The sequence below is a fragment of the Ochotona princeps genome, chromosome 13 (assembly GCF_030435755.1).
Source record: "Ochotona princeps isolate mOchPri1 chromosome 13, mOchPri1.hap1, whole genome shotgun sequence".
Taxonomy (NCBI): Eukaryota; Metazoa; Chordata; class Mammalia; order Lagomorpha; family Ochotonidae; genus Ochotona; species Ochotona princeps.
In genome coordinates, this window is record NC_080844.1 from 58,627,900 (window position 1) to 58,699,037 (window position 71,138).

The 71,138-nt window shown below is 52.0% G+C and overlaps 1 protein-coding gene across 2 annotated transcripts; it reads right to left on the reverse strand.

The window, feature by feature from the left end:
• Positions 1–2,706: 2,706 nt before the first annotated feature.
• Positions 2,707–50,208, reverse strand: HSPA12A (heat shock protein family A (Hsp70) member 12A). 2 transcript variants are annotated; one of them, XM_058671416.1, is made up of 12 exons: positions 50,055–50,208; positions 23,489–23,574; positions 22,299–22,426; positions 18,721–18,907; positions 16,743–16,847; positions 15,728–15,844; positions 11,334–11,505; positions 8,002–8,088; positions 7,349–7,453; positions 6,634–6,892; positions 4,415–4,518; positions 2,707–3,743 (listed from the first exon to the last, which is right to left on the reverse strand). In XM_058671416.1, the coding sequence occupies exons 1-12, from the start codon at positions 50,095–50,097 to the stop codon at positions 3,106–3,108; spliced, it is 2,031 nt and encodes a 676-aa protein (XP_058527399.1). In that variant the 5' UTR covers positions 50,098–50,208; the 3' UTR covers positions 2,707–3,105. The 2 variants fall into 2 exon arrangements, with proteins under 2 accessions (XP_058527399.1, XP_058527400.1); XM_058671417.1 differs by lacking the exon at positions 8,002–8,088.
• Between the last annotated feature and the right edge of the window lie 20,930 nt (positions 50,209–71,138).

Consider the following 71,138-nt stretch of genomic DNA (forward strand, 5'->3'; position numbering starts at 1 on the left):
TTCTGCAGGTGGGGATGGGTTTGAAGGTCTCATTTAAAGAGTTTAACTACTCAGGCTGCATCTCTGGGGCCAGAAGAAAGTCCAACAAAATTATCACACCCTGTCCATCATCTATTTGCCAAGATTGCAGATTTCCATCAGTTCATAAAAGAGAAATAGTAGCCAAGGAGATATCATCAATGCAAGGAGGGAAAGGCTTAACATTAGCGAAAGAAAAAAGAAGAGGAACTTGACTATATTATTCACGATTACACTGAGCCCAAGTAGACAAGCTGAGTTTAACACTTGATGTCTTCCCTTGGCCCTGGAATATTAAAAACATCACACCCAAGAAACCACATGGTACCCTTGGAGTGACTGCTTTGCCTCACAGGGAGAGCTGGATGGCCCTGCAGGAGGTAAAGAATTTCACGGGCTTTTCTGCATAGGACCAGAATGTTCCGCTTTCTAACTCTGGACAGGAGAATGGACTCATAATGTTTGAAAGTTGACCTATGGGTCTCTGTGAAGGAGTGTGTGTGTGTGTGTGTGTGTGTGTAAGGGTTGCCGCACATACTCAGAGGGGCCTGACTTAGGCACCTCCATCTTTCTACACACACACAGTCTCTAGCTAGACATCAGCAAAAATGGATGATGCGTGAGTGCAATTAAGAAAATAAACTATGCAAAATTTAGGACAGCAAGGTCAACAACAAAAGCCATAGAGTATTATTTCAAACAAGAAAAGCGCGTGGTAGCTAGAAATAAACATCCTGTACAAGATTCTAATATTGTATGTACATAAAAGCAGATTACTCAGAATAAGCTCAAAAGTCTTCTTTGTAGAAGAATATGGCTGGCAACACCAAAGAGAGACCCTTGACAGAGCTTTGGCGGCAGAGCAGGCAACAAGGGAACACTAACAAACGCTTTGCACCTGGATGTAACACCTGCCGTGACAGGGTGGGGCTCACGTTCCCCAGGTCTGTGGCTTGTTGGTGCTTCACATTCTAGCAGGAGTTCTGCAGCAGGCGAGGTGAAGAAGGCGAGGTGATAAAATGAAATTTGAAAAAGCGATTTAAAATCTGCATATCAGCTATGCTAATGGGTCTATTCCAAGTCTGTTCGCTCATTCTCTATCAATCATGATGCATGCCTCCAGTTATTTGAAATTGGAATGAATTCCAGCAGGTGGAAAAGACAGTTTGGAAAAGATCAGATAGGCTGAGTCAGATTCTTGAATTTTTCTTCCTTAGTTGATTCCCGATGCTGAAGGTATCAGGAGGCCCAGTGTGGGAGGTCAGGTCTGTTCTCAGTCCTTCTCTCCTGAGTTCTTTTTCCTCTTAGATTCATCCTATACAAGTACCATCCCCAAGCCAGGTGCAGGCCAGCCCACTCACACAAAGCATGAACTAATGCGCCACTCACCACAAGTCAGCTCTCTTCCAAAGGGAGCCCTCCATGAGGCCAGAGGGTGCAGGTTGTGGTCCCTGTTTCAGCTTCAACGAAACTGAAAAGTTAGGAAATTGCATTTTCAGTGTAACTTTAAGCACTTGTGGTATAGCCTAAAGATGCCCCTGTTCAAGGGTCAGGACCCAGGCTCTCATTTTTAACAAGCACTCACATGATGCTGATGTAGTGAGCCAAAGATCTGCCTTGAGAAAAAGTAGCATAATTCATCCAATTAGTTCTAGACAGAGTTTTAAAATGGGAGGGTTCTAACAAAATATTTCATGGACGAGATTCTCATCCCAGAGTCTACTACTGAATTCCTCTTGAAGAGTGGAAACCAATGGTCAGAACCCCAAGAACCTAGAAATGAGGAGCGAGGTGTGGGAAGCATGTGGGGGCCAGGAACTACTCCAGACTTTGGGCTTGGTGGTGGAGACAGGCACAGGATTCCTGCTGGGATTAGCTAGAAGTTACTTCTGAACTGGAAAGTTGGGACCCTGGCATTCTGGGAATTACATCACAGGCCCTGCAGCTGTAGCCCTCACCTCACCTAGGGGTTGGCTTTTTGCAATTTCAGTTACCGTTGGTCGACTGTGGTCCCAAAATACAGCCTGGTATGGTAAGGTATTTGGAGAAGAGGTGAAAACATTCATGTCAACTTTATGACAGTTCATTGCTCTAATTAGTCCACTCCATTAACCATCATGGTTGATAATTCTCACTGTGCCTAACTTATAAACTTTTATCATGTGTAAGAATAGATAGGAAAAAAAATGGAGAAAACTTTCAAAAGTTCATGGGAAAAAAATCCGCATTGTCATTTAATTATATTTTCCCACCAACTTTTGGAAGCTCTTTGTAGCAAGAGTTCAGGACTAGCCACGGTTGTAGGCATCCTCTGGGGGTCTGGCTCCCCCATCGAGGCGCAGGACTGATACAGCTTGGGCTAGGTCAGTAATTCCTGAACAGCCACTTCCATCACAGCACAGTTCCACCTGCTGAAGAGCTGAAGTGTCAGTACTTCTACTTCTGACAACCCCAGCAGGGGAGCTTAGAGTTTCCCTTCACTGAGCCTGTTGGAATTTCAATTCTACAAGAACCTAAAATAGTGCCCAGTGTGGGCTGTTTTCTCCCACCAGCAATCATCGCGCCAAGTCCCTACTGAATCACCACTTGTTATCCCAGGATGATGGAAAGAAATGAGCTGCAGATGGGTGACATTTTGTAACTGACTGCCATCCAAAACAACACTAAGGAAAAAAATCTCTGATAAAAGATCTCCCTTGAAATCTGGGAAGACAGCAACGGGGCTTCCAAGCAAGTTCTAAGCAGAGAGCTGTGCAGAACCAGCTCGCCCACAGCTGTACAAGGTGCCGGCTCCCTTGTCAGACAGCGGGTCCTCCATCTGTCCCTGTGGGAATGAGCTACTCTTCCGGGGTCCTGGAATTTCCTGGTCCCAAACCTCAACTCTCATTTTTGGCAGTTGTTCTGACTCCAGCGTACCCTCAACAATTCTGATCTATTTCTAACCCTGGTAAGTTCTCATCTTCCCTGCTGAAATTCAGGTGGACAATGGCAAGGGGTCAAGGTCAGGGACAGGACAGTCAAGACTGAGGTCAGCAGATGCAGACGAGGTGAGTCCAAGGGGACAGGCAGCACGGGAGGGGGGTGCGGTTAGTAATTTAAGAAGTCAATCCCTACTTTGACACTCTTTGAGGTGGCTATATCAATGGCCGTGGCCTTGATCTCGGTGTCCCCAAACTGCATAAGGGTCTGGATTTCCCTCCGGGTGGGCACCGCTGTGCCACTGGTGCCCGTGAGATCCAGGCGGAGCGTGCCGCACTTCTTGACCCCAGGGTCGGTGATGAAGCTGACACTGTCGTGCTCAGCACTGTAGATGTTGATGACAATGACCAGCTGGGAGGGCTTGGCAGGCGTGTAGCTTCGCTTGACCAGCTCACCCAGGGCCACGGACTGGTCGGCCGAGATGAACTTGTCAAAGACATCGGTGCACCAGCGCGTGCCATCCTTTACCAGCAGCTTCTCGGGTGGGTGCTTGCCCTCCACGTAGCGGTTCAGCACACCCACCCCGTAGGTGAGCGGGGACCGGCGCACCTTGATGACGGCTGGGTCCAGGCCGAAGAGCACAGCGCCCTTGAGGATGGTGAGGCCCACATCTTGGGGGATGATGATCCTGCACTTGTCGCCGAATGCAGCCTGCACTGCCTGCTGCAGGAGTGGCGCCTCGGCAAAGCCACCTACCAGGAAGAGGAACTTGACCGTGGACACCTCGGGCTTCTGAAACAGGTCCCCTGGAGAGGGAGAGGAAGGAAGAAGGTCCTGACTCCATAACCAGCAGGCCAGGGGGCACTGGGAATTACATGACAGTGTGGAGTGGACAAAACCCACACTGACCAATCTTACATGGCAGCTCACTGAAGAAAATTCTCCTGGAGTTCAACGTTTTTATTATTATCCAATTGAGAGACAGAAATAGCACCCATGCACTGGTTCACTCCCCAAATGCCTAACACAGGACCCTGCTGCAACTCAGCCAGGCTCTCCTATATGGCAGCAGGAAGCTAACTGCTTAAGCCATCACCTCCTGCCTCCCGGGGTGTGCACTAGCAACAAGTGGAACTGGGTGGGGCTGCACATTGACCTCAGGCACTCCGATAGAGAGCACAGGTGTCTTAGCCAGGGCAGCCAGTCTAGTCAAGAACAGCAGGCTGCATACAAACGTGCTCTGGAACCAAGGCTGGCTGGGTATAAACCACATTTTGTAGCGCTTGAGGGGAGTAAAGGAGTCTGTGTCCAGCATCCCCCAACACCCAACATGTCCCAGCCTGGCTCACTCCCTTAGCTTCTGGCCCTGGGTCCCCTGCCAGTCTGACTCTGCTCACACTGCTGGATGATTCAAGAGAAGTTAGTCCCCGCTCTCAGTTCCACCCTACTGTGTGGCCAAAGCCCAGCTGGCACTTACGCAGGTGCTCGATGATGCTGTCAATGGTCGGCTTGAAAAGGGCGTTCATGGCATCTGGGCTCATACGCAGCATCCCCTGTGAGGACCACTTCACAAAATCCACACTGTGGAGGGGGGTGGGCAGAGAGAGGAACATGTGGTGAGTGTGTCCATCCCCCCAGGAATACCTGGGCTCATCTGAAAACACCTGTGCCCTGGCAAAGCCCCTGCCACATCCCAGGAGCAGAAAGAGCTCAGGGGTGATGACACCCTCAGAAATCCTCCAGCCTGCTGGGATGCTCAGAGGCAAGGACCTCATCTCTCTCGTTTCTCTGCTTGTGCTGCAGCTGAACTTCCTTCTGGACAGTGGCAGCCAAATGCAGTAGATACTAAAGGGATGTCTCTGTCTTTTGCAGGACCACATCTAGATTTGAACAGAGGTCAGAGTCCATCACACTGAAGTTTCATCTGATGTGTTTACTCTACTGCCACATGAGGATGTCAACGTGAGCTCCCTGGCTGTGTCTCTCAACTCCCAGGCACCTGCCATGGGTCAGCCTCCTCCTGTTGGATGGTCATCACCATTGCTCTGTGAAACTACAGCATGTCCAGACGCAGCAGGAACAACAAGAGCTTGGGCAGGAAGTCTGGAGGGGGCTGGGCTCCGGGGCGACCCCAGCACATGGCAGCTGGGGACGGATCTGAAAAGATGGGAGCTCTCATGTCTCATCTATGCAGAGCACAGTCCTCGCCCGGAAGTGCAGGATCATGGTACTCCTGGGGAGGAACTTTCTGGCACTAATGCTTCAGACCCTCTCTTCCCCACCCCCACAGCATGGACACTGCCTGTGCTGAAACTTCAAGGTCAAGCACACAAGAGACTTCATCCTTGAGTCCAGCACGCCCACGTCAGCTGCTTTCCCTCGACACTCTCCAGAAGCTACCAGAAATTCTTTCCGTGGCTTGGGCCAAAGGACAATGTGGCATGGTGTGGGGTCATGGCACTGCTGGCTATGGCCAGTGTCCTCTGTGAGAGGGTTGGCGGGCCCCTCCACTGTGCAGGAGGACACAGAGCGGAGATTCCTCTGGAGGGAACCCAGTGGGACAGGGGTCATCAGTGCAGCCAGTCTGGCTTGTTCCTGCTCCAAGGACAAGAAGACCTGGAATCAAACCTGCTTTGTTTTCTACTTTAAAAGGCATAGAGAAGCGGGATTCTTAGAGAAGTGGCAGAGATGACCCATGAGGCCCTTCTTCCCATCTCAGAGGCTGTGAGAGACCACAGACCCCGTCCCAGGCTCTCGGAACCACCTGAAGATTCAGGCACCAATGGGCCAGACTACGGCGAGTTGAGCCTCAGGAAGGGTATAACTGCCTTGGTTAGAAACTCACCGGACAAGCCTTTGTGCAAAAGCTCACACCCATACCCTGACTGTGTGCGGCCCTTTTATGCACCGTGACACAAACAGAAAAACACTTTATGAGATAATTGCAAAAAACGTTAATGTAACTAGATGTTTTATGATATTGAAGAATTATTGAAGTGAAATCAAGATGTTATGGTTATGATTTAAAATGTATCTTCTCTGGACCCCCATACTGAACTAGGAGGGTTCTTCCAAAGGCTCATGGCAAGTGCAAGGAAAACAGAATATCATTCCAGTGCAAAAGTTCAGGGATTCATGCAAAGAGGCCTTCGAAAAGTTCGACAACAACAACAAAACACACCTATTTGTAAAACCAATGCAAAAATTTTAGAAATAAATCTCTAATTCCAGTTTTCCATGAATGTTTAAAAGTATTCTCATATTTGTGGATCAGGTGCTAAACAACCTGACAGTCTTGTGGGGGGTGTGGATCAGGATTTAGTCTCGCAGGGAACTGACAGGTGTGGGAGCCAGATGAAAAGTTTGTATTTTACATGGCAAATGACTGGGAGTTTTTTCCTCTCAGAAAAAGATAACATGGAAAGGTGTTAGTTATGGTGATGCCGAACTATAATAGTCACTTCACTGTGGATATGTAGATCAAAATGTATACATATATATAAATGTACAGGCTATAAGAAACCCACAATGCTTATCTATTATTTTTAAGATATTCAGCCTTTAACTGTCTTCCACACAGGTTCACTGTGCCATGCGATTTACAGTGGTTGAACACCATCCCCGGCCAGAACATCCCAAGCCACGGGCCACGCGTTAATGGCCACGGGTTAATGGCCACGGGCGAGCCCTGCTCACTTGCTCTTCCTCAAGGCGTGCTCCACACTGTGGCCACGGAACTTCTTGTAGTAGTCGATGAAGGAGAAAGGCAGGGTGATGTTCAGCGGGTTGGTCCGGTCTGGGGCAGCCGCTCTCTTGCGAGACTCGAACGCGATCATGAGGTCAACCCAGGCCGCGGGACGCTTGATTTTGAACTGTTCAATGAAATCCTCTCCAAATATCTTACACAGAAGTTTTTCAAATTCATAATCCACTCCCAAGGATCCATAGGGGCCACCTGAGCAGAGAACATAATGAGACCTCGCAACGTTTAAAAACTGTGATTTCTTATCAAACATCTTTAAAACCACATGCATTTTAAAAAGAATAATGTGTTGGACGAACGAGGAGCAGATTCGTACGCCCACCCAGCAAGTCCCAGCACTTGGCCCTCCCCTTCCTCCTAAGGAAGTGAGCTCCACCCAAGACCAGGTGTCCTGGGCCTCCTTAGGGAGCTGGCCTGGATCAGGTGTCATCAGGCACCGTCACCTCCGCAGACTCACTCCACACCAAGCCCCACACGCTGGTGCTTTGCATCCCAAAGAAAAAGCTGCAGTGTTTCTGTCTTTCAACTCCAAGCAGGCACTGTGTCCTCTCCCGCCTACGATCAGCCACGCTGGGGTCACCGAGAGCAAGGCACCAGCGAGACTGAAAGCAGCTCGGGGTTGAGAAAACAAACCCGGCAGCGGCTCACCTGTGGCTTTATACAGCTCCTTCAGGTGTCCCTCCGGCAGCCGGATCTGATGAACAGTGAGGTCCACGGTGCCCCCGCCGCTGTCCACAACCACATACTTGTCACCTGGTACAGAAACAGTCACTGCTGACACAGGACGTGTGGTGTCAGTCCCATGGGAAACCAGCTTGGGGACATGGGAGTGATTTGGAAGCCCCCAGCTCAACACCAACATGTCTCATGGCATGGTGGCTTCACTCAGCAGCACGGGCGGTGGCCCTGGAGGGCAGGGTAGGCATAGATGATAAAAAAACCCAGAGAAGTGACCAACGCACTCGGGTCCCAGGGTGCTGCGTACCTGGCACCCATACATCCCCCTGCTGGGTGAAGAGCGCCATCAAGTGACCTGCTGTTTAACCTGTGACTTACTCAGGAACTGGTGCATTCCCACGGGTGCCTGGCTTGCTTTGGCAGAGTCCACGGGGTCTCACACATGCAGCACAGCTCCCAAAGGCCTCTCCCTGGGAGAGGGGTCCTTAAACCCACTGGTAGGGAGCATCTTCCAAAAGTACAAACGTGGACCAATAGCAATGCAGGTTTTTTTTCTTTCTTAGATAGCAGCATATTAAAAAATAAAAAATCCAGCAAGAGCATAGTACATTCAAGGACGCTACCTTCCTCCAGCTCGGACCAGATCTCTCCTATGACATTCTCCACCAAAAAGGTCCGGCTCTGCCGATTACGCCGTATGTGTTCCTTAGCTAGTGGCCGACAGAAAGAAAATGACGAGGGTTAAGAAAGCATGAAAAGCAAAGTCATCGGTGTGATGCAGGCAACAGCAGGAGCGAAGGTTTGAGGGATGGAGCAGCCAATGACACTTGCTCAAAAATGGTTCTGGAAATGACACAGCCAGCAGCTCTTCCCAGACAAAGGAGCCCTGTCCCACCAGCCCCCAGAGTTCCTCTGCATGGCCCCAACCCACTCTGCAAACTCCTGTAGAGACATTTTTTGGTCTAGTGTCTTGCTTTGCTGCCCCAGAGAGGGAGCTGCCCGCCACGCAGCCTGCAGTGGCCTCAGGGAACCGGTGTCACACCACAGAGCCTTGGCTGATTTTAGGAATGTCTGGTATGTTTTCTTAATGGGATTTTACCGGCATGCCTGGGGAGCCGTTTCCCGACCCAATATGCACTTTGACCACAGGGTGGCGCATTTGAGTCCCACAATGGGCCCAGGCTCATTAACCCTTCTGTGTCTGGGGGCATTTGGCGACTGGGAGCCTGTGGGGCAGACAGGGCACAAATCACTGTCCTTCCGTTCAGATGAGGAAAGCAGGTCAACGGAGGTGAAGGGACACGCAGTTCCCAAGACCAACTCTTGTCTGCTGGCCCCAAATTACCCCGCACAGATCCAATGTGGCTTTGAGATGCACTGACTTCAAGAACTTGTTTTCTGCCAAAGGTCACGTCAATATAAAATGAGCAAGTTCAACAGCAATCTACTGTAGACTGAATTTCGAGTCCCACCTGCAGTTGCCTTAGCGGGGCCAGAGCCGGTGACCACATGGGCTTAATACAGCCCAAGGTTGGACATTCCTCACCCTCAGGAAGATTCAAGAAAGTGAAATGATGGGATGTTTAGAGGGGCAACAGCTATACAGGGGACAGCCAAGCCCAGAGATCACTTAACTCTGGACCTTGATTTCCTCATCTAAACAACGGAGATAGTAGCGGTTGTCCTAAGTTCCTTCTGGATAAAGCAGGGACTGCATCACTAGGGCAGCCTCAGCACCCAGTGTGACAGCTGGCACGTGACAGGTGGTCAGGAAGGCAGGTGCCCAGCACACATTCTGGTGGTCAACCAATGAGGACCACCATGACCAGCAAGGCACAGATGTCAGCTCTGCTATCCTCTGTGCTACCGCCCCTGTCCCCAGCCTCCTCCGTCCACCACCTCCCATGTTTGGTCCCTGAGCTGGTGTTGTGGACTGCCCTTCATGCTGTGCTGTGAGAGGACCCTCAGTGCTCCGGCCTCCCTTGGCAATGCAGCTTCTCTAGAGTGGGAGGGCAAGCAGCAGACTGCTCCTGCCCGTTCCGCAGGGCTGAGTCCCGGAGCCCCAGGGGCTTCTGCTACTGCCACAGCCAGCTCCAGATGAACCACGGGCTGGACCTCACAGTGGCCATTGGTTCTTTAAAGCAACCTGATGGCCAGGAGAGTGGCCTTGGAAGAAGCAGCCAAGCATGACTTGAAAAAAAAAGAAAGAAAAGAGAAATGGATTCTGAGAATTTTTTTTTCAGGCAAATTAAGCCCGAGATTGTGAATAAAGGATTGTGAATAAAGCTATCCTGTTTTGCTTTCATTAAATCCGTGAGGAGTAAGATAACCCAGATGGAGGAGCCCTAGGGGTGTGGGGTGGGTAGGGGTGTCGGAGAGCTGGGCTTGGGTGGCAAAGGAGCATCTGGAATCCCAGGTGCCTGTGGTTCAGTGCCCCTCCAGGCATCCCACCCCTCCGGGGCACACCTGCCAGTTCTAAAGCATGGCTGATATCATGTGCCTCCGGGAGGCGATTCCCAAAGCCGGAGGAGTGCATGAGGATGGCAGCAAATTCCAGAAACCACCAGATGGGGGCTGGTGGAACATGGGGTAAGTTGGTTGGGTGCCTCTAAAATGAGGACAACCACCCAGAAGGCAACTATCCCCAGCAGGGGAACCCTCACCCTGCCTGCCACATGTGCACAATGCTTGTCAAGTGCTAGGAGGCCTAGGCTGCCAGTAGCTCCCTGTGCGAAAAGCTCCCCTTGTGGTGTGAACACAGACTCGGCCTGTCACCTGATGGTGCTGCACGCATAACCACTAAGGCATCAGAGGCTGGTCAGACGAGCCTCCCATAGCTACAGAAACTGGGTGTGGTCAGGAAGGGGTTAAGCAAGCCCCAGGCTTAAAGGGAAGCCTCTTTCATTCATTTCGGGAATATCCAACTGTAACAGGCCAGCTAACCAGTGGTTCCTGGCAGGCTGAGGCTGCAGCCTGGTGACAAATGGGACTTCTGCCATTATCTCATACAGAGGTGGCCGCTGGCATGATGGACTCTGGGAAGAGGAAGTAGGGGAAGCCTATGGGAGACCCCAGCCTTGTGCACACCTGCTCAGGTGAGCCAAATATGTCGAGACGCAGACATGACCCTGGGCGTGGGGACCCAGGAAAACCTGCAAGCATGGTTGAGAGGGGCAGCGTTGTCACTGATGTCTTTGGCTCGTCCTCCTGGCCTGAGCCTTCCAGCGCAGCCTGGAGGCCAGCATGGGTGACAGTGGGTTTCTGAGAAGGAATGGAGCTCAGAGCTGTGATGCCCAGTCAGTCCTCATGCTGCTCCCCAACAGTGCTCAAGTTCATGGTGGTTTCCTGATCCTGACCTAGCCTGGCTGCAAACTCTGGGATCCTGGACAACCCTGCAGACCCTGAGAAGCTCCTGCTGAGCATCAGAAAAGCAGCTCTGGGGGGCCAAGACTGTAAACCCCAACCTTGCGAATAGGGAACTACTTAAGGGAAAGCCCCTTGGGTCGCCCCTACCCCCAACCCCACTCCAGAGTCTGGTTCTTCCAGACTGTAAGCTCTTGGCTAAGACACACAGTGATGCAGCCCCAGCCAGTGAGTCAGCAAAATCCAACAGTGCTAATGCAGGAATTAAGAACAAGCAATGGGATCAGACGGAGTCGGTTAGTAGATGAGGAAGATCAGGAGTTGGAGGAAATGCAACGCTCAGGATTGTTCTCATGTTGCCCTCAGGTGCTTGGAGGGAAGCCCCCTACTTGGTGGGTGATGAACTAGGGTGACTGCGACTTAGCTTGTGATGGCCTTTGAAGAGCAGCAAGGGGCCTGATGCCAGGCTCCTCCCGGGGTGCCCTCACCCCACGCACAGCAGCAAGTGTCTTTGAAGTCATTGGAGGCAGAGACACTGCCAGGGGTCAGGAGGGGTGGGGAGAGGAGGGAGGGAGAGAGAGAGCAGAGGTACCCTGTGCAAACCCCGCTCCTACTGTGTCACTGGCGCTGTACCCATTCACGGCCGCCTTGCCACTCAGCTCGATCATCTGGTGCAGCCGCAGCTTCCGGCAGTAGATGGAGGCTGCCTCGGGCTCCAGGGCGATGATGAGCTGCTCTGAGTTCTCGGGGGAGGCCAGGCCCGCCTGGAAGACAGAAGCAGGGGCTGAGACCTGGGCCAGGCCATGGAGGCCACAAGCTGAGAGGCATGGAAGGGGGCACCGGCCTCTGGGGTGCAGGTAAGATGCAATGCACCAGCGGTGGGGGTAGAGCTGGGAAGACAAGGGTCCCTGGCTCCTTGCCTAGTCCCCTCGGCTGTGGCTGACCGTGGGAGCAGCATCAATGTCACGGGCTGACCCATGGGGCTGAGAGGCTGGGGCTGTCCTTGGTAACATCGATCAACAGGCAGCTGACTCAGACCTGTGCAGAGCTGTCCCACTCCCAGCTTCCCTCTGCAGATGTGTTGCAAGAGGACCCAGTGCCCTCAGATGTATGAGCTTTGTGCCTGCCTAAAGACTTGCAGTCATTCTGAACAGAAGCCCACAGGCTGGGGCTACAGTTAACCTGCCAGAACACTCCCTGTGCCCTTGCTGACTGGGCCTCTGGAGGTGGCCGTCGCCATCTGATGTGACCTCCCTCTGCACAGGGGGCCTGTTAGGAGTGAAACATAATCCACGTCTCACTATGTTTAGCGTCTCCTGACAGACGATGCGTTTTCTGAGCAGGAGAGCAAGTCTTCTTGAGCAAGCCTTCACGGCAGAACTCGGAGCTGAGCAAGCGCCACCCCTGCACTCTCCCGGCCTTTGTCTTTTGCTGCGTGGAACGTCAGTACGCCATGGAGGTGATGGGAGAATTCTACAAGCAGCAAGCGTCCAGATCCATAGCACTCTCTCTGGCCTGACACCTCCAGGAATCTGGGTGGGGCAGGCAGGAGCACCCTCCTGGCGTGCCTCTAGGATCACAGGTTCCACTTAGGAGTAATAGGTGAGAAAGCCGCACTCTAGGGAGATGGAGGAAATGGGTGTTGACACCAGCCACCCTCACTCCCCAGTCCTTGCAATCTGCCAGGGGACTCTCCACAGCAGAGAAAAGTGGCCAGGCCAGTGAGTGCTCTGCTGGCCTGTGGTCAGGCCACAGTGGCACCAGATCTGCCTATGAGGCAATCCTGTTCCACGCCCCACCCCCAGGCTTCTCTGCAGCTTGTTCAGAGAGGGGGCGAATGCAAGTTGCATCTCCCTGTGAGCCAAGACTGGATCCCATGTGGGAGCATTACTTATTGAACAGGTTTCTGGAACCTACTAGCATTCCATATTGCAGGCAAGATGCCTTTAAAAAAACTGGATTCTTTCCTATGCACAATCTCCCCAGATTCAGCGGGACTCTGTGCTGGCTCCAGGCCTTTCCGAGAGGCCTTAAAGGGGATCCGCGGTCCTTTCTGCTCTCAGCTGGTCACAGTATGCTCTGGACAGGTCTGTGTTCTGAGTCTGGGAAGAATGAAAGGCAGAGAGTGAGCCCACTTCTTCAACACCTGACACCTGGACTTCCACCAGCAACACAAGGCTCTGTGCGTGGCAGTGAGCCTTCGACCCCCTGGAAGACCCTGCCCTCAAACATCATCAACGCCGAGCCCCTCTCTCCTCCACCTGCCAGGAGGGAGGTTGGCACTAGGCTGCCACGTGATTGTGCCACAAACTTGTGGCACATTTCCCCCAGGCAAGCAGAGCCAGTATGACAGAGCCTTGGGGCCTGCTGAGACAGCCACGCTAGCTCATTCCTGCAGCTCTTCCACACGCGTTGGGTGAGACCACTGGTTCGCATGCAGTCGCCACCTTACTAAGGAAAGGCTGTCCGCCTGGTGGGCACTCCCAGGAGCTGCCCGGCTGAGAATGACTTTTGTGGTTCAAGACCTGCATCAGCCTCTGGGGAAACAGAACCACCAACCATGCTGGCCCATGTGTCTCCGCCAGCAGCTGCTGATCCCTCCCTGCACCCACAACTCTCCTCACCCCCCTGGACACTGCTCCTCTGCTGACTCCCCAGTGTAGGACCCACACCTGGCCACTTGCTCAAAGATGCATGCCTGGGCAGAGCCAGCCAGGATGCCAACAGGCCCAATAAACCAGCCAGTCACTGCCCTGCTTTCTTTCTCAGGCTAAAAATAATGGACCATTCCCAGGTCACATGACATTTGCTGGGAGTTGGAAACTGAGACCCCAAACAATGCATCTTCGACATCTTTCCTTGGAAAAGCTCAGCATACCGGCTGGGGACCTCTCTCCCGAGGTGCTGTCCTTGGACACAGTCTGAGGACACACTCTCCCGGAAAGCTCCATGACACCCAACTAAGCTGCATATTCCTTCCTCTATTTCAAAGAACTTGCCTTTCTCTGCAACTCCCACCCGCTTCCTTCATCCCTGCAAAAACAAATCTATTTTTGGCAGATACGTACACCAAGCCAGATTCTCACGCTGTGCAGAGGAAGGGAAAAGCAGAGGAAACAGCCTGGGGAAGAGAAGAGAGCTGGGGGTGGGGCAGCCCCCCCATCCTTGGTCGTGCTCAAGTGGAACTCTGCTCAGAGCAGAGCCCCAGCAGGCACAATGCCAAGTCCACTGTGGCTGCCTGACCACCAACCGGGGCTCAGGGTCTATTCTGCAGGGGTTATAGTATGAGAAAAGCTGATACGTGGGAACACAACCCACATCCAAGGCTGCACCCCAGAGGAAGTGGGCAGGACGACCCCAAGAGGTATGACTGGCCAAAGAGACATCTGTTACCCTGTGACCTGCCCCAGGCCAGCTGCAGGTTGAAGACAGGAACGACTCTCAACCCACAGGCAGGGGTGGGGGTGCCCTGCATGGAGATCAAGTCACACATCATACCCTCCCACGCAGTCTGCCAACCAGGGGTGACTGTCTGAGGTCCTGAGGGTATGTGGCACTGGTCCCCAGAGGTGAGTTGTGCATACCACTGGCATGTTCTGCCTCCATGGCAATAGGCACCCTGCAGACTGGTGAGGCATATGGCCTTGCGGCTGCTGTCACACAGGGCTCTCCTACCAGGTGGCAGTCAGCCTTCACCCTCAAGAGGGTGCCCTACGTGACCACCATGAGGCTCACAGGCCAACACGCGGAGGACAATCACATCACCTTTATTCATGAGCTGTGTACAGGCAGCCCTCAGCCTCCGAGCAGCGGGAATGCTGCTTTGGGACCAGGAGTGTGGTAAAACGGTAAAGCTGCCTCCTGCAAAGCCAGCATCCAAAATGAGTGCTCGTTCAAATCCCAGCCACACTGTTTCAGATCCTGCTCCCTGCTAACGCACCTGGGACAGGAGAAGATGGCCCAAGTGTTTGGACCCAGAGGAAGTCTCAGGTCCCTGGATTTGGCCTGTCCCAGCCCTAGCCATTGCAGCTATTTGGAGAGTGAACTAGCAGATGGAAGATTCTCTCTCTCTCTCTCTCTTTCTGTTTTGCAAATGATTTTTAAAATGGAAAGAATGAAGGGAGGGAGGCCAGCATTGTGGTACAGCAGCTGCAGCCAAGGAGACAAAGGCAGCAAGTGAGGTGGCTTAGCTGACTCCCGAGGGAACACCTCCTGGCTGTCCCCACAAACTCTGGAGGTATCTGCAAACCTTCAGGATGAGTCGTCTGCCTCCACATTGCAGCCTGAGATGCTGACATCCCATGTAAGCACCTGTTCGAATCCTAGCTGCTCTAGTGATGCAGCTGCCTGCTAATGTGCCTGGTAAGGCATTGAAGGATGGTCCAAGCAGTTGGGCTCCTGTTGCCCATGTGAGAGACCTGGAAGAAATTCAAGGGTGCCTAGCTTTGGCCAACCCAGCCCTGAGCACTGCAACACTTTGAGGAGTAAACTAGCAGATGGCAAGTCTAGCTTTCTCTCTCTGTCTGTGTGTGTGCGTGTGTCTTCCTTTCCTTCTCTCTCTCTCTGTAACTCTGCTTTTCAAATAAATAAATATTAAAAAAATACTGCCTCATGACCAATGACCTTGTCTTTATTCCCTTCTTGTACATCCTTATGGACAAGAAGGTTTGCCTTGAGGTTCTCAATTCCACTCACCCACAGAGAAAGTCTCTGAACTCATCCCTGAAATGCTGGCCTCTGAGGATCCACAGAGGAAACAGCCTGCACTTATATGGAGCCAGAAAGGAGAAGGAGCCTAGCTCCCGTGTGGTGTGGGGGAGCCCCTGTCTCTAGGAATGGGAAGGGGGCGTCCACCTACTGGAACCTCCTTGCTGTCACCTGGGAGCTGCAGTGGCTGTGAGGCCTGGAGACCCCTCAATGGCGCTGCAGCTGCCACCATGGACTGCTGGGCACTTCGGTCCCCCACCCACCCAGCCCCGCCCTCACCTGGTAGGCAGCTTGTCTCATGAACTGCTTGGCCGGCTGTTTCCAAATGGCAGGTACCGTGATGACCCATCTGACATCAGAGTTCTCAAACTCAGAACCTGCCTGGTCACTCAGCTCCTGCAACCCAAGGAGAGAAGGGCTGAGGCGGCTCAGCTGGACCCCATGGCCACACCTCCAGGGCTGCCCCTCACAAACCCTGCAGGCACCTGCAAACCTTCAAGATGGGAGTCAGGTGCCTCCATGTCATATCCCTCTGCCTTGCAGCCATCTGGGACTGCTGGTACCCCTGCTCTGTGCCAGGGTCTGAATGTGTCTCCAGAACTCCTGTGCTGGAAACTAACGCCCACTCTCACCTAATACTCCAGACATGGGAGGTGGAGCCAAGAGCTCCATCCTTCTGTGGGAATTAAGGCCTTGGTCTAAAGGGATATAAGAGTGGGACCCTCTCTCCCCCACGTCTCTCTTTTGGAGGATTTAGCATTTATAGCTCCATCTTGGAAGTAGAAATGGGACCCTCACCAGACATCAAACCTGCTGGGGCCTGGACCTTGAATTTGCCCAAAGTTCAGAACCATGAGGCATGAATTTCTGTCCTGTACAAATGAGCCCCTCTGTGTCCTGGGTCACACCAGCACAGATGCCCTAAGGTATCCTGCTGGTAACCATTTGATGGCTCGGCAATGCCCAAGAAGAAGGTCCTGGCTTGATGCCTGTGCCATGAGCCCAGCATTCTGGCTTCATGCCTCAGCTTTGCTCTGCTCCCACTCCCACCTGCCTGCTTCCCACAGCTGCAGGTGGGCCTTTATCACCCCTGAGCTGTTTATGCAGTTCCGATCAGCTCGAAATGCTCCCCAGTTCCCCTCCTGCAGGCGGCCTTCCCTGATGCTCTCCACTGGACAGACTCTGCCCCATTTCCCATTCTCCCCAGCACTGTCTGAGCCATCCTGATTCCCAAAGATACACTGCCTTCAGGCTGCCTGGCTCCCCTGTAACTGACATAAGCCCCTGTCCTTACCTTCAGAGCCTGTTCCTTAAAGTACTGCAGAGCATAGGCAAAGATCTCAAGGGCTTTGACCTTCTTGCCATTGGCCGCTGTCAGGTCCGTATCCATGGTGAGGTCCTGGTTGTAGGGGAGACGAGGAGAATGAGAGAGTGATAAAGGAGAGATGCCTTTTGGTGCTGGGATCTGCTGCTAGGCATTTTGGGGGTCCTGGGACATATCTTTCCCCATGTCTGACAAGCACACTAGCATGTCTTGGTCCCTGATACGGTGTCTCCACCTTCACTGCTCCTCCCTCACCTCCCTCTCTTCCACGATCTCTCTTGGATCCCCTGAGAACAGAGGTCTGAAAGCTACAGGAAAGCCCAGTGAAAGAAACAGGGCAACAAGGTACCCCCGACTCTTTGTGCAGACACCCATGGTCACCCTCGTGAGCCCTCCAGCAGAGGCCTAAGTCATGCCAGCTCACTACCATAAGTGGTGCTAAACAGACATGAAGCTTTCACTCCCCAGTGCGCTGCCAACCGAGTCACCAAAATAGAAGTGCTCCTATTTCAAGGCTTGCCCCAGCTCCCTCCACCCCAGGAGCCCAGCATTGCTGCCTCCTGGTCTCTGCTATAAGCTAAGCAGCTGCTGACTGCAGGCCTTGGACTGAGGATGCTCTGGGTGGACAGAGGCCATTAAAACATGAAGAGAAGTTTCCAGGGGCTGAAAATTGACAGAGTGGTGGCAACAGTTGGCTCATAGCTGCCAGGAAAAACACCACACATCAGCGGACACATCCAGTGGTCTCCAGATTGGCACAGGCTCGGGCATTATGCTTGCCTCTGGAGCAGGAGAGGGCATCAAGTTACTAAACCTGCCTGTGAGTCATGTCCTGACCCTGACCCAGCTGCCTGTGCATCTGCCCACCCCCCCAGCAGCAGCCCCCAGCTGCTAGGCTGTAGCTCCCACGCAGAGCACCAGGAACCTGGGCTTTGACCTGGAAGAATTAAACTGCAAAACTCCTGTGTATCCACCCAACTGATCGGGACTCTCAGCATCAAGTCCCACTGGGAATAAGAAGGATGAGTCTGTCCTAGAGACTGGGTGGTGTGGCACCAAGAGACAAGCACTGAGCCTTGGCAGGCGGGGCTTGGCTGCCCAGCCTCCCCTTGGCATCTGTTTTGTCAACTGCACACACTGAACAGCAAACAAATGAAAGCAATAATAATAGGATCTGGCACTTGACAACGTCCTGTGTTTTGATTCCTTTAATCCTCATTAATAGCCCCCTGAGCAACACACTGTCATTGTCTTAATTTTAAAGATACTCCACTATTATTCTTACATAGCATTAGCTTAAAGACACAGCAAAACAAGTTATGAAAAAGTCAAGCAACTTGAATCAAATCTCTTGATGGCGCCAGGGGCAGTTAGTACCCAGGTTGCCTGGTCTCACATGTTGTGTGTTAAATATGACCACCACCCTCCCATCTAGGTAACAGCAGCTAACGATAATTGATTACCCTGAACAAAGTCTCCACTTGTCTAGGATGCTTTAGGGCAGGGCAGCCATGCGACTTGGACATGCTACTGAGCACAACTTGCCGGGAACAGAACTAAGACAGTGCTGGTCTCCAGCTGCTGTGTTAAGCTGCCCTCACCACACAGGAGATGCATGTGACTTGTCACTGGCTGTTATCTCCAAAGTAGTCACTGAGCAGCCGCTGCCCTGAGTCCCTCAAACACTCCCTGGCTCCAGTTCACTTACTCCTTCAGGATCCCTTCATCTCCCAACAATCCAGCAACTGCACAGGATCCCTAGCACCTGATGCCAGGTCCACACTGATTGGTCAGTTTCCATGGTGAATGAATATCTTTTGAACATCTCCATGGGAAAGCACTGTGTGGTCCAGGGTGTTTCCAAACTCAATATCAATGAATGCTCAGTATCAATGAATGAGTAATCAGGAGGCCCCCTGTGATGCCAAGCTGGAATCCCCCAACTCACCCCAGTGGTGTGCAGCTTCATCTTGAACTTCTCCAGGTACAGCCACTGCTTGGCTTCATTGGGATCCAGGTCATGGTAGAAGTCTCTGGCGGCGTACCCAAAGCTGTGGAACTTTCTCTCAGGGGTCAGCAAGATGGTGGTGGGAGTCTTCTGGTTGGATACCCCTGGGTCGCCTCCTTCCCATCGCCTGCCACCAAGGGAAATGCCAGTTAGAGTGGTGCAGGTTTGAGAACTTCCTGTATGTACAGTTGCTACACATGTGCATGCTCAGAGGATTGAGTACAGACCCAGAGGCAACTTCATTAAAAAGAGAAACAAGGCCAGCATTGTGGTATAATAAGTTGAGTCCAGCTGCAACGCCAGCCTCCCATATGGGCACCAATTCACACCCTGGCTATTCCACTTCCAATCCAGTCCCTGACTAATGTGCCTGGAAACACAGAGGAAGACCAATTGGCCCAAGTCCTTGAGCCCCTCCACTCATGTGGAGGACCCAGAAGAAGCTCCTGACTTTGGACTGGTCCAGCTCTGGCTGGTGTGGCTATTTGGAGAGTGAACCATCAGATGGACAATTTCTCTCTCTCTCTTTCTCTCTCTGTAAACACTTCTTTTTAAAAATAAATAAATCATGTAAATAAAAACAATGAGAAACACAGGTTCTTGATCAGTACAAAGTCTGCCTTTATCTTTCCTCCTCGGAGTTCACTAAGCACCTACTGAGAGCAGATGACACTGAGATGAAGCCCTGATGCTCCTACCCCAAAAATAACTCATCTCCCAGAAGGCAAACATGAGTATGCTTTTGTTTTTAATGTCCACATACCCAATAGCAGGCACAGAGCTGGCTTTGCAAACACGCACAAAGACCACACTGTCCATTGGAAATGGGGCCCTAGGGAAATGCTCCGAGTGGGGGAAGCTGAAGATGCCAGCCAGCAGTGGGTGGGTGGGGGCAGTGGTGTGGAGGATGCAGGCTCAGGAGACTTGAAGAAGTACAGACCAGCTGGACCTTGAAGAAGGGAAGGACGCTCCCGGTTGCTCAGAGGTGGGCAAGCACAAGGCATGCATGAGGGATGCTAAAGGGGCTGTGCTGGAGAGGTCCGTGTAAGTGAAAGGCAATTGGGTGATTAGGAAGAACAGGACATGAGATTGGAAATGGGGCTGGAACCTGGCCAAGGAGACTCCTGGGAATTTAGAGAGATTTAATCCATGAGGAATGGGAAGTCACTGGCAGTTTTAAAGCAGGAATATGACAGAATTGGGTTTACTGTTCATGAGCACAAGTGAGACTAGATGTGGGGAGCTGGAGTGGGAAGTCAGGCTCCTGAGGAGGTCAGGTCTGGCTTGGGAGTGGAGGTGACAGGGCCACAGGAAGACAGGGACAGAGGGCTGCAGAGGCAGCACTAAGCCAACTGGCCTGGCTGCAGCAGAGAACAGGCGCCCAGGGACCTCGGGACCCGGTTAACCTAGAGGAGACAGCACCCGTCCCAGAACACAGAGCTTGTGCAGCATTGACTTCTGGGGTGGGGTGGGGAGAAATCCCTCCTTAGAGCAGTGACAGCCACAGCCACAAAACAGGCTGGACACGGAGGGATGAAGTGAGGAGGGCCAAGCTGGAGAGGGGCCAGAAGAAGGAGAAAGACAAGCAGAGGTGACGAAGCAGGTGCAGGGGGAAAGTCGGCCACAGAGAAGCTGCTCTCCTCTTTGAGGGGAGGGGAGGAGAGCAGAAAGAAAGGCAGGAGACAGGGAGGCTGCAGGCTGGCCAGGACAATGACTCGATGCTTCCCCTCTCCTTTGGGGTCACTGCAGAGAAGACAAGGCTGCCAAAAGCCAGGCCGCTGTCTCCCCAGCTGTGCCCTGGCCACATGACCTCTCTGAGCAGCCTCAGGTGGAGACACAGAGTGGGAGGGAGAGAGAAGAGTCCTTCCCCTCATCCCTTGGGGCAGTGGCACCATTCCCGGCTGAACTCACACCTGCTCCCAAGGCCAGTCAGTCAGCACCAGCACTGCCCAGATGGCACACTGGGAGATTTGCTGCTCCCACGGGTCTGGTCTCCTTTGTGGCCCATCCCCCAGACACACTTCATCAGGATGCAGGCTGCTGCTCCAGGGGCATGAGTCCCCAGGGTGACCTCACACAGACAGCGGCACAGTCCCCCGTGCCAGGCAGCAGAGCACACACTGCCTATCAAGTGGACTCATCATTAGCATAAGAGTGACATTTCAATAGTTAATGACCCCTGAGTCTTGTTCCTTCACATTTGTATTCTTTTGTTCTTATTGAAATAGAAAACATTGAGCTCTCCAAGTCATACCTTTCCCCATCTGGCTCACAGTTACGTTAATATATTCTGATGGGAATGAAATGAAGGATGAGCCAATCTTTCCCCCAGATCTCTGCAGCAAACCCTCCTCCTGAGCAACGCCCCCTCTTCTCCACTCCGTTTGCCTGGCTGCATTTCTTAGAATAGCCACACGGGGCGCTGGCTCTAGCCTTTCCCCTTCTGGCTCCCCATCACAAGCAGGATGGATCCCTGCTGCTGTCCCGCTGGCTGACCCGCGGTAGAAGCAGGGGTTGAGGGGAAGGGGGCGGGGTTCACTGGCAGCAGGAGTCCCTGATAGAACTAGTTTCCCAGGATTTCCTGATGAGATGAGACCAAAAGCTCCTGGAGCCTCTTGGGATGTCAGCCTCATGCTAAGCCACAACTAAACCAAAGCTGGGGGTGGTTTGTGAGGATGCATTTGCCACTTTATGCTCACTCAGCTGCAGGAAATGCAGAGCCAGCTACAGCATGTCGCAGCCATGTCTGGGAGTGAGGAGGGGGGGTGGCGTTCTGTGCTTCCCAAGCTGGGAGTGGCCACAGACTGGGTCCTAGACCAAGACCAGGAGGGTTGGCATGGATCAAGACCTCAGGCATGGATGCTGTGGACCGGTGAGTGGACATGAGGGTCCATAGGCTGTTGAACACTCTGGGTGAAGGAAGGGAGCAACCCGTCACAGCTGCATCCTACAAGGCCCAGAGGCAGCTCTGCCTTTAGGGTTACTTGGCTGAGATCTGGGCCACACTCTCTGACCTGCTGCCTCTGGGTTAGAGGGTCATGCCCAGCTTTCCTCCACCTGGAGGAACCAGCACCTGCCCTGCTCAGTGTCCTGCTCCGAGCCCTTACTGGGCCTGAATTTGCATTATACCCGGTGACATAGCTGCTGCCACTGTCTCCAGCCCACAGACAGGGAAGCAAGGTTCCACGGGCTTAGCGGGATCAGCACTCCCCCAAGGCCAGATGTTAGAGTCTGAGTCAGCACCTGGGTCACCTCCATTACTGGTGCCCTTCAGGTGGGTACCCCTTGTCCCAGCTACCCTCTAAAATCACCTGGCCATGCTGCCCCTGCCCAGATGCCACACAGCAGAGTGAAAACAGTGCTGCTCACACTCAGAACCTGGGGCGGGACTCAGAAATGGTTGGCCAACACGGTGCTGGGGGTTTGAGCCGGACAAGAACCCAGGGTCTTTCCAGCCTAGAGAGAGCACATGTGCAGTCCAGGCTCCAGGCGCCTGGCTGGCTGGCCACAATTCTCACCTCATCACGTGAATGCACTCTGGCTCCTTGGTGAAGCTGTAGGCATAGCCACTTGATGTGGTCCCAAAGTCAATGGCCACCACCACGAGAAACACCTGCTGCTCCGAGACGCTGGAGTCCGTGTCATTCTGCAGATACACAGTGAGGCACGAGGGCAGCAGGCAGCTGGGGGAGCTGAGGCAAGCTCGCAGCAGGATGCCACAGGGGTTCCCACCTGGCCAGCTCTGCACCCACAGCAGATGGAGGAGCTCCCATATCCCCATTCACATTTACCACATGACAGCCCTACACAGAAGATGAGATGAGACACCCCTCGCATGAGGACCACAGCCTATGATCAAGGCCACCTGCCTGCCCAAGGTGCCCATCAGCAACCATGGACACATGTAACTAATTACAGAGATGTCAGCATCAGGGCTGGGTCCCCTGCAGCTCCCTGTGTAGCATAGTTTGCCCAGGCTGGGGGCGGGGGGAGGAGAGAGGGAGTGTCCCAGGATGCAGGACTTTAGGTGGGGAATCCAGGCAATTCTAGAAAAAAACAGAGCAAACCACCTCACCTCAGCCCAGCTTCACCCCAGGCCAGCCAGCTGGTGGTGCGCCCAATTCCTCAATAGCATCTTCCTTGTGGATCTGAGCCACCCCCACAAGGCTGTCCCTTCCCACAGGGCCTTCTCTCTGTGTGGCTCCCTCACCCCATGGAGCAGAAATTCCTAATATCCATCTTCCCAAGCAGACCAGAGACAGTAGATGAAATCCATTTCCCACCCTCTCTCACTGCCAGCAAGGCCCTGCCCAGGTCTCCTCCTCGCCAGGGTGGACATGCCAGAGCTGTCGCATTGCCACAAGCTCCTGGACTCTGCTGTCCCTGCAGCCACGGAAGTCTCTGGTCTCAGTGATTCACCAGTCTAAAACAGCTGCTGTCTTCCAAGAGCAGAGCCGGTAGTCTCTGAGCCCTGGATATCCCAGAGCTGCTCTCGTCCATACTGTCGGCTTACATCCCCTACCCAGGGCCATGGCTCCAGAAGCACCTGCCAACCCCAACCTCCCAGCCCTACCCTGGAAGCTATTTCAGGCCCAGAGCCGGGAAGGGGCTGGGCCAGGCAAACATGGCAGCTGTCATCAGCTCAGTTTCACCCCCAGGTCAGCATTCCCCAAAGCCTCAGCTCAGCACACACATACACACTTCTTACCACGATGTGGGACGGAGACAGGGGCGTTATTCCTGTGTCTCCAAGACTCCGGGCTGGAGAGGAGTATGCAGAGGTGGGGGCCGTTTCTACAAGAAAAGACATAACACTTGCCTGAGAAAGGGCAGGGGTGACCCATGGAACAAAGAGGGGCCTGGGGGGCCTTTACTTCTCCAAGTACCACAGGGACCACAGGGCCTTGCATCACATGCTATCCTCTATGTGCAATTCTGCTTAGTCCCCAAAGCCCGCAGCTCTCAGGATCCCCGGCCCACACAGCAGAAGCCAGAGTCTTTGGGCCTGTGCATGTTTTCTTGGAAGTCTCCACAGCCCAGTGGGATGTGGGAAACTCTGCCCAGCAGGAATGTCCCTCACCCTACCTGCCTGACGCAGAAGGTTCTACCCCACTGCGAGGAACGCATGCCACTTCTGCGATCCTGTGAGTTCCCAACAGGCAGCAAGGACAATCAGCAAAAATATAGCTGGATCAGCACCCCTGGCCCCGGAAAACAGGACATGTCATCAAGCAGAGAGGGGCCAACAGCACAGCAGCATCGCCCCTGTCCTGTTGCCTGTCCAAGTCTGTAGACAGTGAGGTGTATTCTGGGGCCTCCCCAGAGTCCACTGGCTCAGGTCACACCCCCAGGGAGAAGCCATACTTGCCCTCACAGTGCTGGAAAGCTGCAGAGTACTCCCTCTGCTTGTTGCCCAGGACTGGGACAGGGCCCCCAGTTGCCCAAGTAAGGAGTATACACTCCTACAGCAGAGAGGATGTCCAGATGCTGGGTACCAAGGCACATAAGGCGCTAGCTGAGATGCTCTCTGCCTACTGCTCCATCTTGGGCACAGCTAACATCTGGGCCGGTAGGAAGAGGGAAACAGGTGATGTTTCTCAAACATGAGAGAGAGGGCTGTTGGCTTCTGGGGAAGCCCTAGCAGGGCTCCAGGTGCCTGTTCTGCTGAGCTCCCTTTGGGTCAGTCCAGGTAGGGAAAAACTCGGACAACATTATTAGAGCGGCAGCCCAAGTGGGATGGAGCAAATCCATGTCTCTCTGTAGGCTCACAGACTCTCTCTCCTCCTGGGGAGGCTCCAGCACAGCCTCTGCAGAGTGCGGAGGTCAGTAGTTACTATAGGGGCAAACCGCAGTCTGTGGACAGAGGACCTGAATAGATGTTTCTCCAAAGAAGGTCTGCAAATAGCCAAGAGGTGTATGAAAAGACACTGAGCACCCTTAGTCACTAGGAGAATGCAAGCCCAACCCCCATGGAGATAGCACTCCACACTTGCTAGAATGCCTGTTTAAAAATCTGAAAAAGACAAGCGCTGGCGTTAGTGTGCTGGTACTGGGAAAATAAAGTGGTACAGCTGCTGTGGAGAATAGTCTGGCAATTCCTCAAAGAGTCAAAACAAGTATTACTATATGACCCAGTGGTTCAACTCCTCCTTGCTTTCTCCAAAGAACTGGAAGCTGGGACTCAAAGATACTTATATATGAATGTTCATCGCAGCATTACTCACAATGACCCAGGTGTCCATCAGTGGAATGAACAAATGAAATGTGAGAGAAAGCATTCGATTATTAAGAGCAATGGCATTCCTGCTGTGCTAGCCCAGGGAAATCACATTCTAACAAGGCCAACAGGTGGATGGACCTAGAAAACACTATTCTAGGTGAAATAACTGAACATGCAAAGACAAACATCCTGTTATTCTACCTCTGTGAAAAACCCAAATAGGCAAATTCATAGAGTAGCTCAGCAGGAACATGGGGCAAAAATGGGTAGGGATGAAGAGTTATTGTTTAATGGGTGCAGAGTTTCTATCTGGGATGATGAAATAGACAGTGGTGGTGGTTGTATAACAATGCCAAGTGCACTTCCTATCCCCAGACAGTACACTTTAAAGTGGCTAAAAAAGGCAAATCTTTAAACATTTTTTGCTTTGTTATTTATTTACTTGAAAAGTAAAGTAACACAGAGAGAGGCAGAGACAGAAGGAAAACGCTCTTGCATCTATGAGTTCAATCCCCACATGGCTGCAACAGCCAGGGTTGGTCCAAACCAAAGCCAGGAGCTCAGAACACCATTTGGGTTTCCCACATGGGAGGTAGGAGCCCAAGCACTCGGACCATCCTCTGCTGCCTTCCCAGGCACATCAGCAGGGAGCTGGATGGGATGTGAAGCAACGAGGACTCAAACCAACACCCTGATAGGGGATGTCAGTACTGCAAGCTACAGCTTATCCTACTGCACCACAATGCCAACACCTGGGAAATTGTATATGAAGTTGTTACCATAATAAAGAAATAGTCACAATAAAGCACAACTTGCTCCTCTGGGAGAGGATATCATTTCTGATTCCTTTTCCCATCCATGGCTCAATGTTCTTGAAAAAAACAGGGAGACATGAACTCAGTTCCAAGGCCAGCTTCACTGCTCAACACGACCATCCTGGCTAACCTCACAGTGTAAGGGCAACCTGCTCGGTAAAAGCCAGAGGGATGCTGTCTCTCCAATGGGACGCAGCCAGATGGTCCATCAACCTGCTTGTGGGAGACCTGTCCTGCCCACGACCCCTCAGGCAGCCTGCAGGGAGATGTCTTCCAGCTCCAGGAACCGCCCTCTCCCCTCCTGCTACCTGAAGGCCTGCAGCCATGCTTGCACAGAAGGTCTTGGAAGACACCAAATGTCTAATTGCCCAGAAAATCCGGTGTTGGCAATTAGCAAACAAGCTATTATCTCCAGACAAACCACCCCCCGCAGCTGCTTGATCCTAATTATCCCATCACTCAGCCCTTCTCGGAGCATGCCCTGTGTTGTCCCACTGACTTGCAACATGGCCTGGGTAGGGCCATACGTTGAACACATGCCTTGGGCCCTCAGGGGACTCCAGGGTTCTCTGAGGACAAGAAGCAAGGACTTCCTAGTTCTTCCTGTACCTCCCACCCCACCGCTCCCAGGTCAGTACTAAACAAATCATTCTACTGGCAGGCCTGCAGGCAGTTGAACTTCATGTACTTTCTACATCAGAAATTAAATCCAACGAATTATTCACTGATTAAAAATTCATCTGCATAGAAACTGTGCAGGAGTGCCATTTTTATATAGAAACTTGTGCTTCATGTACACACGTCTCTATACTTCACCAGTAATCCTCTACTTGGCTATTGAAGATGTCAAAGTGGTACTAAAACATTCTTGGGGGAAAGAGTAAGGGAAAACTGACTTCGTTTCCTGAGGGAAACGGTGAGAAGTTAAAATTCTGGGGTGCTGGAGTCCCAAGAAAGCTGGACACTTTGTGTTCCATAGGTGAATGATCGGAAATGAACATAAAAGGGCCAATGGACTGTTTTCTGTCCACCTGTGAGCATGTGTCTGCTAGAAGCCAACAGTCAACAGCAGGGAGGCGATGCTGGACTACCAACCAGTACAAAGTATGTGCTTGCTGTCACTCATGCCCAGGCCATCGTCCACAGGCAGAAACACCAAACGTCACTCATTGTGATCCCCTGGCTGCTGCTTCTCCAAAGTACATCTCCTGGGGCCCCCAATCCTCTGATCCAGCATGACAGTGAACAGGTGAAGTTGGGCATACCAGCAATGCAAGAGAAGATTGAACCAAAAGCTCAATGAGGATAGCAGGTTTGGTAGCACAAGTGTCAAGAAACACAGCTGAATAAAAAAGAATTCAGATCCAGCTATGGAGGTAGGAAAGGATGACAGCTAAAAAAAGAGATTAAAGAAAAACACGTTCACAGCCAACATGGTCAAGGGCAGAGCAGAAGGATCGGGGAGTTCTAAGAAATACCTGCCCCTGCGTGGCAGCGAGATTACGTAAAGACCACCCTCAGCATCTTCCGTTCAAATACTGCTGCCCCGGTGTCCCATAACAACACACAGAGATTGCAAGGCTCCACGTCACATATTCAGAAAAAAAAGAGGCCGCTTCAAAAATACAAAGCCATGGTTAAGTTGGGGCAGGGGGAGGGGAAAGACCCTGGAGATTTCTAGCCAACAGACAGTCCTTCATTACCTGGACTTCTGGGTGATTCAGTTCCGCTTCATTCTACACGGTGAGCATGCAGACAATCATTTTCCATCTAATGCCTATAAAGCTAAGTTGATACGTGGGCTTACATATTCAATCTTCAGTTTGAGATTCCATCCTCACCTGATGAGTTCTTCATTTTTAAAAATAATTTTTGTAGCCCAGAGAGGTACATAAATCAATGAAAATACTTTTGGCAGCCATGTAGGAGACAAATAAATCAAAGTAGTACCTACCCATCATATCCTCCGCCCCATGACTTTGTATTTAGATCCCCAAACCAAGCAGGTAAGAACTGTTTGAGTTTGTCAGCGCAGTTGCTAACAATTCAAAGGCAGGCACCCACAGAGCTGCTGCGATAAAAAGGCAAGACACTGAAAATGCAGACACGGTTTTAATCTGCTTCGGGCTCTAATGGCTTTGCTCAAAGCAGACATTCTTAAAATAAAAACTGGTCTTGATGGGAGCCCTCAAAGGCAGTGACAATTTATGAACTTGTCCACATCTCATTCCCGCAGGGACGCTAGTCAGCAAACGTCCACGAGTAGAATTGCAGATTTTCAGAGACACACACAGCTGGTCCCGTTCCCCAAACACAACATTTTTAAAGGTGAGGACAGAGCCACTGGGGTTGACCATAAAGCTCTGGACTACTGTGTGTGACAAGTGGCTTCAGCTGCAGTGACAGGCTAGCGTCTCCAAGCAGTCCTTCTAGCTTGCTTTCAGTGGCACGCACCTGTCAAATGCATGCTCCATCTCCAAAGGATTTTTAAGATCTGGTCCTTATTATTTCAAAATGCAATCTATATTTGTTTCATTTCTTTTCTCCTGTTGGCTGGGAGAGGACAGGTCTTTCTGGTAATTGTCTAAAATCAGGTGATTATAGAAGAGGCTCTCCTTTTTCTCTCCTCGCACAGCCTTCCTGCAGTGTCATCTTTGAAAACTGATCTGCTCAAGGTCGTGTGTAGGTTACTGGCAAATATCTTTTAAGAAGGAAAATAAAAAATCTTTTATTACCCTCTGACAGGCTGTATGGCTAGCTGAACTAATGCATTATTACCGTAAACTGAGCTTCCATTTCAGTAAATAATTTATGTTTTTTTTTTTTAATCACCATGGTTGATGTCTGGAGTAAATGGAAATTTTATTGGCATGAACAGGGAGACCCTGTCACTACAAAGAACACTGAGTATAAAATAACTACTCTCCAAATGCTAAATAATAATTATGGAAATGAGCTTTTACCATGGCAGGCCTCAACACCAAGCCCGGGCCAAGAGGAAGCTGCCTTGTGCCCATTCTGACGGAATGGCATCTTCTAACTGCCCCAGTCCTCTCCCTCTGCTCCCCCCGGGACAGTGGAATCCCCAAGTCGTTGTGCCTCCAGACTGTCACAGGAGTGGCTCCATGTGCTTTCTCTTAACTGCAGGTTGATGCGTTGGTTCGTGGGCTTGCGTCTGCGTATCTAGGCAACTGCCAGAATAGGCGAGATAAAACTTTCCACACCCAGAGGTTTCGGACTGATTTTTGTGAATTGCGCTCGGTGGCTCTGCAGCTCCTGCCCACCAGCTCCTGGCATTTGGAGAAGCTTCAGGTCACCCCACACAAGGTACCAAGATATCTCTGCCCACCTGGCTTCTACCCCACAGACTCTACTCATTGGGGTAGAGTCTTATCTTACTCCATCCTTGATCCTTCAGTTCCTGACATGTCATGGGCACTCAATAATGATGGACAGATGCATGAATGGAAGGGTGGGTTGTAGACAGATGGATGGTTGGATGGATGGAAGGGTGAATGGTGGTTGGTTGGATGGATGGCTGAGTAGTGGATAGATGGATGGTTGGTTGGATGGATGGGTGAGTGGTGGATAGATGGATGGTTGGTTGGATGGATGGGGAGTGGTGGATGGATAGATGGATACATGTACAGAGGGCAGGTGGGGAGGTGGACTGATGGATGAGTGGGTAGACTGATGGAAGGATGGGTGGATGTGCCTTGAGGGAAACTCACTGAGTATGTGCAAACTTGGAGTGCCAGTGAGGTCCTTCCCAACTGAAACACCAACATGCTGGAGTCGGGATACTTGCAAAGTATATACTGAGCTGCATCCCACAATGCAGGATCAGCTCTCAATGGCACCTAGATGTGCCTAGTAATCCAGGCTTTGTGGTCAACCCCACCTGTCTACCCACCTGTCTCACTACTTTTGCCAGGGGGACCACAATTACATCTAGATATCTGAGATGCCCTCCTTTCTCACTCCATCCCCAAGTCCTGGCACTCATCTTGGAAGGTACAGACTCAGTGTTAGGTATTCAGTTAGAGAAAACCCAGGCTCCATCTCCAGCATGGCCCCTTCTCAAGTGCATGCCTATGAGTGAGCTGGTTAACTTTAATCAGCCTGTTTTCTTACCTGGAAAATGGGAGTGGGAGGGTGCATTATGGTAAATGGGAGGGTGGATGTTAATAGTGATGATATATACTGTAGGAGTGCTACAAGGAATAAATGAAATAATACCAATAAATTCCAGTGCATGGCAAGCACCCAATAAACCACATGTCAGTTGGGAGGATCAATGGGCTGTCACTCAGCCTGCCCCTGAGCCGCCTGGACTCAGGGTTCTCTTTTCTGGGCCACAATTAAATTTCCCTTTTCTATTAACAATACAAGGTCTGGGGTTCTCCATGTTTCGCAACTAAAAATTGACTTAAAGCTGCACAATCTTGAACAAGTTACTGAACTTCTCTATAGTTCAGTTTTTCTTACATATTCAATAAGGAGAATAATAACCTTACTCTCTATCCCAGACTTGTGAGAATCCAACTGGACAAGGCCTTACCAAGTGTGACTACTCTTCCTCATACAGCATTCCATGTCATCCTTACAAATGACCCAATGGTAGTGCATACATAGCTATTTGCCCCAATGGACAGCACAGGAAACCAGGGCACAGAAAAGTTAAGTATCTTCCCAATTGCCCAACTCTAAGTGCCCAATCCCAGTCCCAAACTCCTTCCCTCCAGCACATGCCAGTCCTGAGGTTCCAGAACGCTGTGGCTTGAATTTGCCCCACTGGCATCTTACAGTGAAAGCCTAGCAGAAATTAAAGGGCTTTAGTGAGAGTGGAAGGGAAGAGTGATGGCTAAGGGGTGCAGGTTTATTTTCACAATCAGGACAGTGTGTGGAATTTGAAAACGGTGATGACTGCACAACCTTGTGATTACCAGACACTACTGGAGTGTAGATTTCATCATGGAAACTTTAGTATGTGAATTACATCTCAATCTTAACAATTAAAGAAGTGCTAAGAAAAAGTCTGTCATCGCTTACCCCAGGCAACATGGCTTTCCTCTCTAAGTATGGATATCTGCCACCTCACTCACCCTAGCTATGGTTCCCTCTCTCCTCCATGGGTGGAAGGCAATCCCTGTGCCTGGTACAGCTGGCAGCAGCTCTGGTTGCTAACTCCAGACTCCCCAACCAGGGCTGAGGCAAGAGCTGGCAGTGGATACTCCACAGCACCCTGCCTCTCTGGCGCTATCAGAATGTGGGTCCAGATGGGGACAATGTTCCAGACCCTCTGAAGGCACTGGCCAGGACTGAACGGTGCTACGACTCCCAAGGGCCAGGCATCCTGATGGGGCACTGCAGGCTGGCGACTCGCTGGAGCTTTGTTTCCTGCATGTATACAGGTTCCAGGAATTCTGGAGAGGTTAGAAGATGCCTGGGAAGCTCCAACCACAAACAGGTCTCCACAAGGGTCCCAGACCTACCTTTGCCGGTGGGTAAACTATTCCTGCAGAGCCAAGGAACTACAGCCTGAGAAACTGCTGCTTCTAGAAACTAAAGCCAAAGAGAAGTCAAAGGGCAAATGGAGAACCCAAGAGAGGACAAGCCAGGACTGTCCCCTGCAGCCCAGGTTTGGGTCATGGCATCCCCAGGTGCAGGGGCACTTCCAGGAGCGCTTCCCATAATGCTCATGGGAAGGCAGCAGAGAGGGCTCAAAGTCTCTGCCCCACCACACAAGACCCCAATCTGAGCTCCTGACATTGGTATCATCCAGTCCAGGCATTTGAGTAGCGAGCTGGTGGGTAGAAGATCTCTGTCCATCCACCCACCCCTCCTCTCTGCTTGCATTTAAACAAGTTAAAAACAAATAAATAAATGAATAAATGTTGAGGGCCCGCCACAATAGCTCAACTGGCTTATTCTCCCTCCGCAAGCTCTGGAATCTCTTTTGGGTGCTAGTTCATGTCCCAGCTGTCACATTTTCCATCCAGCTTGGGAAAGCAGTGAAGGATGGCCCAATGCCTTGGGACCCTGCACCCCCATAAGAGACAGAGAAGAGGCTCCAGGCTTCTAGCTCCTGGCTGTAGACCAGCTGAGCTCCAGACATTGTTGCCATCTGGGGAATGAAGTAACAGATGGGTGATCTTCCTCTCTGTCTCTTCTCTTTATATCCGCCTTCCCAAGAAAAATGAATCTTAAAACATAAATGTTTAAATTATAAAATTTATATTTCTTTCATTGAAGGAAGCAGTAAACTGGTTACAGTTATTAATTAACCCTAGAATTCGCCAAGTATGCATGGTGCAGTTTCAAGTGTAACCACCCTCAAAAGTCACTGCCATAGAACATCCACCTTCCAGAGCAGTAGAGGGAATTGAAAACAAACGAGGATCACTGAATAAACAACTCCCCGGACAGCATTTGCTCCAAGTCATTTCCCAGGAAATATGAGGGCCCCAGGAAGGCACTTTCCAGCAGGGGAAAGCCATCAGGCCAAGGGACCGAAAGTGTCACAGCAGGTGTCACCAGCGGGCCCTGTGCCTAACCAAGGCTGAGCAGCTATAGTGAGGCCGGCAGAGCCCCTGCACGCATGCACACACACAAAATGCATGCATGTACACACACGTGCATGCTCCTGACCTTGGGAGGCAAACATCAATCACTGGGCTATGTTGTGCAGCTTCTGAATTTGAACTCCAAGCACAACAGCATGAAAACTAAGCAAAACAAGAGCCTTGCACCGAAGGACAGACCAGCAAATCACAGGCTGCTTCCTACCCCCACCCTCGCCCACCCAAGCAGAAATGTAGTAGGAGCCCCTTGCAAATAGCCTCCCGACTGGCGGCCTCAAAACCCTAGGAACTTCAGGAAATTAAGTTCCTACTCTGTTTAGGAGCTCCAGGGAGGCCTCCCAGATGGCCCCAGCTGTCACAGGACTCAGGTCCCTCACCAAGGCTCACACACCCGGGTGTGCATATGTTACACATACTTGAGCGACCTGGCTCCAGCTTTGACTCTGCAGCCCTGCACTGCCCAAATCCAGAGCCCCGGTCATTCCTCGACCCCCCGGGCTTCAGGAGGAGGTTCTAGGGACCCATGGTGTCTGTGTCTAGCTCTTCATTACTGCCATCCCTTGGGCAGGCCCACCCATGTCACCAGCGGCCTCTCTGACCCTGCTGTTTTCTTCAACAGTTCTAGCTGGAGCTCAGTGAACCCGGGGCCAGCTCTTCCACAGAGAGGAGAGGCCAGCTCCATCCCCCAGGTGTGGCCAACAGAGCTGAGAGTGTCTGAGGCCCAGGGTTCTGGCTGCAGGGAGGGGCTTCAGTCATGGGAAAGTGGCCTCGGAGCACAGGACACCCACCCAGGCCCACACTCCCCACCCTCGTCCCTGCCCTGCCTTTCGCATGTACCAGGTCTGGGTTGTCCTGAGAAGCATGGCCACAGCATTGGGATCACGCTGGGCTGGTGAGTAGGAACAATAGGAAGCCATGCATGCACAGCAGGGAAGCAGACCACTGGTCCCACAGCCATGCTCCCTCATCACCTGGAAGGTGACCAGAGGGACCATCGGGAGCCACCCTCTACCCTACCCCACCACCGGGGTACCATCAGTCTTGTCTGGGGCCAACCCTCACATGTGTTTAAATCCTAAGAATCTGAAGAAGAAAAGTCCAGCCCAGGAGAGGGCAGTTCAAACGCTGGCACTGAACGGTGATGCACTATCATGCAGGTTCACGAGACGCCTCCAGGCTGCCCAAGGGGAGGTGGCTTCTGGGAGAATGAGTGCAGAGCAAGGGCAGGTGCAAAGGCAGAGTGATGAGAGCCTCCCAGCTGACCTTTGACCTTGGGTCCTCCCAACCAGCTTTACTATCTCCAGGCTGCCGCGCCCCAGCATCACAACACAGCCAATAATCAATTCGCTACCATCACAACACAGCCATCAATTGCATGACATCACTCCCGGGCTCAAGCACCTACTGCAGCTTTCTGTTGTCCTTCATTCAACTGTTTAACCAACCAGATGCCTGCATTAGCTCCTATCTGCTACCACATCATCTTTATTACCCCCATTCAGCCCTCCCCTTCTAGCTGAGCTGTGTTTTTTGCCATCTGGGATGCCATCTGCTGACCCCCAGGCCAGCTTGTGCCCTATCCACACTGTAGACGCTTCAGGGAGAGAGTGCCTGGCTGTGCTTCCCATGGGAGGCGTTGGCCCTCATGGCTGTCCTCTAAATGGGTACAGCCCAGAGTCACTCTTTTAGGGGTGGGGGATGAGACTGAGGTCTCAGACTTAGCTCTACCCCCCACCCTGGGGAGGGGTAAGCCAGTTCCACCCTCGCCAGTTGTTGCACATGACATTCCATCCCAGGCCTCAGTTTACACATCTACAAGCGAGGCTAATGATGCACCCCCTCACAGGGTTGCTGTGGAGACCATGAACCCTGTAGGTGGTATTGAATACCCTCACCGTGGTACTGAACAAGTGTAGGATCTGCATGAGTCTCCCTTTCCATTCATTCCTCAGATCCACAGCAGCATGTATTGAGGCTTCGCAACTGAATCCACTGCCTTTGGGCCACCAAGCCCTATGCCCTGGCCCAAAGAAAGTGCCACTGCAGGCCACCAGGATGGCTACAGGCACCAGAGCCCACGCTGACAAGGCAACTTATACTTGTGCCTTGAAATCCCAACATTTCTCAGGTTGAGCACTCAACCCACAGCCCAGCAGCTCTACTCTGAGGATGCTACCCAAGAAAGTCAAATGGCTGCATCCACCAAACAGTTGATTCCAGAATGTTCGTGGAGGTTTTCTCTTTTCTAAGAGCCCCAAACTGGAAAAAACGAAAATATCTGTCAACAGGACAAGGATCCACAGAGTGTGAGGCACCCATGCCAGGAAACTCCACCCAGCATTGAAAAGGGAGCCAAACACTGAACCCTCAATGGCAAACAGGAAATTTGGTAACACTATGAGGAGGGAAAGACCCTAGATAGGGCTAGGTATCCACCCTATGATCCTATCGCTGGGAATTCAACAAGCATGGCAAACTGAAAGAAGACAATGGCAGAAAGATGGACTGGGAACGTTGACTGGCCTGGAGGAGACACAGGGAATTCTCCCAATTCAGGGGCTCCACAAAGCCGCCATGGTACAAGCAGTGAATTTTTCCCTCTAAAACAGTGGCCCTAACAAAGTACAACCAAGAAACCACAGGTATGCTTCTTCTATTAGTCTTATCGTGTGTTACCATACTCAGAGAAGAGAGGGTAGGGATGCATCAGTTACTCATTTCTAGCAAAACATTTTATTCTAATTCTAATACTTTGTGGCTTCAAATGGCAACCTCTTATTTGCACAGAATTGTGAATCTGGGCTTTTTTCACCTGCGGTCTCCCCAAGCTGCTAATGCTGTGAGAGGGCTTCCCTTTGCACCATAGACTCCCAGACAGCCTCTCTGTAGCTAACCGGGCTGCTAACTGGGATCTCAGTTCCCCCTCTCTGGAACCTCTCCAGCAGGACAGTCTGGACTTCCTAAATGGCCGAGTGGGAAGGGGCAAGTCCCAAGGCATGGACAAGCATTTCAAACCCCTGCTGGCTGCAACAGATTAAGCCTCGTTGGCCAAACAAGTTAGATGTCCAGGTGAAAGTAAGGTATGAGCCTGGAGCCTGCCAGTGTAACAAACTATCTCAGAAATTCTTCTTGGGATGGAATCAATTTAACTTCATGGAAACCTATGATGCAATGATCTGGGAAACTTCCCCTACTGCTCAAGGCATCATCAGATACCCTCCGTAATCAACGCCAGGGAGACAGTGCAGGTCAACATCACTGTAAGATTGACAGAGGAGGCCTGAGAACGCTTCTCAACCCAGCGCTCCAGACAGCCTCTCCACCATGATGGATACATGCAGTTCAAGTCCATTCCCCTAAGGGCTCTATCTGCAGGGCAGGACTCATCTTTGAGAAGAAAAACACTGAAGAACTTGGTCTCAATTCAATGAAGGTGGCACCAGGTCAAGTCTACCTGAGTGGAAGTTTCCCTCGTGGTGGGATGCAGGCACACAGCTAGTAGCAGGTATAAGGAGCCTTCCCTAGTCCTGGAACCTCAATTTCCTAGTTTCATTTTACTGCCTTTCTGGTGCCAGGACAAAGGCCCTTGCACTTACATGGTGAGTAGAGTTATGTAACCCTCATGTTGGGGCAAGTCTGCCTAACCCTGACTCCCTGGGCACTTTATACACATGTGGGCTGTCACTTCTCAGCTCCAGGGGGGTTCTCAGCCTATACCTGCACCACCAAGGGCAAAACTTCAGCAGGGGACCCTGCAAGCTCCAACCCTCCCTTCTCCAGACTCAACCAGGAGCAGGCTGCAAAGATCACTCAGCCCACCTCAAACCCTTGCTGGGAGGAGCCTCATGGTGCAGGCCAAAATCCTGCCAGTGAGTAGCCTTCTGAAGGCCCCTCCCTGTGGGGCAAGATCTTGGCCTTGGTTCCAGTCTGCACTGGGACCTGCTGTAAGACAGGAGGATCCTGTATACAAAAGTAAACAACAACAAAAAAATCTTTCCTCGTCGAAAACATTCTGTGTGGATGTGAAGGTGGCTCCCCAACGTTGTGGGCAGAGTGTGTCCCACAAAAATTCATCAGCTTGAAATTCAATATCCAACGTCACAAGAGTGTGCTAATGGTATCTGGAGGTGAGGCCCTGGGGAGGTTCTAGGATTCGATCACACCTTGAGAGTGGACTCCATGATGCCATCAGTGAGTCTACAAGGGGAAGAGGGGCCCGGCTGGTACACCTGACCTGCTTTTCCATGTGATGCTCTCCACCAAGCCGTGATGCAGCAAGAGCCTGCACTAAGACTGTGCCAGACTCTTGCAAATCCCAGCCTCCAAAACCACGGGCCAGGATCCAGAGTGATGGTTCAGTGACTCAATCCTCACCTTGCACACACTGGGATCCCATGCCCCAGCTGCTCCACTTCCCATCCAGCTCTCTGTGGCTTGGGAAAGCAGTAGAGGATGAGACTCATTCTTGAGTCCCTACCACCTATGTGGGAGAGCCAGATGGAATTCCAGGTTCCTGACTTTAGCTTGGTCCAGGCTTGGTTGTTACAGCCATATGGGGAATGACCCAGCAGACGCAAGATTCTCTCTCTCTCTCTTTCTCTCCCACTCTGCCTTTCAAACATATAAATAAATAAATCTTAAAAAATAATAATAGACCTCCCCAGCAAGGAATCCACCCACCGGCTCTCTCCCTAATGCAGTCTTTCTGAGCACTTAGGGCATTCCCAGTGGGTACTCCAAGCAGGAACAGTAACACCTCGTCAGGTGCTGTTACCTACGTCTCAGCTGAGAACACAGGTTCAGAGTGGCTGAATAACTTGCAAGTCAAGGTCGCATGCCCAGCAAGGGTGGCAGACAGGACTTTGTAACTAAGCCTGCTTCACTCCATCACGTGTCCATCCCCACACCAGCTGCCAGTACAGTGTACACGCTGCCACGCACAGCGCACTGGGTGTCTCCTACACTTAGTTAAGGCCCAGAAAGGTTAAATGATTGCCTAAGATAGCACAATTGGAGAGGAGTAATGTTAGGATTTGATGCCAGTACAAACTCCTGTCTGTTCTTTCCACAAAGGAGCCCTGGGTCCACCTGCTAGGCCCTTTCCTTCAGATCTGACCAGCTGGTGGGTGACCCTCCATCTCTATCTGTCTGAGCAGGTGCTCTGGCCAGGACAACCATGAACACCAGCTGGTCTGACACGGGAAGACACAGGACAGTAGTCAGGGCCTCTCAAGGGCCACTGTGATACCCTCAGGAATCTGATATGTAAGGACTGGGCATCCCCTGGTTTCTCAGGACAGGGTAAGCAAAACTCCTGCATGTCTAGTTCACATGCAACTCATCCAGAACTACTGGGGTGAAGCCCAGCAGACGGACCTGGAAAAAAGAATGTGCACAGAGGGTGTGGCCCACTCCTCTGCACAGCCTTGCTCCCAGGGTCTGCTCCAGCATCCCACTGCGTGGGCCTTTGTGGACACAGCCAAGGATACACTCTCGACAGACCTCATAGAGTTGACCGTGCAGGCCTCCCCAGCAGGGCCCTTGGACTTGTCCCTGTGTTTGGACAGAAGTAGAGCAGAAGCAAATGCATCAGTGGTGTGTTTGGTATCATCAGATCAACAAAAAGTCTCCTCTGCTGCACTCTCCCTGCTGCCAGGGAGGCCACAACCGGACCTGATGCCTGTAGCCCCTTCAAATGGGGCTGGCCAGCCAGGGACACATGACCTGATCACGGCCCAGCATGCTCCAAGAGAAAATTCCACCGGCTGCTCTTGATTCTCATAGGAAGGAGCTCAAAATACACCAAGAAAGCAATTTTCTCCAATATGCTGTATGTTTATTCTTTACATATGTGCTAGGGATCTTCAAAAAAGTTCCTTAAAATGAATAGTGTGAAAAAAATTGCATTCTGGCCCACATTGTAAGTGTAACAGATAAAGGTTCCACTTGCAGCGCCAGCATCCCTGTGGGTACATATATGTGTTCTGGATGCTCCATTTCTTACCCAACTCCCTACTAATGGCCTAGAAAAGACAGTGGAAGATGACCCAAGTGCTTCGGCCCCTGCCACCCATGTGGGAGACCCAGATGAAACTGATGGCTCCTGGCTTTGGCATGGTTGAGTTGCTGTTGCAGCCATCTGTGGAGTGAACAGGGAGATGGTAGGTGTGTGTGTGTGCACGTGTGTGTGTGTTCTCTCTTTGTAACTCTGATTTTCAAATAACTCATTAAAAAAAAACATGTGAGCAGGTTTCAGGGTATCTTCATACCACATAACTTTATTTTTCAATACTATTTTTCCACAAAGAGTTTACTTCTTCGTGAATTATTCCATTTTTCATCATAGCAAAGTTACCTGCACTGTAAACATTTATAGAACATAATCGCTCTGAGTACTGGGCACTGGGTCCCTCAGCTCCTCTCTCCCAGCAGGTAACCCCCATCCTTGGGCCAAGGTGGACAGTGCCAGGTTTGGGTACCCAGTCACACCTGAACTTAAGGGCCTCCTTAGGAATCTGGATTTGAGTGGAAACAAAAGAAAAACATCTAGAGGGCAGATCTGTTTCATATCTGGAACATCGGCGAGGTAGGTGACCACACTGGCCCTGCAATGTGCAGAGCAGACAGGTGAGCGGTAGAGAAAGGGCAAAAAAGGGAGGGACAGTGAGAGTGAAAAACGCCAAGCTCCCATAATTCTGCTTCCCAGACTGGGCAGTGGGAGAAAGTTCCAGGAGCCATCCAGGATTCTCACGTTCAGTGGCCTTTCTTGGCTTCCTCTGGTTACAGAAGTGCTGTGGCCTGAGTGCTAAATGCTCCCTGCAGGCCCATGTCTTTTAAAGAACATTCTCCAACATGGTGCTACTTGGAGGTGGTGGATACTTTAGGAGATGGAGGCCATTAGAGACCTCGGAAGCTGGTTTTCCACTGTGACCCACTGTATATGTGTGCTCTGCCATCCACTCTGTGCCCTGCCAAAGCAGGAGCCTGGTCCAGGCCCTTTGGACCTTGAACTTCCAAAATCACTGTCCACTGTAGCAATTAAAAACAGATTCATGCAGGAAGGCAAGGTTACTTGCAGCCAAATGGTCAAATGACTTCCCTTTGAAAACATTCTGTCAAGGATCCCAAGGCATAGACACATGGGCCAGCATGATGGCCAAATGGGGGCATGCGGAGGGCAGAGAAGGAGGTGCCAGCCTGGGCCTCTCCCATCGCAGGGCCCATCCTTCACAGCCATCAACTTGGCGCCCCATTCCTCCAAGCTCAGCATGACTGCTTTAAAATGTAACTCTTGCTTAGGGGAGTGACGATGAAGAGGGCTAGGGCCTCCAGTCATCTCTGACAGCACTGCTGTGTTGGGCAGGATCCCGAGGCCATCATTGCATTTGCTTGAAAAGTTCACGAAGGAGACAGCAAGCTGGATTGTTGTCCTGGCTATGCCGTGCTCTCTGGGCCAGCCTCCTCCCATCCACAGCCTCAGCTTGCCTGTCTGGAAAATGAGAGGTGGGCCCAGCACAGACATCGGAGCCCCTTCCATCTGGAGATGCCACCGCAGGCTTTGTTTTCTGAGGGTCCTTGCATCTCCATCTTGGGAAGGGGGCTGCTGACAACTGCACTGTAAACACTTTCTTATCCTGACAAGCAGAGATGGTCCCCAAGGACAATGAGAAAAGGCAAAGAAAGAGAGGAAGTGGTCTGAGGAATGTAGCTGGAACCCAAGGAATCCTAGGACACAAACAAAGGGAGGCCAGCCTGGAGCCTCAGCGGGCCCTGGCCCAAACACCTACATCTTCCGAGTCCTGAATGCGACCAGGGATCTGAGTGTGGGGACTATGGTTCCTACAGCAAGGACCTGGGGTCTGATTTACAACAAACAGGAGGTCACAGGGAGATCATGTTGGAAGCAAAGGACATTGGCAGAACTACCTTCCCCTGGGCTGTTGCGATGTTAAGTGGGAGGAGGGGGCAGGAGCATCTAGCCTCAGAACTATCCCCTCCCATGAGCCCCAGTTTCTGACTTTAAAACTGGATCATAAGGGTTGGTGCTGTGGCATAATGAGTTAAGCCATAGCCTGCAGCACCTACACCCTATGTAAGTGTCGATTTGAGTCCTGGCTGCTCTACTTCTGAGTCAATTCCCTGCTAACGTGCCTGGGAAAGCAGAGAAGACAGCCCAGCTGTTTGAGCCCTTGCATCCACATGGGAGACCTGCATTAAGTTCCTGGTTCCTGGCTTTGACCTGGCTCAGCCCTGACTTTGTGGCCACTTGGGGAGTAAATTAATGGATGAAAGATGGATCTCTCTCTCTCTTTCTCTCTCTCTCTCTCTCTCTCTCTCTCTCTCTGCCTCTGTCTCCCTCTCTGGTACTCGGCCTTTCAAATAAATGCATAAAATACTAAATGTAATACAAACTGGAGCAACGCATTCTCCAAAACGCAGTTCAAAACTGAGAAGTGAGGGAGGAAGGAGGGCTAAGAGGCTCTTCCCGCACCCACACCCGAGATCAGAGCAAATATTTCAAATGAACATTCATCATACATCAGACATCACTGAAGTAATTCTGCTGGAGTGCTGCATAGCTCCCTGCAAATCTGCACATCTGTAAAAACCGCACATTAAAAACACAGGAGGAAAAGCAGGGCTTCACACAATTTAACACCCGTGCAACCTAGCTATCAGGCTTGTCCACAAGCAGTGGGGGCTCGAACAAAACCCTGCACAGTCAAGGCAGAGGCACCAGGAGTTCAAGCCCCTTCTTTGAGATGAAGGGCCCTCCTAGAAGTTCATTGTTATCAAAATGAAAAACCCATCTGAGAGATCCAGCATTGTGTGTAGCGTGTTACGCCAATTCCAACAGCAGCATGTTATATCAGAGTGCCATTTGGGGTCCAGCCGCTTCCTAATACACCTAGGAATTCATTGGAAGATGGTCCAAGTGCTTGGGCTCCTGCCATCCACATAGGAGACCCAGATGGAGTTCCTGGCCCCTGGCTTTAGTCTGGCCCTGACTTTGCTGTTGCAACCATTTGGGACATGGAGGCAGCAAATCAAAGCTCTTTCTTTGTCTCACCCCATTTTCCCAGCTTCATCTCTCTTTTCCTCTTTCTCCTTCTGACTCTTTCAAATAAATGATTTTTTAAAATCCATCTAGGGATTCACCTTCACCCATTAATTTCCTACAGGTTTAGTGCTTTTTTGCTAGTGTGGAAAGACACCAAAACAGCTGTGACTTGTACCAAAGGAAGGTTCATCTCTGGGTTTTCAGCCCATTTTTAGTTCTTTATATAGTATCCTTGAATGAATGTCTTAAGGTAGCAAAGCACAAACCTACTGGAATAAAACGTGAATAAGCCAATACTTATCTTCAGGTACCTCGACTTCACTCCCAGATTTAATTACAGAGACACGTGGAATAATTTACAATGTAAGATCATCTTAGCACATTCAGGAAAAGTCTTCAGAAGTGAGAAGACTACAGTTGTTTTCAAACATAACACTATTTCCTTAAATTTGTACTGGTAACATTTAATCCTACTGACTCCATGACATTAAAAATAGCACAAATTCCTGGTCGTACCTCCCACGGCCTGGAGCATCTGTCTCTGCAAGTCCAGTATCTGGGCTGCTTGTAGAACTTCCTTAGACTGCCAGGCTGCAGTCGTAGTGATGTTATGTGACTTCCCTGCCATCTATTTGCAGCCCTGAACAAATATGAAGAAGCCCGGGCTAGCCCCCTGGGGGACAAAAGACATGCTAGGCCAACAGCCAGTGCTAACCACCAGAACCAGAAGTGAGGTTGTGTTGGAGTCTCCTGCCTAGCTAGGCCACCAGCAGGCTGCCATCCCAGCAGTGACCATGGATGGGACCCACAAAAGAACTACTGACCAAGATCTGCCCACAAGGTTCTGAACAAATCACATGACTATTGTGTGAAGCCAATAAATGTTGCGATGGTCTGTTACATAGCAAAAGCAAATATAAATATAATATGAAATTCTACAGACATTTCACTGATTCCTTAATATCTTAATACTTTTCCTTTGCTTGGGAGCCAATAAATCTTTTTTACTCAGGACTTAATGGCCCCATAGACTACCAAGAAGGTCCTAAGCCAGGACCCTGACTGAGGCTGCACCAGCATCAAGGACTGACGGTAGGGATTTGGCCTAGAGGCTAAGACACAGATTGGGATGCTCACATTTGATGGCGGGATGCCTGGATTTGCTGCCTGCTCCAGCTCCTGGCTCCAGCTTCCTGACAATGCAGACACTGGGAAGCAGCAGTGGTCAGGTGCGTGCCACCCATGTAGCAGACAAGGACTGAGTCTCCAGCCCTGGCCCAGCCTCAGTCACTGTGGGCATTTGCAGAGTGTATCAGCAGATGGGAGCACTCTCTCGCCTTTGTGCTTTCACTGCCACTCAAATAACATTTTAAGAAAGCCAGGGGGTCATGAGCAATCTAAGCTGCAGGGGAGGTGGGTGTGGCAGGTGCATGAGGTGTCTGAATGACAAATGCCACTGAGGGGGAACTATTTCCAATCTTTCTCACACCCAACATTTCTGACTGTGTAAACCAATTTTCCACACACACATTCATGAGTTATTTCCTGGAAACCGTGTTATCACAGGTTACTACCCAATGCCAAAATGGACTGTATAGACAAGATTCTACGAAGGACCTTGAGATGGGGAGATTATCCCATATTAGGAGATAATATGGAGGTCTTGTCCCAAGAGGGAGGAAGGAGGTGGAGAAGATGTGGAAAGTGAAGACTGACACTGGAGTGGTGGGCTCTGTAAAGAGACAAAGGGGCCCTGAGCCAAGGGATGCAGGCGATCTTCAGAACAGGCAATGAAACGGTCCCAGGCCTCCATAAAGCAGTGAAGCTCTGCTTACATCCTGGTTTAGCCCAAGCAGATCCATGCAGGCCTTATTTATGACCTCCAGAAATACAAGATAAAACATTTATCATGGTTTGAGCCACTACATGAGTGGTAAATTTCATGATAGCAATAGGAAATGAATACACTCAATGATCCCCCGAGCCTACAAGAATGTAACTCAGAACACTGATTAGCAATAACGAGTAATCACAGGAGCTCACACTAACCCACTGCCTACTTCATGCTTAGCTCTAAGTGCTCTTGTAACAAACTTATTTGCTCCTTCCACAGTGGGAAGAAGACACTATTATAGCCCTGATTTTATAGGTAAGAGAAGAGAGTTGAAGTTGCCAGAATCACCCAGCAGGTGGGTAACAGGCCAGATGCGAGCCCATGCAGTTTGGTTGCAGACCCTATGCTTCCCCGTCACTCCTCCCATATCATCTGCACTGACAGTAAAGACATGATGACACTTCCCAGTTACCCTCCATGCTCCAGGTTCATGCCAACACCTCCTATATATACTCTCTCAGCACCACAAAGGAGCAAAGATCACCAGATACCCTGTGAGCAGCAATCGAAACCAAGGGGCAGCCATGTGGGACCCAGATGTTAAGCACATCTGAACCCAGAAATTCCAGAGCCCAAAGCCAAAATTTAACCACATGCCCTACTGCCTCCCTCTTCCCACATGAGTCCACATGGCCAAGAAGGGGACAAAAAGCTAACCAGCCACACCATCCATCTTCCTAAATGGGACACTAAGAAAGTGAGTCACTCTTACTGATTTCAGCAGGACCAGGGCCATAAGACAGCACTGTCTCAACAAAGAAGAATATTCAGTCACGCAAAACAAGGGAACTAAGCTCCAGGCCCAAATCCTACAGCTCTTGGATTCCCAAGAGCGGTGCTACAGAATAGCTGCCAGTCAGGTCGTGGTCAAGACAACATCTGGGGCCTCTGCACAGCAGACACAGCTTGTCTGAGGGTGCAGGGGGAGTCTATCTGAGGGCAGAGGTCAGGTAGCTCTTGATAGAGGCCAGTGATGCAAAGACCTTGAACCCTACTGGCTTCATCAGCCAGGAAACCCAGCGGGGGCCTCGGAGCGTTGGCAGAGGGCCAAGCGGAAGCCAAATGCGGTCAACAGCCTGAGACAGCTGGCTGACCCCTGACGTGCTGGGTCTGCTGGAGGGGACACCCCGTGGCTCTTGTGCAGCTCAAGTGGGGCTGCCCCATCTTAGTGCAGGATCCTGAGCCTGCACTTCTCCTCTCTGAGCCTCCTGGACAAACTCTGGTTGCTGCAACTTCCCTACCTATGGATACCAGCTGGCATTAGCCAAACACCAGGTACTTGGTACGGATTCTGGGAGTAAATCAAAGCCAATCTATGATTATCCCCATTTTACAGAGGAGGAAACTGAGGTAGAGACAAGGGAAGCAACAACTTGGGCCAAGATCCCAAAGCCGTGGCTTGGCTCAGCCCCTGTAAAATGTTCTTCTCTACCCACTCCTCCCAAAGCTGAACATCCCAGGAAAGGGTTTCTCTGGAGCCATCTGTGGACCAGGCTGTCGTATCTCACATGGGGTCACACAGGATCCTCTGATCAGGACACTCAGCAGAGGGTTATGCAAATACTGGTTCCCAAGGCCCCAGCACCATCTAGTCACAAGAGGTCAGAAAACAGCAATAACACTCCGCCTCCTGCTGGCTCTTAAAACAACACTCTTCATGCTCAAGTTCCTTCCTTTCTTTCTAAGATTAATTCATTGTTTTTATATTTATCTGAAAGTCAGAGTTACAGGGATGGAGGAAAGAAGGCGAGAGATTTTCGATCTGCTGGTTCATCCCCTAAATGGCTGCACCAAGCCAAAAACAGAAGCCTGGAGTTTCTTCTAGGACACCCACGTGGCAGCAAGGAGCCCAAGCACTTGGGCCATCTTCTACCGCTTTCCCTGGGGCAGCAAAGGAGCTGGATCTGAGGTAGAAGACAGGACATGAACTGGCATCCATACAGGATTCTGTCACTGCAGACTGAGCCCTAACTGGTTATGCCATCATGGAGGCCCCTCAAGTCCCTTTCAATCTTATTCTACCACAAAGAAAGTCTGCCTGGTATTCCTATGTCCTTACCTTCCTCCATCCCCAGAGTGTGGCCCCAGCCCAAAGCATTCTGCAAACAGCTCCAGCCACAGCATAAAACATGCTTGCGTGCATTTTTGGTGACCTTCTGTTCACGGCAAGTGACAGATTTCCTATTCATGACACTGATAGAAACAGTCTCTAAAATAAAAAACACAATTTTCTTTCACTGCATTGACTTCCCAAAGATTCAATACATTATAGCCTGCTGGTCAGTCCCTGAATAAGCTTGGAAAGCAGTAACCTTGGAACAAGGCACACCTACAACCGACAGCTCTGCTTTCTGCTCTCCTGGAGCCACCAGGCATTGTGTTAAACACAAGTGACCTCAAGCCCCATGAATCTCCGTGGGGCCCTCTGTAAAATTATCCACTTTACAGGGTGTTTTGTGAAAATCAAATGAGCTGCTGCAGGTGGAGTTTCTAGCATGGAGCGATTACTTCAGAAAGATCTGCAGACTCTGCTGCCCTGGGGCCAGGGACAGAATGAAGCGTGCCGAGTCCCAAGTCTAACAACAGCGTAAGTCTGTCCTGGAAGACACAGTGTCCAGCAAGGCCTGGGTATCAGGAAAGCTCCCCAGGTGACTCTAATGGGAGAAGCGGGGCGGTCACTGACCTCAGGGGCTGTCCAGAGGTCAGAGGACAGGCGCCCAGGGCCAGCACTGCCCCGGCTGCCATCACACCTGCCCCCTCTAAAGTCATGGGGACCTGTGCATTCACCTCGCTCAGCCAGGTCTGAGAAAAGCCTAAGTAGAGTCTGCCTTCTTCCTACAGTTCCCATGGAGAGCACAGCAGCTGGACCCACTGAGCCACACAATCCTGGTGGGCCAGGGGAGAGGCGGGAGGGCACCTTGCTCTTCCTCCCATGGACAGAAAGCATAATCAACAACAAAACCATCTCCTGTCCATCTGTTATCTCCACGGCTCCCATCAGGGGCTCATTCATTAAAAGCCCCTGATTTCTCTCTGCCACTCTCATTATGCACAGCGGTAATAAAGCAGCTCTCTTTCCAAAGAGCCCCATTTATGTGACAAGACAGAATTTGGCCCCCCACAAGACTGAGTCCTCACTGGGAGGCTTATGGGAATCAAAGCCGCATGTCTTCGGAGCTCGCTGAGCCCAGCCCACAACTCCCCTCCAGCTTGTTCCACTCCTGCGCATCCACATTTCTAGAAGCATCTGCTATAGAGTGGGCACAAAGTGGATGCCAATTCCTGCTGCTGGTCTTGCTGACTCAACACATAGCAAGACATTCCTTGAGCACCTACTACGCATCTTTACTAAAACTAGCAAAATGAAAGACAGAGTCCTTGTCCTGGTTGGGAAAAAAGACAGAGAAACAACGCAAGTCGTCAGTGCCCATATGACTGATGCCAGCCCACTTTAGCCTTCCCCTGGCTGGCCACATCACTGAATTGCCCAAAGCCTGCAATAGCCTCATTACAAATGGGACGATAATGCCATGCCAACCTCACAGAGTAGTTGGATGAGGAAACAGGACACCTGGTATAGGAAGCTGGCACTGTGACAGGCTCCTTCCACAGACACAGACTGAGGTCACCAACGGCTGAGTACCAGACAGACCTCACGCAGACACCTGAACTGGCTTGTGTAGGATGAGCATGCTAGACAAGGGGAGGATGCCCCAGGCAGGGGACATCAGGGCTCCGGGAAGCACAGGATGGGACATGAGGAAAGCACAGGGAAAGTACAGAGGTCAACCCCAGCGGGGGTGCAGCTGCAGACTCAGGCGCTAATGGGGAGCAGACCAGTAGTCAGAACCCCAAGCACCATCATGGCCTGAGCCTGGTTCCTCTGGGGAACACAAACAGCCTATGGCCACATGGCCATGGAGAGTGGGGCACCCACCCTGTCTCCTGGACACATGCCATTCCTCTGCATGCCTGGCCCAGCGTCCTGAGGGTCCATGACGGGCTCAACATGTGCTGGGAAAGACCATGTGGCTTGATCACCTGGGCCCCACGTGCCATGGCCTGAGCGCTGACTTCCTCCTCAGTGCAGTGGTGGTAACAGCCCCCTCCTTACCCTTCCATCCCCACTGCAGAAGTGTTCACTCAACAATCATGTGGTCCAAGAGATAACTCAACATTCCTAGGTGTCAGCACACACTAAGCCCTCAATAAATGCCAGGGTTTTAAATGCCTGTTTATGCTAGGATTGATTGTTGGGATGGTAAGAATCCCATCTCCAAAGGCCACATGTCCACTGCATGCCTAGCCCTGACTCGGTCATCACAGGAGCTGGCCCAGTCTGCAGTGCCATGAGGGCAGGGCAGGGCTGAAAGTTATCTTGGCCACTCTGTCCACCATTCCCAAGGGTCTTCAGGAGCTGTGCAAGTATGCATAAAGTAAGCAGAACAGTCACGAAGTCCTAGTACCTAGCATCCAGCTTAAACAGGTACCTTCATTCAGACCTAGTTTCACAGCCACCTCCAACCCATTGCTTACTCCTACCACTGGGACTGCTACTGGTCAATGTTCTAACACAGCATGATGTCTGGGCCACTCAGTCCCTAAGCCAAGAGATCCCTGAAGAGATGCCCTGACCAGAAGTCACTGCCAACCACACTTTACCAGCATTTCCCAGAGTGTGTGACCTTGGACAGTGCACTCACCTGTGGATAGGTTTTCCAGCTCTGATAAAAAAAAGAGGAACACGAACAGGTCCATGAGATTTAAATACAATGACATGTTTAAGGCGCAGCAGACTGTGCGGGGTTGGTGAGGAGACCTCAGAAAACGGATGTACAGTGCATTGAGGATTTGGTGCAGACTGTTTCTAAGAGCTACTTTTCATACTCACCCCTCCACACACACACGTTATACGTGGGGGAACGGCAGCCAGACAGGCACGGCAGGTTCCAGCTCACTCCTCAGGTGTGTGAGCCCTGAGTCTGTGCTCCAGGAGTCCTCACCTTGAACTGCCTAGCCCACCACCTGCATCTGATCCTTCATCCAGCGCAGCTCTCTCCCAGCTCTGCAAGCGTGTGTGTGTGTGTGTGTGTGTGTGTGTGTGTCTGTTCATTCTGTGGCAGGGATGGACCGCACTGCTGACTTCTCTTTGAGGGGGTACAGCGGTGTTTTAGAGGGGTGTGCATGTCTGTTCAGTCTTCCAATGGGACACGTCCTATGCCCACCTTGCATTCCCCATAGCCACTCACAGGATCCAAGAAACTGGCTCACCAACTCCCCAATGAGTGATTGCAGTGCCACTCCCTAGCATCCTAATTTCTTGGACCAATTTAAAGGGAGAAGAGGTGAGAAACAGGAGGCTGTCCAGGTGCTGAGTGGGGCTCAAAGACTGGCTGCCAGACCCTTGCCAGCGTTTGCCAGTAAAAGGGCAGGCGGAAGCTGCGGATTCTGGTACTTCGGAGCCAGGGCCCGGCCTCTCCACCACCCCTCCCAGGAGTGAGCTCTGTCAGGATCCCCCACTCCCAGCCAGCACTCCCCCACCACTGCAGCACCGCTAGGGGAGGCACCTCCCAGATCCGCAGGAACAATGGGCTGGGGAGAGGGCAGGTGCGGCCGAGAGCGCGGCCCAGGGCAGGGGATGGCGGGGGACCGCGGCCACCCGCAGCAACGCCGGGAGCGCAGCACCGAGGGCGGCCAAACGCCCACCTGACTCAGTTTCTCCGGCTTCAGAGCTCTTTTCCTGCCTGCATTTTGCCTGACGTCTGGGCATTGTAATCTCACCCTCGCAAGGCAGCTTTTCCGCAGCTCCTGGGAAAGCTACCCCGCAGCTCCACTCCCGCCAAGGCGCTCAGATCAGGGACACGCAGCGCCCTGTGCGCCTAACTTTCCCCCACTTGGGACCTGCACGGGGAGCCTGGGATCCCTCTCGTCCATTCTCCTGTGGCCGGAGCCCTTGACTTAGGGCCCTGCTCCCGCTCCTCCCTAGCCCCCTTTCCCTGCTCCCCTCCCACTCCCCGCCCTCCAGCCTAGCCCTAAGGACTCTCTCCAAGGAAAGCGTCCCTGGCACGACAGCAGAGGTCCACCCTCCGCACCGGAGTCCCCTCCCCCGTCCCACTACGTCCTCCCCAAGCCCAGCGCATCCCTGGGCCAGGACGAGGAAGCAGGCGGGATGCCATTCGGCCGCAGCGGCAGCCCCCCACACCCGGGCGGGACGGTGTAAGGGGACAGGTCCTAGTCTCTGATCTCCCCCACCCCGACGCCCACCCTCGCCTCGCTGAGTCACAAAAAGGAGCCTCTGACGAGTGAGTGCAGGCCACTGGGCAATCGGCCATTCACCGGCCCGAGCAGGCGACCCACCGAACGGAGGGGTGGTTCTCCCTCCACTCTCACCCGGCTCCACTGGAGGCGCCGCCCCGCGGCTGGAACAGCCAGGGAGCTCCCCGGCTGGGACTGCGGTCCCAGTCACGGTATCCGCATCCTGGCCGGGAGAGGAGCGTGTGCCCAGAAGTCCACCTCCGGCCCCCAGGGTCCCCCAGCCCTGCCGCGGCACTGACTCCAGCCCGGTCGGCAGGGACAAGATGCGGTGGGCGCGCTCGCTTCGCCACGGATCGGCAGAGGGCTGCAGGGCGCGCGCCCGACCGCGCCTCATCCTTGCCCTGCCCCGCCAGCCGCAGCCGCAGGACCCGCGCCCTGCGCTCACCTCGGGACCCAGTGTCGCTGCCGCCAGCCTCCTTGTCCGCCATGGTTCGAGCAGCCTCGACCCGCGACAGGAGAGGCCCTCGACGCAGCACCTGGCAGCTCCCCAGCCGCGTCCTCCGGGTCTGAGGCAGCGGGCAGCCGGAGCACCGCGTTGACGCGGCGGCCGCTGCAGCCCGGGCTCCTCCCCGGCCCGCCCCGCGCCCCGCCCCGCCAAGCCCTGGACGCGGGCGGAGCGCGGAGGGAGGCGGGCGCCGAGCCCGGCCCGGAGCCCCGCCCGCCCCGAGCGCCGCTCCCAGGCCCGGGGACCTGGAGACCCAAGGAGCGCCCCGGGGCGGCCTGGGGCCGGACGGCGGCGAGCCCCAGGCTCTCGCGGCTCTCGCGGCTAGCCTGGCGCACGCTTCAGGGAGCTGGAAGCCTGGCGCTGCCTCCGCTCTTTGGAAGGCACCGAGTGGCAGGGCCCAAAGCTTTCAGCAAGCACCGCACGCTGTCCCCGCATCCAGGCCGTGACTGCCAGGCTTGAGACCCGCTCGAGGTGGTGCTCAAGACACCTCCCCCACACCGCGCGAGGGACTCCATGGCAACTCGGAACCCATCTAGGCGCTGGTGGTGGAGGCAGGGTTCAGCCCCGACCCTCCTTGAGGTCTAAGAATAACGGTATTAATAATGCAAGGCTCCTGCTATGAGGGATGCATACTCCTTGTCCTCCGGCTGCCACACATGCGCCACTGGCCTTAGGCTACCGGATCCCCCCCCACCACCACGCACCATGGCTTTGCCTTGGCAAAGAGGGTAGGATGGGAGTGTAGTGACCACGCTTGGAGGGTCCCTCGTGGTGCCTGGCACGGATGTGTAAGTGACTTCCTCCTTGCAGTTAAGGAGATGGGCTTGGTGGATAGATTTCAACAGCACCTGCAGCTGCTGAGCAACAAATCTGGGATTCATCCCTCCCCGCCCCCAATCCCCGCTGTTCCTCATTTCCTGAACTGGACACTCTGTCCTTAGGGATGACCAGGACGTGCAGAAGGCTCCTGGAAGATCCCAAGAGACCAGACTCTGCCCAGAACGAGCCATGAAACTGGTCTTCTGTTGCCTGCACAAAATATCCCAGATGCAGAGTGCCTGGCTATGTGTGAAACCACAGCCATGCTAGGTTAGCTTCTATGAGCTCCAAGACCCTCATCTATGAAATGAGTATAACAGGAGACACCCACCACCACCACCCTCCCCACATGCACACTTGTAAGACTGAAGAGGGTGGGGTGAGAGGATGCCTGTGTCCTGCCTGGCATCCAGCACACGGTCAGGAGCCTGGAAAGCGGCAAAACTACTGAGAGAGGCTGACTGGGCTGGAAGGTGACGGGGTAGGTGCAGACGCCAAGTGCCATGTGGAGTCATGCCTGGACAGTGAGCTTCGAAGCATGACACTGATGGAGTCTTTCTGACATTCAGAACCATGCTGGGCCTCCCTGATACCCCTCTGATGCACAGTGCCAAGCTGTGACTTGAGGGTGAACCTCAGCACCATGGCCCTATAGGTTCCTCTAGGAAGCTGTCCTGCCCAGCCTTCCTCCCCCTGGAGGAGGAAGCCCCTTCCACATCATGCTTGGTGCCTCCTTCTTTTCATCTTCTACATCCAGGAATCCTTCAGGATCCTTGACCAAGGCTGCCAGCTCAGAGAACTCCTGGGAGAGCATCCACAGCCCAGGCTCCCAAGAGACATCCACCTGTCCCTGGGACCACAGTCCCTTTACTCCCTGCTACCCTCAGGAGGCCCCGCTGTCCATGTGTGAGGACACCCAGCTCCCTCCCTGGCTCTCCTGGACTCCTGCCTGACCCTCCTGTTTCGTGGTGAGTCTGATCTGCCCCTGCACTGCTCAGCTGTAGCAGTCCTCACCCTGACTTTTTTAATCCACACTCTTCCCAACCCCTGCCTCTGCTCTACTGGATTTGCAAAGACGTGCAATTGTGACATGGTCTCATTACCATAACCCTCCCAATTCCAGGACACCTGCCCTGTACCCCGCTGGCCAGGGGTCCCCTCCCCATCAGGCATCTTCCCCCAAGTGTCAGGACATTGGCTTTAGCAGCCTGTCAGAAGCAGCAGGAACCCTGAGGCCCCTGCCATCTGCCTCCTGCTATGAAAAAGCCCCAGGCACCAGCTGCTCTCACTAGATCTCAGCCACAATGTCATGCAGGCACGTGAGCAGGATGGGAGATGACACGCAGGACCTGGTGCTGGGGGAAGAGAGCAGACAGTTCTAATTTTCAGGGGAGCGGAAGAGGCAGCACCCACCATGCTTTGGCTTCAGTGATGGTCACAGAGATTAAACCGCCAGCCAGGTGCAGTGGAGGCCTCACTTGACTCATGACATCGCTCACTGCTTTGCAGGAGGGAAGAGGGAATCCTGCAAAGGCTGGGATTGCTCTCTCTCCCTCTGGCCATCAGCAGCAGGGCTGGAGCACAAGGTCAAACCCATCCGTCTTCATGCCAGCATCCTCCTTCAGCCCCTGCAGTCTTCTTCCCCAACAGCGGCCGGAATGGGATCCTACACAAAGCCACCTTCTGGTGCCTGAAGTTCCTTGGCTTCATCCACTCTCCATTCCCCAAATGCATACAGACACACTGTCACTATTTCCTCTAAAAATCTCCTTTGGACCATAGCATATGGCCCCAGAATTTTGCCTACAGGTTGACTATGATATCAGTAACTCGTACAACAGAACCAAGATTCAGACTGGCTAAAGCAGCATGAAGCTTTGCAAGGAAAGCCTAGACGTAGGTGACTGACTCATGACCTTCAGAGCATTTTAAAAATCCAACCAGAATCAGGGCACCAGGGACAGGATATGCATCCTGCTCCCTCTTAGGTCACCCCCATCTGATGGGACTCAGACTCCCCCATTAACTTTTTAAAACACGCTTAACATATACAATGCACACACCAGTTCAACGGCCAGAGGAAGTTACTTCTCCAGATGCCACAGTCACTCAAGCTTGCAGTGTAAACTTTGGAAATGCCTCCTCAGGTAATGGAGGCTTATCCAAATATTTTGAGGGGGTAAGAATTCCAGACAGCACAGGATCTTTCTGCTGGTTCCCTTCTCAGCAGCATTTTTAGGATTGCTCAAACCCTGCCCTCCCCCCCCCCCAGAGGAACTGGTGATGGGGCATTCCAGAACTTGCAGCTCAAGGAGGACAGTGCCCAGTGGGACAGAGTTCAGAGAAGGGAGCACTGCAGTGATCACATGGCCAGGAGTGCTTGCTGTGAGATGGTGATGCCCCTCAGAGTGCAAGAGCCAAGAACCCCTGGTTCCCTAAAGCACACAGCTCCTCTTACTCTTCAGCCCACAGCCCAGTGGGTGGCTCACAGCTGAAGTTTGTGAAGGAAATGAGTGAAGGTCCTTGGTATATATTTGCAGAAGGAATAAGTACGTAGTCTAGCAAATGAGTAATAGGGTACAAACCAGAGCCCAGAGAAGTTCAACCTTTCTCCAAGTCACAGAATCAACAAGAGAACTAGGGGCAGACTCCTATTCTCTCCCTCCTGGCTGAGCCTGACCCATACTGAACCATGGTGATGGCTCATGGGAGTGCTGGAGAAGGCACTGGGCCCCCTTCCAGCTCCACATCGGTGTGCGGGGATGATGGATCAGCAAGGTCTACCCTCTGTATGGAGAGTGAATGGCCATGTCCACTTCCTGGGCCCCTCAAGCCTCCAGGATCATGCCCCTCTGACTTTCCAGAATCCTGAAACAAGCAAAGGCAGTAATGTGCACTGGGCAAGACCAGTCTGAGTCACCTGCAGCCTCAAATGCCAGGAAAGGCCTTGAACAATACTCATCAATCTCCCTTTATGGTACCACTACCCTGATGACCTGCCCTCTGGGAACTGTCTTTCTAGAAGCTTCTATGTCTCCCAGGAGCCTGCAGGCATCCTGGAGAAAGGCAGGTGGATGTGCCCTCCTAGTCAGCTGAATGTATTCCTGCTGGCAATGAGCCCAGGGCCAAAAGCATTTGCCCAGAGAAAAGAAGCAAGCAGCCCAAGGGTGAGGGGAGCCTTAGAAGTACCCAGGTCTGACAGCAGCACCCAAGTTGAGGCCTGAGCAAGCCTCCAGACACACCTGGATTAGCAATGCAGACAGGTCACTGTCCCTGTTTCCTTCCACCCGTGCAACCTGCAATGGTCTAGCAAGGATGGGCTCAGGTAGTGTCTACCTTTGAAGACCCAAGTTCCTGGACACAGCCTTTCGGCAGCTGTGGCCCTGCTGCCATCATGTCTCTTGCCCCATCTCACATTATTGCCCATCTAGTAGTGTCAAATAAAAATGGAAATAAAGATAAGCCATGCAAGTTAAAGCCTGAGCATTTTGAACTATCAAGTAAGTCCATTCCATGTTGAAGATTGATTCACTGGGCACATTTCAATGCCAAACAATTTGCTTCCAAGATTTCCATGGTAAGAAATTTTCATGCTATCATGAACACACTATATAAATGTTAAATGTGCAAATACACAATAAAATACTCAGAGGATTACATAAACAACTTGATAGGCACAGATGGTAATGATCCAGCTCATGAATAACATACTTGTTCCTGATTAAACACAGGTGAACTATGCCATGATGATGTTTAGGGTTTATAAGCTGGCAACCACATTCATACTTTTACCCACACACAGACTGCACCATCATAAATTCGTTAGTTCAATTCTTCAGAAAGTCATTGGGCAACCCTAAAAATACTTTGACCCACTAATCCTTCTCTTGGACATTTGCTCCATGTCAAAGGACAGGAAGTCTCTGCCCATATTTAAAATATGATTGATGTGAGGGGTCACATGAATGAAGTCACAGATATAAGTACGTTGGTAGTGAGAACAAGTCACAGGCCACAGTGCCTGGGAAAGGGAGAAAAAGTGTTCTGCTGACGATTACAGTCACCGAGTTTATGCCTGCATGTGCACACACACCAGCATGCAACCCCGGTGCAGAAGTTTGTCAAAGTCCAAGGGTTTTACCGCTTTCTTTGTCTCTCCTTCTTCTTCCAGACTCTCCAAGGAAGGCTGGGATCTGTCCTGCTACCACTGATCCTAGTCTCATGTTGTTTGACTTAGTCCTTTCATTGTGTTGCTGCTTTTTGAAACCATAGCTGAAAACAAACTGGCCTGTATGCATGGGAGATCAGACAGCAGCAAACCACAGTCAGCTGCTTAGAACATGCCCTTTCAACTGTCTTCTGGGCCAAGGAATTTCACATTTGGACTTGAAATGTCATTCTCCACAAAAGGCCTTCTGAGGCCTGAGTGTGAGCTCTGAGCTTGCTGCATGGGCACTCCCAGGCCAAGGGGCCCCCTCTTTTCTCAGCTAATACCTGCAGGTCTGTGGCCACATCTCAGCCTGTTCTGAACGGTGTGTCCCTTTGGGGCTCTGACAGATGCTCAGACTTTGCAAGCCATTTCAAAGTCTCATGAGTAGATGTATCATGGGAATGTTTGATCTGGGCTGGATGAATGCACCTGCAAGGATAGCTGGGTCCTCCCTCCCAACACCTTTCCTTCAATGGCCTGAGGACAGGGGTGGGACGGGACAGTAGGAAGGTTCTCCAGGGTTGCATTCCTCAATTTCACACGTATGGGTGAGGTTGGACAAAAACAAAATCATATGAACAGAGAAATGTATTCCAGGCTGAAGCCAGGTAGGCAGAGGAGCGGTGTTGGGGTCATGGCCAAGATCACCTTCATGGGTTTGATTTCTTGTTGCAGAATTGTGGGTATGTATTGTCTCTCCATTTTTCATCTGTAAAATGGGGATAATAACTGCACCTACTTCATGGAATAGCATGAGGATTAAGTGAACTGATAGAAATGTGCAGAACAAAACTGGCTCAGAGTGACTATGCTCAGAATGGTCTGTTCACACCACCACACAGCCAGATGCAGGAATCCCAGTCATCTATTACTGTATCAGCTAATATTTGCATTACATTTGAAACATCCAGAAGAAATGCACTAGCATATTGATAGTGGTCATCTCTGTAGAGTGATATTAGGAGAGATTTACATACTCCCTCATCTTTGTTTAAAAAGGCTTGCTTTATTTATCTGAATAGCAGAGTGACAGAGACAGACAGTGAAAGGAAAGGATCCTCTGTTTGCTAGTTCACTCTCCAAATGGCCACATTGGTCAGGGCTGGGTCAAGCTGAAACCAGGAACCTGGAATTCCAACCAGGTCTCTCACCTGGGTGGCAGGGCTTCAGTACACAGGCCATCTCCCACTGTCCTCCCAGTGTGTTCCCAAGGGTCTGGACCAGTAAGGGGCAGCCAGGACTCAGACAGGTTCTCTGATATGGGATGCCAGCATTACAGGCAGCCCTTCATTCACTGTACCACAATACCCATCCCCCACAATACACAACCCACACACACTTTTTTTTTTAACAAATAACTTGCTTTAAATAAAAATTAAAACTTAACCAATAAATTATTCTTGACAGCAGAAGTGGGAGAGGCAGCTTAGTAGGCATGGAGGATGAGACCAGAAAAACAGGTGCCTAACAGCACAAGGCAGACCCCCGAAACACACGTGGATTTCAGCATCTTTGGAAGCCTCCAAAACGCGGTTCAAAGAACCGTGCCCTGTCTTCTGAGCAAGGTTGCTAACTCTTACCTTTCTCTGCCCCTCACTCCACTTTTGGTCTCCTTCCATTCTGCCCATGTCTAGGCCTCCCCTGGGCAATGCCCAGTGACTTCCAGTGGCCATCTATGGGTGACCTTCTCTGAGGAGCTTTGGAACAGCTGCTAGACTGGGTGATTCCTGAGCTGAAATCCAGAAAGCAAAAGACCTCAATCAGAACCACTCAGCCTGCAGGCAGTGTAGCTGCACCTCACACCCAGCTCCTCCTCTGGTCAGGCCCACTACTTCACAACCTAAGCTAGCCAGTGGAGGTCTGCAGCTAGTGGAGGCGCACCTGTGTTCTGCTTAGAACCCTTGCTTGTGGTTCATTTGTGTGTTCACAGTGTGTACACATGATGGTGTGTACAGACCTGCCCATGTGATGGTGAGTGCGTTAGAGGAACACAGGTAGAGAGTATATTTCTAGAATGTTTCTTAAGCACGCTTAAGGATCTTTTGCTAAGGCAAGAGAAACTGAATTTCAAGCCAACAAAAAACAAAGAGGATAAACACAAATTAGCAGAAAACGGCTAAGTCCGGCCCCTGGAGTAGAATACTTTGGGATAGAGGAGGGCCTGGGTAGACTCAGGGCCTTTGTTTCTGACCACAGGACCCTGGGAGTTCAAAATCAGGAGGAAACTCAAAGTTGTATTTTTGGTCCCAGGCAGAAGTTCCTGCTGCGACCTGGCAGTCAGCCCACTATGGCTCGCCTCCCTGAGTAGGGGACACGCACCTGGGAAGGCAGCCGGCCCTCGTCTCAGCGACCTCAGCAGCCTTTGCTCTCATGGCTGCCTTCCCGCCCCTCTTCATCCTGTCCTCTGGTGCAGTGCGGAATCAGACTGCTCTGCTAGCCAAGAACATTTCTGTATCCATTAGGACAGTTCCAGCTGCAAATAATAACCCAGAGTCAATAACAAGCGATATTGGAGGCCGTTCTATCCTGCTCTGTGGCTCTGTCTGGTTCCACTGGAGCCTCGACCTCAGGCAGGTGACAAGGTGGCCATTCCATGGGTCCTGTTGAGCTGACGAGTGCCCAGAGGAAGGACAGCACACATCTTCCCCCGGTCACCCCTTGCAGAAGGCTCCAGCTGACCCCTCCTCACTTCTCATTGGACAGAACCAGGTCACCAAACTCTGAAGTCTGTCTGATCCAATCACAGGGATGGATGGATGAATCTGTGCTTACCTCAGAGCTGGAGACAAGATTGCCTACAGAAGGAGGAACAATAAAGAATAATGGAGGGGGTGAAGGAAACCTGGCACAATGGCTCAATTGGCTAATTCTTCCCTTGCAAACTGTGGCAATCCCATATGGGCACTGGTTTGTGTCCTGGCTGCTGCACTTCCCATTCAGCTCCCTGCTTTTGGCCTGGGAAAGTGGTGGAGGACAGCCCAAAGCCTTGGGACCTTGCACCTGTGTGGGAAACTCAGAAGAAGCTCCTAACTTCTGGCTTTGGATTGGCTCAGTTCTGGCTGTTGCAGCCATTTGGGGAGTGAATTACCAGATGGAAGACTTCTTTCTGTCTCTCCTTCTCTCTGTAAATTTCCCTTTCCAATAAAAATAGATCTTTAAAAAATAAGGAGGAGGGCCAGAGGGCACGGGGGCTGCATGACCCACAGGGGCCCTGCTAGTGCCCAGTGCTTCATCTCAGGGTAGAGGATACCCTGGGGTAGACCTCGAAAGTCGGTACTCCCAACCCCGCCACATCCCAGGATCTGTTCTGCTTCTACCACATCAACAGATGTGTTTGCTCTGAGGAATCCCTCCCTGTGGCCCCTCAGCCCAAGAGACTGTCTTCTTCAAGACATGATTGACCAGCTTTGCTGGACACTCCATGAGTATATCCCTCTAGTATACTCCTTTTTTACAGCTTCAAAATCCAGACTCAGTTTCTGCTGCTGGTCAGGTTAAAGGACACAGAGAGGCCATCTTGGTGGGAAGCCTGGGACCACACATAGGGTCCTGGAGTTTAGAACCCGAGGTCAAGGGTCAGATTCCAGATTCTCGGGCAGCCTACGGCTGCCTATGTGACTTGCGAAAAGTCACCAAATTCTCTGACCTATTGGTCCCTTGCCCCTCTCCTCCATCCCAGCAGGGATTAGCAGGACAGCCACATGGACATCCATGCTATAAAATCTCAGTGCGACTGGACACCTGCTCCTAAGCCACCAGCCACCTGCGCTCAGTGGATGATCGTTCTTTAAGCCACATCGGTTCTCATCCTTTATGAAGCAAGGCAAGCAGCACCACTCAGGGGCTTCTGGATAAATCACACAAAATAGCATCTGTGGAATAGCTTTCAACTGTTCATGCCACCAAACACAAGCGATTGCTACTCCCTGTATCTGCTGGAAACAGTCACTGATTTATCCACATAAGAACTAAATAAAAGACGTTAAATTGCAAGTGCATGCAGTCTTGCTGTGCTTCTAAAAGCACACTCCCACATGCATACTTGGGCGTGGAAGTGGATGTTAAAACACACCCAGACTGTACACCACTGGAAGAGATGGAGGATAGCAGGATGAATACGAGAAAGAAAAATGGACTTCTCAAGAGAGTTCAAAACAAGAAATTTAAATATATACATTTTTTAAAAAAACTGCCTTGATCTAGCAGGTTAAGGTAGAAGAGGACAGACGGGCCAGAAGGAGAAAGTCTGGAAGCCTAGAAAAAGACAAGATAGATATTGGAGGCACCTGCCCTGACTACAAGCAAGGGAGGGCTGAGGAGGAGGCGGTGCAGGATGCTGCTGTGATGAGGGTACAAGTAGGGTTGAAGTTGGCTTAGCCACTCGTGAATGTCCCTTTTGCATTTTTTCCAAGCAACTGCAGGGAAGTTTCAATTTACTTTCCGTTGACTGATTTGGGACCCATGGCTAGCTCTAGAGATAAACAGGAGCTAAAGCCGGCCCAAACTGAGCAATGGCCTGGCTCTTACAGATCACAAATATTCTTTGAGCTCCTGGCAGGTGCCAGGTCCTGTGCTGGGCTCCAGGCAAGGTATGGCCCTTGTCCTTGTAGAGCTGCCAAATGTGGCATAAGCCTGTCCCTGCCTCCCTCAGCCAGCCTGGTGCTCAGCAGACCTCCCAAATTATTCCTTGTCAACCCCTCAGGGAATGCTTCTCTCAGACCCTCGTCCATGTGGTGGTCTCCTAAGCTTTGCCCCTCCTCTACTATGCCACCAAAGTGCCAGTCCATTGGGCACAGAGTTCAGCATGCCTGGTGGCCTAACTTAAGGCCTAATTTCCTCCACTCTCTCCCAAGAAGGCATCATGAAGCCCATGTTCTTGGGCCCAGTCCAGAATCTTTGCTCATTACATATCCTGTGCCCACAGTGTTAGGCTTGCAAAACCCACCAAGGCCCTTTTTCACCTTAAAATCTCCTGTTTTTCAAAGTCTGGGCACTGCTGTTTGGGGCAGCCCTTCCTGGCAATGATCCACTCCTGCCTGAAACCTAACCCTCCTCTCTCTAAGGGCCTGTATCGCACCAACTCTGCGATACACTTGTGTACATCTGTCCTGCCACTCAGTGGCTACCAGCTCACCTCATAGTACCTACATCATGGTCAGCTCGCACAGTTCCAAACATGTAAGGTCGATGCGTGAAGAAGTTCCATTGCTGATGGCGACAGAGCGAACAGGGGCGGAAAGACATGTCCTGATGGGGAAGAAACCACCAACACCACTTCTCTGATGCTTAAATTACTTTGAGTGTAAGCTTACTACTGCCAAAGGAACTGTCTTTATTGGCTGATTGATTATCATCTTGCGGCCAGGAGAAGTCAAATGCTCTTTTAGCTAAGATTTTAAAGTCCTGGCTCTCGGGCCCGGCAGCGTGGCCTAGTGGCTAAAGTCCTCGCCTTGAATGGACGCTGGTTCTAATCCCGGCGGCTCCACTTCCCATCCAGCTCCCTGCTTGTGGCCTGGGAAAGCAGTCGAGGACAGCCCAAAGCTTTGGGACGCTGCACCCACGTGGGAGACCCGGAAGAGGTTCCTGGTTCCCAGCTTCAGATCGGTGCAGCACCGGCCGTTACAGCTCACTTGGGGAGTGAATCATCAGATGGAAGATCTTCCTCTCTGTCTCTCCTCCTCTCTGTATATCTGACTTTGCAATATTAAAAAAAAAAAAAAAGCCCTGGCTCTCCACTTCCCATCCTTGGAAACAATGGAGGATAGCCCAAGTCCTTCCACTGCTGTACCCATGTGGGAGTCCTGGAAGATACTCCAGGATCCTGGCTTTGGTCTGGCCCAGTTCCAGCTGTTGTGGCCATTTGGGGGTGAACCAGGAGATGAGAGATCTCTCTCATCACTCCACCTCTTGAACAGATGAATCTTAAGGAAAAGACATACTGTGAGCTATTATAAAAAGACTCTCCTGTGAACACACCACCCAGCAATCCCACTGCTGACACACAACAGTCCCAGCACACCTGCATCTTCCGTGCTCCACATGGGCAGCACAGTGAGAGGTGCTCCAGTCTCTCTTGCCCATAGACCCAGCTTCCTGGAATCTGGGCAGAACCATCTCAGCAGGATGGAGCTAGGAAATCCTGAGCTTGGCAAAGCCAAAGCTGGCTCTAGTCCCAGCTTGAGGCCATCTCCAGGCAGGCACAAAAGGGTCATTTTTCTTTCACTCATGTACAAAATGTGCTCTGGACAGGGAGTTTTTCTGAGTTATGAGATTCAATACGATTGGAAAAGATCATCTGAGGTTTTCCAAGAAAGTCAGAATTTCAAGACAGTATAGACTGAAGTTTTATTTTTGTCCCATACAATCATGAATTATGAAAGTTGCTGGCTGCAAGCTGGGAGAACAGCAAGCTTTTGTAGGGAAAGGAAAAGTCTAGGGAAGATGTGACATTGACATGGGGGCTTCTGAGCTGTAGGAAGGGTTCAGACAGGCCTCCCTCAGCTCCCTGTGTGTCTGGGTGCAGCCGGAGCCACCAGGGCAAGGAAGGCTGTGTCTGTAGCTTCGAGAGAGGCAAGACTAGGACTTGGCCAGTGCCAATGCTGAGTCTTCTAGGAGCCCTGCCCCAGTGGGCTCCTGTTCCAGCTGTGAGTTCTGGTTCTTCGCTTGCTTTAAACATTTATTTCTTTGGAAAGCAGAAATACAGAGAAAGAGAGAGAGAAATAGGGAAAGAAGAGAGATCTTTCATCCACTGGTTCAGCCTCCAAATAGATGCAATAGTCCGGGCTAGATCAGGTTGAAGCCACGAGCCAGGAACTCCATCTGGGTCTCCCACATAGTGGCTTTCCCGGGAGCATTAATAGGCAGCTAGATCAGAAGTGGAGCAGCTGAGACTTGAACTGGCATTCCATATGGGACGGCAAGCAGTGGCTTAACCTGCTGTGTCAGAATGTCAGCCTCATTTAGTTCTTGAAAAGTCACCTTTTGCTAAAGCCCACCCTCTGATACTACCCTACAGAAGCCCTAACTCCACACAGATGAACACTTGGACTTTGCAAGCCCCCATTTAAGATTCAACCTACAAATACAGAACAACAGTACAGAGAGTGCAAGCAACACACGGTTGTTTCTAGGCAAGAGTGTATGCTAACGGATATGGACTCCCTGCATCCACAGGAGGGAAGGAAGGAAGGAAGCAAATCCCTATGCAGTTATACTGCTGAGTTAAACCCAGCAAAGGACAAGGTGGGAGACGATTCTATATGTGTAGCCCAGATGTGCTCTTGGATGGGCTGCAGTCCCCTCCAGGAAAATCCTTGATGCCCCCATCCTGCACCAGCAGCCAGGACCAGAGAAAGGAACACACAGTCCCTGTGCATCAGCAGCAACAGCCAGGAGCCCTGGGGCTCATCGCCAGGACTGTCCGAGGCCTGTCTTCTTTGCTGCCCTAGTGGCTTTCAAGGCTGGAAGTGACAGAAAAGAATTGACCTGGATTGTTCTTTCCTCCTCAATGATTCAGTCAGCCTGCTCTGGCTCATGGGAATGCCCTTCCTTTAATCATGTTTCTCTTTCAAATCACTCTTGCTAGGAGCAAGGGATGCCATTCATGTAGCGTTTGCTCAGATCATCTCTTATCTCTTCCAGCCTTATAATTTAATAAACCAACATTTTTGTAGAGAGATTCCCTTTGGATAAAATGCTGCAAGCTAAAAAGAGAGAGTCAGGGCCTGGCACAGTAGCCTAAGCATGTAGCCTCAAGCACAGTAGCCTGGCACAGTAGCCTAAGCAGTAGCCTAAGCACAGTAGCCTCAAGCACTTGCCTTGAGCATGCCAGGATCCCATATGAGTGCCGGTTCTAATCCCTACGGCTCTGCTTCCCATCCAGCTCTCTGATTGTGGCCTGGGAAATCAGTCAAAGACAGCCCAAAGCCTTGGGACCCTGCACCCACGTGGGACACCTGGAAGAAGCTCCTGGCTCCTGGCTTTGGATTGGCTCAGCTCAGCTCTGACCATTGAGGCCACTTGGGGAGTGAATCAACGGGCAGAAGATCTTCCTCTCTTTCTCTCCCCCTCTCTATATATCTGACTTTTCAATAAAAATAAAAAGAGAGAGAAAGAGAGAGGTGGCTTTCTCTCTCTCTCTCTCTCTCTCACACACACACACACACACACACACACACACAGAGGGGAGACTCAGCAGGGCAACAGCTCTGGTCCCCTCCATGCTTACTGCCCTGTGTGCATGGCCTTGGGCAGACAACAGTGGGGGAGGAAGATTGCAGACTGCTGTGCCCCCTTCTCTCTAGATTGATTTGCAGGGGCATTAGCCCTAAAGACACAGGGCCTGGAGGTGATGACAAAGAGGCAGCTAGAGGGCAAGGGCCTGGGACAGCAAGGCTGGGAGGGACAGAGGGCTGCTTGGGAGAGGGTGATGTGCTAACCTTCTGCCCGCCCTGATTCACCATGCCCATTTGCCTTCCTACCACCTGGGCAGAATGAATCTTCCAGGAGTCATTGGATTGGAGGGGCAGCCTTCCTGGCATTACTCACTCCACCATCCCTAGTCAGCAGCAGCCACATGCCTGCTGTAGGAGGACTGTAACAGAAACCCCAGGAAGGAGATGCCCTGGTCTCTGTGGCATCTGGACCCGGACCACTGCTCCTCCTGACTCCCTCCACCTCTAGCACTCAACCTGGGTTAGTGTATTGTAAGCCAACTCTCATCTTTGCCAAGCCCTGCTCCCCCAGCTCTACACCTGCTAACAGTTCCCTATTCCACCAGTCACTCACTCTCCTCATCTCTCACCCCCCACCATGCCCTGGGCAGGATACGTAGTAACTGCAAGAGCAGTCTGGCAGCTGCCCCAGCAGATCCACATACAATTATCCTGTGGTTCTGTAGTTTCTCTCTGATGCACGTATCCAAGTGAACCGAAAACCAAAGTTTACACAAGAACTTATACATCAGTGTTAAGAGCTTCACTGGTCACAAGAGCCAAGAGCTGGATCCAAACCAGATGTCCAGCAACAGATGAATGGGCAGACACAACTCAGCGTGGTCTACCCACACTGTGGAGTATTACTTGGCCACCAAAAGAAATAAAGCCTGCGTGCAAGCAGCATTGGGAAGTAATCTGGAGGATTTTACACTAAAGAAAAGATGACAGGCACCAAAATCCTTGCACTGTATGATTGCTCACATGAAATTTCCCTGGTAGGCAAAGCTGTAGAGGCAGAGTGAAGGTTGCTAAGGGCTGGGGGTTGGGGGATGAGGGGCAGGAGTGACTGCTCCTGGGCACCACAGTTTTCCTTGGGATGGTAGAAATGTCCTGAGACTCTCAACAATGAAGGCTACGCAGCATAGCAAATAGACACACACAACAACAAAACATGAATTAAACACTTCAAAGCAGTAAATTTTATGGAATGTGGATTATGTCCCCTCTTCATAATTTTTTTTAAGCAATCAGCTGGAGTCACTCTGACCTTGCCCCCAGCACAGCACCTGCTGCCAGGCAAGCCTGTTCCTCTGAGATGTGTAACTCAAATCCCTGTTTCCCTAGACCCACTGGGCTCTGTGCCACCCGTGCTGCCCAGGGAGGAAGGGGCACACCTTCCTGTCCTCGCTGGCCTGGCCTGGCCAGGGGCTGGTGCTGTGGTTCTCCCTGCCCCCAGAGACCCCTGTTGTACAATTTCAGAGCTCTGGTGCGGGGGGTGGGCCACTGGCAGACAGGAAGGCAGCTCGCATCCAGCACAGCACCTTCAGACCTTCGATGTCAGACTGTGCAAGTCTCCTTACGTGGCCACAGGCAGGCTGTCTTCCCTGAGTCACCTAGCCTTCCCCTCCTCCAGCTACACACAAAGACCCTCCATGCAGAGCCTTGAGATGCCTTCTCCACACTCAGGCAAGCCCAAGTGAGGCTTCCTGGATACTGCTAAAGGATGGTGCATCTTCCTTCCCTCCTCCAGCCCAGGAAGGTCAAGTGCTAACTACAAGGCAGCCAGGTCAGGGGCTTGTGGTCTCCCGTTTGCAAAGGCTGGGGGTGAAGTGTCCCAGTTTGGAGGATTAGGGACAAGGGCAGCCAAAGCTCTGGGAGTTGGTCACCAGGAGCGGTGTCTCCCTGGCTGGCTCTAACTTTTCCAGGTTCTGACTTCACCCCGCCCCGACCCCAGCCCAACATTGGCTTAATGTTCAAGTGCCTCATTTATGACCAGGACGCAAGGCTCTTCTTGGCTCAGAAACATGCTAATTAGGTTTAGGCAGAGGAGCTCAATAAATTAGAGTTGGATAGCTATTGATTCAATTATCATCTTTTCTGCACATGAGAGCAGAGAGGGGGAGGGACAAGGTGGCGCACTAGCTGCGTTCCACTGACTGTTTCGTGTTTGTACTAATTTGAGTTTTTTTGCTGTTAAGAAAATGTAGGTGGAGGAGGGGACTTTGGCAAGCCCAGGCCTACGCTCCTTGTGTTTCACCTCCCTTCTGTCTCAGGACTGTCCCTAGAGTGCCAGTTCCAAAGGAGAAGCCACAAGGGGCAATGGCCATTGAGCTCTGATCATTGGGGTCATTTGGACCAATCCCCTGTCTGAGGATGGAGCAGAGCCCAAACCCCGCCCCTGTCATTCAAAGTGACGTGAGCGGGCAGAGGTGCGAGCAGCACTATCAGGTGCTTCCTCCAAGTCCCACTCAGCCCACCCCATATCAGTGGATCCCTAAAAGAGCCTGATGTGGGGCTAGTGCTGTGGGGCAGTGGGTTAAGCTGCTGATTCCAATGCTAGCATTTCAAGTCCTAGTTCAAGTCCTGTTTGCTCTGCTTCCCATCCAGGTCCCTGCTAATGTGCCTGGGAAAGCAGTGGAAGATGATCCAAGTGTCTGTGCTCCTGACATCAACGTGAAGGGCCTGGATGGAGTCTCTCTTGGCTCTGACCTATCCCAGTACTGAAAATTGTAGCCATTTGGGGCTTGAACCAGCAGATGGAAGGTATCTCTCTCTCTCGATCTCTGTGTGTATGTGTCCCCTTCTCTGTCTGCTACTCTGCCTTTCAAATAAACAGAATTAAGTAACTTTCAGAAAGAAAGAGTCTGAAGAAACAGGTTCTGGGGAGGAGAAAAACCAAAGCTCAGGGAGGCTGGGGACTCCGTGCTCACACAGCCTCTAAAAACAGGTCAGAGACCTCCAGCGGTCACAGAGAGTGTGGGTGCTGTGGCCTCCTGTGAGCCCTCTTGGTCAGGGTTAAAATATTTCTCAGATGAAAGGCTTCCTGCAGAACTGGCAACCCCGGCAGAAGGCGCACACATGGCAAGATGGGCACAGAGGCCACCCTCCAGTGCTTGTGGCATGGCTTAGCAGAAACCTGGCCTATAGCAGGCTGGACGAACGAGACCCCCTCCTTGGTTTCAGGAATGGTGAGATGCCCAGAGAGGAATCCAGGGCACCAGCTCAAAACCAGGAGGCCCCCAGGGGCAGCAGGAAGCAGAGCTCAGGAGGCTACAAGGGTGGGGCTGGATGAGAAGGAAATTCAGGCAAAACGGGAGGAAGCAGGCGGTGGAGACGCTCTAAGCTCTCCCATCCTCCGGGCTCACCCAAAACCAAAAGCTCCTATCTCCTCCCTGTGCATCCCCCAACTCTGTCTCTAAGCAGTTTCTGTCTTGGGGAAGGAGGGACCCAACCTCCCTCTCTGACCTCCATCTCTGAAGTTGCCTCAAATAAGAAAGGCTCAACCACCACCTGATGTCCGTTCTGAGGAAGCTGCAGGCTGCTCACGACCTCTTTGGGGGAGACTCTGTGGGCTGGGAGGGGACGGAGGTGGCAGGGTTTGGTGGCCACTCCCGGGGTGTTCACAGGACCCGAGTTTACAGCCCCTGGGCAGGTGGAACCTCCTGGCAAGAGGAGACTGAGCAAGAGGGAGCGAGGTCACACGTACATGGATGTGGGCAATGGCTGCCCTGGGTTCAATGCCACCAAGACAGCACACATCTGTAGTTCAAGGGCCCCATGCATTTTGCCCTCCACAGGGGGCCTGGTGGGCTGCCCCTCTAATCTGACTCCGGACAGAGACTCATTCATAGAGTGAATAAAAGCAAAGGAAGCTCTCCCAGAGCCAGTGCCCTCAGCAAACACTGGCTGGGAGAGGAGGAAAGGAGGCCCCATGGGAAACTGGGATCAGAGGTCCAAAGCTGAAACCTCGGGGTGAGCCCAGCAGCAGGGCCAGCAGCAGGCCTGGAGAGTGCAGGTCCCCTCTGGGAGCTCAAAGGCAGATAGGAGTCAGAACAAGATTGTAAACTGTGTGAGAGGCCGGGCAGCGCCAGGGTCTGAGTCACGTCCAGGGTGTGGACTGAGGGGTCCCTGGAGGATGTTTCCAGAATGAAGAAATCCAAGAGGATGCCATGGCAATTGCAAAATCTCATCCCAGGGAACGCTGGCTGCTGGGATGCCTCGTGGACTCAAAGCAAGGAAGCAGGAGGAGTGGCCGGTAGTTCCCTCTGTAGCCCAGTGGCATCTCTCTGGGTCAAGCAGGACTTGGACCCAGCCCCATATCTGGAGGGCCAACTTGGGAAGGGGAAGGAGCATTCCCAAAGGAGCTTTCAGTTCCAGAAATGCGGTTAGGAGTCAGGATAGGATGGATGTCCTCAGGCCAGCCAGGCTACTCCAGGGACTACGCCCTCTCAGGCAGGGCCACACCTAAACATTCCCATCTAATTCTCCATTTTCCATTTCCTGGGTGAGCTGTGCCTATCTTGTGGGAGCGTACAGAGTCAGCATGGATTTGACCTGTGCTGTGGACAGGTTGTGGGGGTGACCCCAGGATGGGGTACAAGTAGCACTAAAGGCTACAATGGTTCCACCTTGGGACACCAAGTCAACCCAGTGGAAGTGTCCACAAGAAGCTGGGTCACAGGAGGACCACCCACATAAGAGGACGTGAGAATTCCTGAAGCCGACAAGTGGAGGCGTTGATCCTGGAGCCTGCAGAAAGAGAGAAGACGGGAAGGCCCTGGACAAAGTCCAGGAGCCCCGGCATTCAAGGGACCAGTCCAGCAGGAGATGGGACAGGAGGACTAGGAAAAGCTGGGACTCATGGTTGGCTAGCTGGTGACCACAGTTAACTTCCCTTCTCCTTATGCTCTGGCCACGCTGCCATGCCTCACAGTGTGCCCAGCCAAGGCAGCCAGGGCAGCCTGAGGAACTCATTTCCCTGCCCAGCCCCAGCTTATCCCACAGAGAGAAAGCCCAGCCTGGCTCTGGCCCACATGGCACTCACGGTGCCTGTGATGATGGTGGTGAGGAAGATTATGGTCACAGAGTGGAGACATGGAGCTGGCAGATGTACCTACAAGTGAGGATGCTATCGCTGTTCAGAGGAGGGACCTGAGCAGGCGGCCTACCCTCCTTGACCTTGAGCGCCCTTAGCCATGACATGCACTTGTGCCACATGTGCCACAGAACAAGCACCCTGTGAGCATCCGAGGGGACCCCGCAGTTAGGAACTTGGGAGGAAGGCATACTCAGGCTTTGTCCCTCATCTGGACAGCCCCGCACGTGCGCTCTGCATTCCTTGAATCACTCCTGACTGATGTTGTCACAAAAGCCTGGCCTGGTCCTTCTCAGTGCCTAGGCCAGACGCCAGTAACAGCCATAGAGGTCATTACCCAAGCCCTCCCCGGGTACTAAGAACAGAATGAGGGTAGAGGGAGGTTCCTGCACTGCCCACAGACCTGTACAGGCAACCCTGTGACCGCCCCCTCCACCTTACAGGTCAACAAGGATCTTAAGGGCAAGTCCCTGGGACACTCAGGGACCCTAGCCAGTAAGAGGGGTGCCTGAGGCTGGAATTCCTGCCTGTCCTGGTTGCCAAGCCAGCTTCCTGTCACTGCCTGCTGCCTCTCCTACAGAGCCTTGGGCAGGAAGTAGGGCTGTGAACGAGGAAGGGCCCCTGCCTCACTCGCAGCAGGGAACAGGAAACCCAATGCTGACTGTGAAACTGTTTCCTGCCTGGTTCTAGGACACATGTCTGTTCCTGGGCTGGGACTTGGGACTTAGAGAGCCTGGGACAGGACGACGGAGGGAGGAGCCCTTTGTGCTCCCGCACAGGGGCCCACAGGGCGCAGGATGGGAACCAGCCCTGTTCCTAACTGCAGTGAGAGAGCTGCAGGACCAGAACATGTGGGGTAAGTGATGATAGGGACACTTCCAGCCCTTTCCCAACACCACTGCCTAGGGAACGGGCCTGGTCTGACGTGGCCCTGCCCGAGGGCCTCTCTGCCCAGGGCATCTGTGCCAGTCACATCTGCAGTTGCTTCTGGGGCTGCAAGGCTGGGCCTTCCAGGCGCCTCCCAGTGTCAGAGCACCCAGAGGCATCCGAGTCTGATGTCACCAACGACTGGGCAGGGCAGCTGATGGTCACGACAGACGTGAGTGTGACTCCCAGGTGATGGCGGACAGAAGCTTCAGATCTCTTGCCATCCTCTGGATGCTGTCGGGCCTTCAGTTAAAGGATGCAGCTGATGTGCACGGACTGCCCCAGTGCCCTTGAGCGTCCCCAGCATCCAAGCCAAGCGCCCCTGCTCCTGGTTCCCACGTCCCTGTCCTCGATGGCTGCCGGAACCCTCCCTGGCACAGCATCTTTGGGTTCCACCCTCTTTGCGTTTTCTGTAGAACACCATGAGGTCTCTCAGGCAGCCCGCTGGGAGTGTGATGTCAAGTGCATGCCCAGATGTGTGGACACCTGCCAGAGCCTCGGGATTCTTCTCTAGGCCAGTGCTGTCCTGCTGCCCCTAGCTTTTGGCCACTTCCCCACACTGTTCTCATCTCCGACCCTCTCCTGGGCAGGGTGGAATGTGCTCTCCACCACCTTCCCTCCTCCTGGGAACGTCATTTTCATGGTAGCCCCAACCCCCCCCCTCTTTGTGGCTTACAGTGAAATCTGTGCTGGGAAATGGCCCGTGCTGACATCATCGTCATCAGGAGCCTTTGGAATTTAGGAAACTCCGTCTCTGAACAACGCCTGGCTTTCAAAAGCATGTTTAGCCAAGCAGACACAACACTATTTAAAAGGCATAAAGGCATAATTTGATTGCCAAAGCTGAGCAATGAATTTGTTATTATTCTAGAAGAAACCAACCCATTCCCTGAAGTACTTAAGCTATTGATTTGATGGTTACAAGTCTTGAGATGCAAGGACAATTAAAAATACATGAGTTTTTTTTTAATTGTTATCTCCACAGACGATGGTTAATACTCCCAAAACTGGCACAGCATGGACTTCATGCCATCTGATTTGGTCAGAATTACAAAAATCGCACAGGGAGGTCTCTATGAGAGCGGTGGCAGGTGATTATTCAGGAATGCGAGGCATCCCATCGAGCACTCCCAGCATGTCATCCTGGGAACTTGGACTGTCTGCCAGAGTGGGAGAGTGGCTGAAAACTTGGACCAGGTTCAAGAGGGTTCTTGTGTGATTTACTCAAAGCATCGGGAAGGCAATGCAGAGTCAACAGGAACTAAGGGACAGCCTCCGGGTGGGCTCCACTGCCCAACATAGACTGGTGGCAGCCAGGCTACGGGACGCCCCTTGACACTCCATCCCTGGAAGTGTAGATCCATGCTGTGGGGGCACTGAGCTCTCCCGACATCCAAGCCTGCACTTTGAGACTCTCCCAGGACGAGCTGCCACCACCTGAATTCCACAGCGAGTGATTTGGAGCAGCATCTGTGCTCAATAGTTACCGTCTTTTTCTTTGCAAACTCTGCATTTCCCAAACTTCAAGAGTTTTCAAGTAAACCGGCCTCTTCCTCTCCCTCTCCTCCCTGTCTGACGCCTCCAGAGCCAACAGCCCCACCTCACACTTCCCTGCGCCCAGGCCACACAGGGACATATGTCAGGGCAGGACATGGCATGCCCAGAAGTGCATGGTGGAAAGGGCATATGTCTAACAACCAGCTTTCTCACTGCTTATTCGTGCCGTCTTTGCAGACCGCCACGACACACGTGTTCCC

Coding starts and splice junctions, on each gene's coding strand:
- HSPA12A (XM_058671416.1), bottom strand. CDS start 50,097: ATGGCGGACAAGGAGGCTGGCGGCAGCGACACTGGGTCCCGAG. Junction 18,908..22,298: donor GAGTGCATTCACGTGATGAG/GTGAGAATTGTG, acceptor CCTTGGTGGCAG/GCGATGGGAAGGAGGCGACC. Junction 11,506..15,727: donor TGAGACAAGCTGCCTACCAG/GTGAGGGCGGGG, acceptor TCTGTCTTCCAG/GCGGGCCTGGCCTCCCCCGA.